The sequence below is a fragment of the Chenopodium quinoa genome, unplaced genomic scaffold (assembly GCF_001683475.1).
Source record: "Chenopodium quinoa cultivar QQ74 unplaced genomic scaffold, ASM168347v1, whole genome shotgun sequence".
Lineage (NCBI taxonomy): Eukaryota > Viridiplantae > Streptophyta > Magnoliopsida > Caryophyllales > Amaranthaceae > Chenopodium > Chenopodium quinoa.
Genome location: NW_018743292.1, coordinates 10,822,115 through 10,891,357, shown reverse-complemented (window position 1 = coordinate 10,891,357; position 69,243 = coordinate 10,822,115). Strand labels below are relative to the sequence as shown.

The 69,243-nt window shown below is 33.8% G+C and overlaps 6 protein-coding genes and 1 long non-coding RNA gene across 8 annotated transcripts in view; all 7 read left to right on the top strand.

Annotated features, from left to right (window-relative positions):
- Positions 1–15,112: 15,112 nt before the first annotated feature.
- Positions 15,113–20,744, top strand: LOC110736997 (DNA ligase 1-like). 2 transcript variants are annotated; one of them, XM_021917341.1, is made up of 5 exons: positions 15,113–15,593; positions 17,027–17,091; positions 17,191–19,263; positions 19,841–20,031; positions 20,178–20,744. In XM_021917341.1, the coding sequence occupies exon 3, from the start codon at positions 17,476–17,478 to the stop codon at positions 18,760–18,762; it is 1,287 nt and encodes a 428-aa protein (XP_021773033.1). In that variant the 5' UTR covers positions 15,113–15,593; positions 17,027–17,091; positions 17,191–17,475; the 3' UTR covers positions 18,763–19,263; positions 19,841–20,031; positions 20,178–20,744. The 2 variants fall into 2 exon arrangements, with proteins under 2 accessions (XP_021773033.1, XP_021773032.1); XM_021917340.1 differs by having other exon boundaries at positions 19,841–20,085.
- Positions 20,745–23,991: 3,247 nt separating this feature from the next.
- On the top strand, positions 23,992–26,624 carry LOC110735954 (FRIGIDA-like protein 3). The gene is made up of 2 exons (XM_021916125.1): positions 23,992–24,718; positions 26,017–26,624. The coding sequence occupies exons 1-2, from the start codon at positions 24,130–24,132 to the stop codon at positions 26,622–26,624; spliced, it is 1,197 nt and encodes a 398-aa protein (XP_021771817.1). The 5' UTR covers positions 23,992–24,129.
- A 1,027-nt stretch (positions 26,625–27,651) lies between these two features.
- On the top strand, positions 27,652–29,289 carry LOC110737000. The gene is made up of 2 exons (XR_002514314.1): positions 27,652–27,818; positions 27,984–29,289. It is a non-coding gene; the product is annotated as an uncharacterized LOC110737000 (long non-coding RNA).
- A 1,058-nt stretch (positions 29,290–30,347) lies between these two features.
- On the top strand, positions 30,348–31,679 carry LOC110735953 (trichohyalin-like). Its single transcript, XM_021916124.1, has one exon. The coding sequence runs from the start codon at positions 30,348–30,350 to the stop codon at positions 31,677–31,679; it is 1,332 nt and encodes a 443-aa protein (XP_021771816.1).
- A 21,077-nt stretch (positions 31,680–52,756) lies between these two features.
- On the top strand, positions 52,757–55,720 carry LOC110736071 (putative leucine-rich repeat-containing protein DDB_G0290503). Its single transcript, XM_021916216.1, has one exon. The coding sequence runs from the start codon at positions 52,776–52,778 to the stop codon at positions 53,742–53,744; it is 969 nt and encodes a 322-aa protein (XP_021771908.1). The 5' UTR covers positions 52,757–52,775; the 3' UTR covers positions 53,745–55,720.
- On the top strand, positions 53,745–56,933 carry LOC110735951 (FRIGIDA-like protein 4a). The gene is made up of 5 exons (XM_021916123.1): positions 53,745–54,018; positions 55,205–55,865; positions 56,264–56,402; positions 56,502–56,509; positions 56,624–56,933. The coding sequence occupies exons 1-5, from the start codon at positions 53,745–53,747 to the stop codon at positions 56,931–56,933; spliced, it is 1,392 nt and encodes a 463-aa protein (XP_021771815.1).
- A 5,354-nt stretch (positions 56,934–62,287) lies between these two features.
- The window catches only part of LOC110735950 (trichohyalin-like), an 11,450-nt gene continuing 4,494 nt past the window's right edge, over positions 62,288–69,243 (top strand). The window contains exons 1-6 of the mRNA XM_021916122.1: positions 62,288–65,108; positions 65,572–66,162; positions 66,756–66,925; positions 67,155–67,234; positions 67,479–67,623; positions 67,706–68,082. Coding sequence (XP_021771814.1) covers positions 62,288–65,108; positions 65,572–66,162; positions 66,756–66,925; positions 67,155–67,234; positions 67,479–67,623; positions 67,706–68,082 — 4,184 coding nt within the window. The remainder of the gene's footprint in view (positions 65,109–65,571; positions 66,163–66,755; positions 66,926–67,154; positions 67,235–67,478; positions 67,624–67,705; positions 68,083–69,243) is intronic.

Here is a 69,243-nt window from a genome sequence, read left to right as displayed (position 1 = left end):
GTTCACGGTTGTACTCTCAAAAGGAAAAGAGATCCAATACTGCCAGAGGATGTTCTGTTCATGATGAACAAATTTCAACAACTTACTTCATCATGATGTCCTTCAGTACTTCTTTGGTAGAAAATAGTTATTATTGTTGGTTCAATCGAGAGGCAATTAATATCTGTTATGTCTTTCTTTCTATACTTTGGCATGTCAAACTTACAAGCAATGTATAGAAAGATCTGTTATGTCTTTCTTACTTTGGCATGTCAAACTTACAAGCAATGTATAGAAAGATTGAGACAAATAGATCACCTTATCGAACTTTCTTAAAGAAGAAGTTTAATCGCAATTAGACTATAGGCTTACAAGGAAACAATTTGATTAAACGAATATATGCTCATTGTTCATAACATGTTAAAAAAAACAAATGTATGCTCATTGTTCATAACATGTTAAAAAAAACAAATATATGCTCATTGTTCATAACATGTTCCTAACATATAAGTAATGCTTCTAACAAAATGCTCATTGTTCATAACTTTATACGTATTGTTCCAAACTTTTATATGTATTGTTCCAAAATTTTATATCAATTGTTCAAAACGTAATACCGTATTGTTCCAATAATAGTTAGGAAGATTTACAGTCAATTAAACGAAATAGCATGAAAAATAAAGATTATCGTAATTAAAGATTTACAGTCAATTAAACGAAATAGCATAAAAAATCCCCAAATTTAAATGCATCCTGTAATGCTCGACCTCCACTAAAAAATCCCCAAATTGAGAAGTAAATTACATTAGCAAAAAAAATCCCCAAATTCACTTACTTTCAAGGTCGTCATCGCCGCTGCGGACAGACGACCGACAAAGAGCACAGAGGGACAGCCGGAACTCCGGAAGACGGGAAGAGGATGAGGAAGAAGTTAGGGTTTTGCAATTTGGGGGAATGAGGTAATTGCGTTCTAACTTCCAAGTCTTGAGGAAAACAGGAAACAAAAAGAAAAAAAAAAGTCAAATGCTCAAATAAGTCAAATGCCTTTAACTTAATTGGAGTATATGATTCATTGATTTATGCTTTGGTCTAATTTAGAGCACTAAGGAAAGAGCACATCAAAATTCAAATAAAGAAGCTTCTCTAGTCGAGGGAAAAAAAATGGAAGAGGATATAAATTAGGAACATTAGGCATATTAATTAGGAACATTAGGCATATAAATTAGGAACATTAGGCATATGAAGATCTGGATTAAGGAACTTACATAATTTCCTGCTTGTTAGGAATTGTGCAAATGCCTTCAACAGTATTGCCTACTTGGGTTTCATTTAGGAATTGTGCAAATGCCTTCAACTTCAATACAAAAAGTAAAGTTAGTTACATGGACATTAGGAGTTTGAACAAGTTTTAAGAACAATTAGAATTTAGTTTTACAGAGTTCTTACAAATGTTTGTGGGAAGTCCTCATACTTGCTTTTAAATGAAACTCCCCTTTGGCAGCTTTCTGTTGTCAATCACCTCTAGTTTTTTCTCCATAAAGTTGATGCAAAACAGGTAGTAATGATTATATGCAGGTACTGGGAAGAATACCTATTACAATATATAAAATGAAATAATAAAGGAAATAATAAAGGAAGTAATCTCAGAGTTTATCAAAGGTAGTGATCTCACTGAAACGGGCCTTGAATGCTATATATCTTTCATCAACTGTCACGGTCCGAGATGAAAATAGATCAATTTTTTCAACAACCATTTTTTCATCGACTGTAGCGAATGCATACTCAACAACCATTTTTTCACCGGATACCAACTTCACCACTCACAAAAAACAACAATTAAAGTTCTCACAAAAAACAACAATTAAAGTTAGGAAATATATAAGTTAGGCATTGATATAAATTAGGAACAACTGATATATAAGTTATTAACAACAAACTTACACTACAGATGGTCCAGTAGCGAATGCATACTCAACAACCATTTTTTCACTGATATATAAGTCAGGACTGTTGAAGTATGGACTGCTGGAGGAGTCTTATGGTGCTGGAGGAGTCTTATGGACTGGTGGAGAAGTTGGCTGGTTTGCTGGAGATTGAGGAGTCTTCTGGACTGCTGGAGGAGTCTTATGGACTGCTGGAGTTGGCTGGTTTGTTGGAGATTGAGGAGTCTTCTGAACTGCTGGAGAAGGAGAAGTAAGCTGCCCAATGTTGGCTTTCATGGCAGAGCCTGGCAGTATTACACAGGATGAGCTGAGCTTTCATGGCAGAGCTTGATGAAGTCATGGGAAGGGCATTAACAACACAAACAGAGAACAATACAAACAGAGCCCCAACCTCCTCCAGCATCTGGAAGATCAGTTACAACAACTGACAACATCGTTGACTCCTTATCAGTTCCAAACCTTTGTACTTTTATTGTTCCAGTTCAGACAAAATTATCTGGTTATATTTACGAAAGTGCTACCAGCAATTGCTAATTAGATCTTATACAAGTAAGCTGCACAAAATTATCAGACAAAATTATCTTACACAAAAGTAAGCATGCATATAAAAAAACATAGAAATGAATTAGCAAACTAAAGAGTTTAAGATAGAAACAAGGTAATGTAAAACTAAATGTAAAACACTAATTATCATAAATGCGCGTCTGTTTTGCTTTGTCTATTAGCTCTTTCTTGATCGTGTTTTCATTGCTCATCAAGATCTTCCCACAGAATTCTACCCTCAGTTCTGCAATTTTAGCACGCTGCAAAGGCTGCAACAAACATTCAGTATATGTTAAGTAAAACAATCAGGAACAATTAAAATGTTTTGTTAATTTATTGTAAGGAACTTACATCATCTTTGCCTATTCCTATTTCCCAAAGTGAGTCATCTTGCCCTTCATATGATTCCATGTATTTCAGGGCATACACTCCACAGTCGTTGATATTATCATTGTTCCTCCATGGTATTAGTTTGGTTACTATTTTGAATTCTTTTACTGAATCTCCATTGCCTGCTTGTGTTTCATTTAGAAACTGAGCAAATGCCTTCAACTTCAATACAAAAAGTAAAGTTAGTTACATGAACATTAGGACAATTTTTAAGAACAATAATAATTTAGTGTTTTACAGAGTTCTTACAATTGTTTCTGGGAAGTCGTTATACTTGTTTTGAAATGAAACTCCACTCCCCAGCTCTCTGTTGTCAATCACCTCTAGTTTCTTCTCCGTAAAGTTGATGCAAAACAGGATAAAATGCTCAAACACAGCTACTGGGAAGAACACCTATATTGGAAACAAAAAGTGTTGTTAATGTATTGTAAAATATATAAAATGAAATAGTAAAGGAAGTAATCTGAAAGTATTTACCAAATCAACTTTATGAAAGGTAGTAATCTGAAAGGTTTCCATTTCTTCACTGAAACGGGCCTTGAATGCTATATATCTTTCATCATAAGTGTTTTTTTATTTCTTGAAGTAAGACTCGCCGCATAGTATTTCCTTCGGTATTGAAAGTATTGAAATGACAAGACATTAGTAACATTAAGTGTATGAGTTAGGAACATTAAGTTAATAAGTTAGGACTATTAAATGTATGAGTTTGGAACAATACCCAGCACTCAGTAGTGCAAAAAAATCTATCTCTTGCACCAGGTCTTCTTCTCTTGTTTGCCATGTTGAGTATATATGCATAGGAGTTAATGATGTTGTTCAAAACAAGATTGTTATCTTGCAGTGATTTCATGTCCTGCCTGTTGATGTAGTTTAATGGATCTCGGTATAGCTCCTCACTTTATTATGCAGCACATACAACAACAATTAAAGTTAGGAAATATATAAGTTAGGCATTGATATAAATTAGGAACAACTGATATAACTTACACTGAAGATGATGATCCAGGTCCAGTAGCAGATGGTCCAGTAGCAAATGCATACTCAACAACCATTCTTTCATATTTTTTTTTATTGTCTCAAATACAATCTGTTCATTATTTGTCAAGAATGGTGAACGTAGGTGTCGTGGGAGATTTTGAGGGATCCTTTTTTCTCTCTTTCTTGGTTCTATCACCTCCTTTTTTTTCGTTTTTTTTTTGTTTTGGGAAGGAGATTTTTTTTTGTTTTGGTTTTCTTCATTCTGGAAAGGATGCAGGTTCTTCCCACCACCTTCATTCTAGGAAGGGGAAGGAAAATAAAGTTGTGAAGCATGGAGTGTTGAAGCTGTAAAGTTGAAGCTGTGAGTTACTTCATTGTGAAGTTGAAGTGGAGTTACTTCATTGTGGAGTTGATTGTTCTTGGCTTGTATCTTTGATTGTATCTCTGATAATTCTTCATTAAGCTCTGCCATGAACGCTGACTCATAAAAAAGATGTTCCTGGTATTTGATAATCTTGTAAACAATTATGGTCTCCAATTCTTTTTGTATTTCTACATCTTCAAACTTGTTAATGAAAGCATACACATCAGACACATCTTTTACCAGCGTTGCTGCCATTGTTGAAAACTTGGCAAAGTAATCCTTCAATAAACAGGAGAAAGGAGTGTAAAAGTTCAATTATAAAGAAGAAATATGAACAACCGTGTTGAATAATAGGTATGTGTTAGGAATATAAGGAAGAAACAATAAGAACAATAAGAATTTATCTTTGGAACATTAAGCATTTATGTTTAGAACATTAAGTATTCAGTATATAGATTTTGGAACATTAAGAAATGAAACAGTAATTTACCCGTGTTTCTGAGGATGCAGTTGGTGTATTCTCAATCTCTGTCTTTTCCGGTATCGGAATTCTGTCAAGAACAATTCCTCGACCATAACCTCGTTCTAGTTCAATCTTCATCCTTGATTGAATCATGTCTTTATTCCAAACAGAGGTTAGGGGAATTTGCCTTGGAGGATTAGCATCTCCTCTTTTAAGTCTATCAAAATAGACAATCTGATTTTAAGCAATATAAGAAAGAACAATATTGTTGTAAATTAGGAACAATGAGTAGAAAAGATAACAATGAGTAGAAAAGGTAAACAATGAGTGAGCATTTAAGTTATGTAATGAGCATTTAAGTTAGGAACAAAATTAGGAACAATGAGTAGAAAAGATAAACAATGAGTAGAACAATTAAACAATAGGTAGAGGAGTGAAGTAGTTACCATCATGAAAGGTAGTGGACCAGTGAAATATGATGATCCCTTTTTCCATTTTCTGACTGCTTCAGTCATGCTTTGTTTTGTGAACAAACACCAATCAAGTTTGCTCACTTTGCTGATATCCTAACAACTACATAAAAATTTGAAATTAACAGATGTGTTATCTGTTGACATTACACAACAATTAATCGCAGCTGCAATGAAATTTAGTAAAAACTCGGTGGACACATCTTGTTTTTTTTGTTCTTCTAAGTGATTTACAAGGACACCGAAAGTTGGACTTCCAGTGTCAAGCCCAAACTGACTCCTCCATTGCCTTAAAAACAGTGAGTTGTCTTCTCTCTCTTTTCTCTCTTCATCAGAGACCTCAGAGTCCTTTTTATCAAAATTAAAATTTGTTCTTAGCTCTTTAATTATGACTGAACCTTGGGGCAGGCCGTAGACTACATGAACATCCTCTTCAGTTATTAGTATCTCAATGCCATTGAAGAGTTTCAAAGATGTTCTATCGGGGTCAAAGCTATTGACCAATTCTTCAGAAAAACTGCCATTGTGAGCATCTAAACTTAAGTGAAGGAATCCACCAAACCCCAAATCATTGATAGCATCCTTATGTTGAGGCGGAAGGTCTTTTAAAACCTTATTTATAAACCTCTAGGCGGTGTGTCTCTGTCTCAATGCTTTGTGTTCTCTCATCTGCTTCTGCTTCTGCTTTTTTTCACTGCAGGAACAATAGGAATATAAATTAGGAATATTAGTTATATAAATTAGGAATATTAGGCTGATCATTAATTATATGAAATAATTTTTTATTTTTTTTTTATTTTTTTTTTTTGCAAAAATTATATGCAATAAATTAAGAACAACAATAGGAATTACAATTAGGAACATTAGGCGTATAAATTAGGAATATAAATGGATTTCTAAGCCTAATGTGCTGAATTGCCCAGCCTTCCCACCACCACTTTCCCCTTCCCACCACACTTTCCCCTTCCCACCACCACACTAGATTGTCAAAATTCCAGACTGACAATTTTGAACTATATTAATGGCATATCCGTAAATAATGTTGCGGTGAACATTAAGAAGGAACAATAGGCATTAAAATAGGAATATGAATTAGTAACATTAGGCGTATAAATTAAGAATATTAGGCAGGAACAATAGGCATATAAATGGATTTCTAAGCCTAATGTGTTGAATTGCCCAGCGGCACTTGCCCCTTCCCACCACCACCACCATTCGATAATAACACTAGATTGTCAAAATCTAACCTTATTGACTCAATTATCAAACTAGACTCCAATAGTTCAATTATCCAACTTCGAAGAACCCTATAAACCCTATATTGAACAATAGGATATAAAAATTAGAACATTACGTGTATTAGCTTGAAACATTACTTACTCCAATAGTTCAATTATGTTTTATGACCAATGAGCATTTAAGTTAGGAGCATTTAAGTTAGGAACAACGTATTAGCTTGAAACATTACTTACTCGTTGTGAATTTGTTCTCTTGCCTCCTTTTCAATCCTTTCCCTGTATACAACAAAATGATTAATTCAAAACAATTCTGGAAGAATCCATTGGAAAATTGAAAATGATTAATGAAATTGTGACTTACTTAAATTTGGAAACAACAGACTTTTTTGTTGGTGGAGCAATTCTGGAAGAATCCATGGAAAATTGAAAATGCGACGAAAATGCGATTATTGAAGAAATAGAATTCAAATAAATTCAAAGGGACGAAAATGCTACATTATTTAAACCGCAACATTATTTAAACCGCAACATTATTTACGAATATGCCATTAAATTTGTCAGTCTAAAACGTAATACTGTATTGTTCTAAACTTAATACCGTATTGTTCCAAACGTAATACTTTATTGTTCCAAACTTAATACCATATTGTTCCAAAATTTTATTCTTTTAGGGTATGGTTTTAGGGATTGCTTGTGCTTTATTGTATAAAAACCTATTTCTCTCGCTTTCTTTTAGGGATTGCTTGTGTTTTATTGTATAAAAATCACTTTGGCAGAAGTTTAGATTAAACTTTATTATTGTTAATGTTATATGGCAGAAGTTTATTAATGTGATTAACTTATAATATTAGCCAAATAATTGACCCAAATTTGACCCAAATTGACCCTAAATTGACCCATATTGAAGTGAAATTTGAAACTTTTAATGGTAGCCAAAGAGTTTTTACACCAATGTAAATGTGATTAACACTTCTCGTTCTAACAGAGAGAATGACGACAGAGGTGGACGATTAAAATTTGTTATGAGATCAGATTAAAATTTGATGAAAGAGACAATTAGCTATTTGAATGGAAATTTAACAAGTCGCATTTATCAACAAAAAGATAGAATCATACCATTTATGGATGCTTCTATCACACAAAGCCATCTCATCTTCATTATTCACAAAAATTATTCCTACTCATTGAGTTGGTCTTCTGCTTCCTGGCCTTAGCAGCAGGGACCTTTTCTTTGCCCTTTGCCCTTTGCCACTCATTGAGTTGGTCTTCTGCTTCCTAATGCAAAATCTCTCTTTATCATGTAAGAAACATCATTGGGATTTTCCTTCCCTACTCTAACCTTCACAATCTTTATTTTCTTAAAGTTATATGAAAGAATAGGGTAACATTTGACATAAAACTTATTGAACTTTTATATTGAACAAATTCAGATTTGGAACATTTGGTATACAAGTTTGGAACATTTGGTGTAAATGTTTGGAACATGTGTTAAATTTTGATCTTGTCATCCTTTGGCGGCCTGAGCATGCTGTTGTTGTTGTAGCATCCTGACGCCGATCAGGATCCTGAAATTGTCCCACGTTTTCCATTTGCAAAAAAGAGTACCAGTAGTGGGTCGGCAGCTCCATGAAGAGTAGCTCTTGGAAAATCATGCCTATTGTTCCTGCCTATTTTTTTTTATACTTGTTCACAACTTTAAAGAGTAATAGCAAGTAAAATATATTATTGGTTGATTGTGTATGTGTTATTCAACGTTAATAATTTGTTCACTTTGGAATGTCTTAAGGATGTTAAGGTCAGCGATTTAGCAGAATCAGAGTATATAAATCGTTTTTACAACCTACTTCAAGCCTTCTTGGTACCAAAACCATCACAATTCTTAATCACTATCAATGATCTCAACCCTTTGTGCAGTCTTGTTAACACGAGCATCATCTTATACAATGATAGGATCATTGATGCTAATTTATAAAAACTAAATCGTTTTTACAACCTACTTCAAGCCTTCTTGGTACCAAAACCTATACTTTGTGCATTCATTAGATCATTGATGCTAATTTACTAGCCTCTGTTCATTGATCACTACCAAAACCTATACGGTGCAACAACATTTGTACAATAGGATCATTGATGCTAATTTACTAGCCTCTGTTCAAACATTCCAATCCAACCATTGCATTGTTTGTCAATATTCCTCCGATCTTTTTTGCCAATGTAATAAACATCACGTCTTAGTAAATGTCTCTTTTTTGCCAATTTTATCATCTTTTTTTCATGTCTCTATTTCGTTTAGTCTTCATGATTTTTTAAATATGTGGGCAACGGAGGGGGCCGAGTTAGGGTGGGTGCGGCGACGGTTAGACTGGGTTCGGGTGGGTGGGGAGGGAGGATTTTTCGAGGGAGGGAGGGAGTTTTATGGTGGGTGAGCAATTAGAGTGAGTTGGGGGGTTTCGAGGATGTTGGGTTTCGTGGGGGTAGGTGGGGTGGGGTTACGGTGGGTTTGGGTTTTTTTTCGAGTGGTTGGGGTTGGGTCTGGTTTTTTTTTTTTTTTTTTTTTTTTTTTTTTTTTTTTTTTTTTTAAACAGTGACGGTGGTGGGTGGGGTGGGGTAGGGTTTGTTAAGGGGGTGGGGTGGGGTACGTTACGGTGATGGTGGTAGGTATACCATATTATCAATTCATGGGGTGGGGTGGGGTACGGTACGTTACGGTGGGTGGTGGGGTGGGGTGGGGTGGGTTACGGTAATTATGGTGGGTGCGGGGGTGGTGTTAGGGTGGGTCTGGGTTGACGTTGGTGGGGTGGGGGTGGGTTACGGTAACGGTGGTGGGGTGGGGGTGGGTTACAGTAACGGTGGTGGGTGGGGGTAGTGTTAGGGTGGGTCTGGGGTGACGGTGGGGTGGGGGTGGGTTACGGTAACGGTGGTGGGGTGGGGGTGGGTTACGGTAACGGTGGTGGGTGGGGGGTAGTGTTAGGGTGGGTCTGGGGTGACGGCGGGGGTGGACAGAAGCACCGTTAATTCAAAGAAAATACTGGAGGCGGTGGACAGTAGCATACGTTAATATTAAGACGATTACCTTGTCTTACCGAGTAGAATCTGATGAATTGGGAAAGAAGCACAATTGGGGTTATAGACAAAAAACAGCTATCTTTGACTGGGATTTATTCTTTGTTTCTCTATAAAACTTTTTACACTTCCAATAAAAAAGTAAATGTGTTATAACAATAAAACAATAAGTAAATCATTTGACAATAATTTGACAATAATAATAAGTAATCAGATCGATAAGTAAAACTAGTATTATCAGATCGGATAACCGTTAATTTTAAATGAAACCCAATGACCGTACCCGGCAGGAAAATAAAGTTGATTTGATGATTCAATGCATGTCATAGCTTCAGTCTTCAAAGCCTACCTTCAATAACTCCTTTCTCGGTCATTTTTCTGAAAAGCCTAATTTTGATTGTTTTGAGGCAAATTTTTTTCTTTGGCCAAAAGATTTGATTCTACCTTCAATAACTCCTCTGTCGGTCATTTTTCTTCAAAGCCTACCTGCGAATTTTGATTGTTTTGAGGCAAATTTTTTTCTTTGGCATACCATACCAAAATGCCTGCTGACAGCAAATTTATAAACACTTTTGAAATTTTTGGGAAAAGGAGAGAACACGAAGACGAAGAGGTCACATCCGAGGTGAATTTTTGAATTTTTTTGTTATTGATTGGTTGTTGAATTTTTGTTTTTGCCTGCATTAGTTGATGAATTGTGTAATGGCATTTCATTGTTGTCGTTTTTTTTTTTTTTTTTTTTTTTTTTTTTGTTGGCTGGTGAGGCATTTTTAATGAACAACAAGCTTACCTCTTCATCCTGGCTCATGATTTAAGTATTCCTGGCTCATCATTTAAGCATTGTTAAATCTGCAGTTGTTGATGAATTGTGTAATGGCATTTCATTGTTGTCGTTGATTGTTTTTTTTTTGGTTGTTTGCTGATAATTGTTATACTATGTCTTGCCTGTTTGTGTTAGTATGCCAGGGCTTTTGCCAGGGCTTCTGGTCCATACTCAAGTTTGGAACAATGAATATATCTGTTAAGTTAAGGTGAAATTTTATGTTTACTCAAGTTTGGAACAATGAATATAGAAGTTAAGTTAAGGTGAAATTTAAGGTGAAGTTAAGTTAAGTTAAAAGTTAAGGTGAAGTTCAGTAAGCTCCTTGCAGTGGTGATATCTGCAGTTGCAGTTGTTGAGCCTTATAATCTAACATTAAGTGTATGAGTTCGAAGATCAAAACAAGCAATCAATATCGTGTGTAAAACTCATAACAAAGATCAGGCAAAAGGGAAATGCTAGTAATATAGCTTTAGAAATTTGTTTACTTCAATTTGTTCTTCCTTGGCCGAGCTTTAGAAAACATTTCAGTTCGAAGATCAAAACAAGCAATCAATTGAAAATCCAACTCTTTAGTAACTATAAAATGTAAAACTCCATTAACAAGCACACCATGGAGATCTTTATAGAAGTAGATAATATGGTATACCTTGCACACATTTCCATGAATTGCTGTGGTATACCTTGCACACATTTCCATGAATTTTCTTACCCCACCCCACCCCCTTAATTCAGGCTATATACTTTCGCTTCGTTAATGAAAATCCTGTCATTTTTATGCTTTTGAACCATCCAAAGTATCTTATAATCGTCATTTTCTCCGTCGTACCCGAACCCAAACCACACAAAACTAACAATGTAGTCCGCAGAAACTTCAGCTTTCGATGAGACTTAGTAAGAGGATTGAACAGGACAACACCATTTTTCGAAACATCGGAGAGGCAAACAACGCCATTACAGGAGCCAAACAAGTTGAGTTTATGGGGTTTCAAAGGGTGTGGAGACTTATTTGGCTCCTGTTATGGCGTTTTTTTCGAAATCCTCTTACTAAGTCTCGTTGTAAGCTGAAGTTTCTGCGGACTACATTGTTAGTTTTGTGTGGTTTGGGTTTGGGTACGACGGAGAAAATGACGATTATAAGATACTTTGGATGGTTCAAAAGCATAAAAATGACAGGATTTTCATTAACGAAGCGAAAGTATATAGCCTGAACAACAATTCATGGAATGCCAAAATTTCGGCCTCCAAGAAAGTATCCACTGAGGAGTCGCCTGCCAAAGCTGTTAATACTTATTAGAGAAGCTTCTTTATTTGACTTTTGATGTGGTCTTTCCAATCGAAGCTCATCCGTGTTCCGATCTTGCTCAAATTTTAACAACTTGTATGCTACATCAAGGGCTTCATCTTCACCGTAAATACCGTAAAGTATCCACTGAGGAGTCGCCTGCCAAAGCTGTTAATACTTGTTTATGCTTGTTGCTCAATCTCAAGCTCTAGAAATACAGTGTTGTACGTCGGTACTAGAAGAAGCGTCTCTTGCACACTACTTTGATCTATTTTTGTGAAGCTTCTTGGGGAAGATTCTGTTAGAGTCCCGCCACTAGAGTATCCATCACGCACAAAGTTAAATTTGATTCTTTAGGTAGGTTTACCAGTGAAATACAAGATAGATTATACAAGTTAAATCCTCCATTGAGATACAAGATAGATTATATACAAGGTAATGTAAAACTAAATTATGTAAAACTAAAAATTCTCCATTGAGATTACAAGATAGATTATATACAAGGTAATGTAAAACTAAATTCTCAATTTATACTCAATTTATGTCAGGTTTTTAGGGTTCTTCAATAAGGTTAGATTTTAATTGTCAGACTGTATATAGCTTGGTGGTGGGAAGGCTGGGTTAACTTGTACAAGTGAGAGTACAAGTTATCATAGTCTTGTTTATAGTGATATAGCTTTCAGTTATCACAGTGTCTAATTGATCTAATAAATGCACAAAGTATAGGTTTTGGTACCAAGAAGGCTTGAAGTAGGTTGTAATAACGATTTAGTTTTTATAAATTAGCATCAATGATCCTATCATTGTACAAATGCTGTTGCACCGTGATGATTTTTGTTGGGATTTAATCTTTATTATTAGATCCAATATGCTTTAATATATATATGTTTAATCTTTATTATTGAACAATACCCAACGGTTTTTGTATGATTGTTTGGCCTCTTAAAATGTATATTAAAGTGGAACAATACCCAGCACACAGTAGTGCAAAAAAATGTATGGGCCTCGAATTTGGTTTTAAAAGGCCAAATTTAGAGTTTCGTGGTCGAATTTGACCATAAAAACCGTCGTGCGTGGTGCCGGTGGATGGAGACGGAGAAACGAGATGGAAGAAAGGAGAACATAGCCGGAAGAAGGGAGAAGAAGGAAGAAGAAGAAAGGAAGAAGGAAGAGGAGATGAGAGAGAAAACGAGAGAGCAGTGAGCATATTAGCAGCCATGGCTTCAAAAAATTGATAATATTACAGAAGAGGATTAAGAAAACGAGAGAGAAATCAAAAAGAGTACTAAAGAGACGATGGTAAGAGTGATGTGATTGGTGGAAAAGAAAACACACGGATCGTGAATTGGAATGTGTGCGATGATAGGCCATTAGATGACATGCAAATCAATGGCTGATATTTAATATAATACGGTGACACGGATCATGGGATAATGGATTTGGATAGTATGTTTTTTTTTTATTCATAGCTACGTACTAATAAAAACACTACTGTACTCTTAACTTTATGTAACTTATAAATTGTAAGAAACACAAATGTTTGGAAATTGGAATTGATTCAATATGACATATTTAATGTATATTAGTTATATGTATATCAGTATATGTAATAAATAATAATGTATGGTACGATTGGTATCATTGGTATGTATAGATAATCGATAAATGTATCTGATTATTAAAACTTAAAACAGTTGATGATCGATCTAATTGAATACTTCTACTTCCCCACCCGTTTTCTTTAACTTGCAAGTTGCAACATATATATGTTGCAGCCTTGTAGGCACGTAATCTTAAAAGGTGATTAGAGAGGGTAAGACAACAAAGTAATTCAGCAATATAACTTTAACACCAAAATTATGGAATAGTTACAAACAATTGTCAATTATTACTTTATTAGACTAATGGGAAATTGAATAATCGTGATTTTAATTAAACATCCAAATATAGTTCCGTAACATTAAATTATTAGTTTATTACAATATCAATTATCGATTTATCGCATTCAAAGTACCAATTCATCAAATCATGGTTATGACGCGATCTTTAAAACAATTAAAACAAGAAGCTGATAGCCTGATAATATTTGATAATGAAACAATAATACATTAATACCTTATAAATTTGTAATAGACTAATATTTAATAAACAACAACAAGACTATAACCAAATTTGAAACATAACACATTAACATGATATAGAATGAATGAGAATTTCTGTAATTCTATATAATCTGATATCTGAATCGATTTATCGTATTCAAAGTAGCAACTCATCAAAACATGGTCATGACACGATATCTAAAACAATCCAACAAGAAGCTGATAACCTAATAATATATATTTAATAATGAAACAATAATACATTAATACATTATAAATTTGTAATAGACTAATATGATAATATCGAATAAACAACAACAAGAGTATAACCAAACTTGAAACATAACATATTAACATGATATAGAATAATTGAATAAATGAAGATTTGTGTAATTGTATATAATCTAATGTCTGAAAATAAAGTGACGAAGTCCCAACTTTATATAAAACGAAAATAGCTAACCGGTCAAAAATCTCTTAAAACCCAATTTCTACTCGATCCATTATTTTTTTTCACTAACCTATGCCGACCCGCTAATGAAATGGAAATACTAGTCCCAACTTGATATAAAACAAAACGCGCTAACTGGTCAAAACCACTTTTTAGAACTCGATTTCAACACGATCCAATTTAACCGATTACCAAACTAACCCGAACGATTTTAGCACCAAACCGAGTATAAACCGAACCGATATGAATCAAACTAGCATACAACCCGTGTAAACCCGCCCCTGAACCGACCCATTTCAAAATAATCCGTTCATGACCAGAACCGATATGAACCCGGACCGACGTTGACCCGGTAAAACCGCCTCTGAACCGATCCGTTTCAAACCGGTCAGATCATGACCCGAACCGTTTATAAACCGAACAGGCATTGACCCGGGTAAACCCGCCCCTGAACCGACCTGTTTCAAACCGACCCGATTATTAACCGAACCGTTTAAAAACCGAACCGGCATTGACCCGAGTAAATCCGCCCCTGAAGTGACCCGTTTCTAACCGATCTGATTATGACCCGAACTGTTTATAAACCGAACCGTTTATGACCCGAACCAAATTTAAATCGTACAAAAATAAACCGAAACCGAACCGACCTGTGACTAATCAAAACCGAACTGAACCGACCCGCCGTCTAAATGAAACCGTTTTAACCCGAACCGTTTCAAACCGAAACCGTTTCAAACTGAGGTCAAACCGAACTGCAAGACCGAAGTCCCACCCCTATAATGATTAGTGTTTGTTAACAGTTTTTTTGAGACACATACATTGTAATACATTTGATAATAGAGAATTTTATTGAAAATATTTGAATAAGCTTAAATAGGAAAATAACTCATAGAATTAGAGAAAAAAAATGTAATAGGGTTAGTAATAGGTCGGGTTAAATTCGGGTCGGGTTAGTAATAGGTCAAGTTAAATTCGGGTCGGGTTAGGAATAGGTCGGGTTAAATTGGGATTTTGACGGGTTAAAACGGGTTTGGGTCAATAACGGTTCAGGTCGGGTTCGGTTCAAGTCAATATTTTACGAGTTATATTTTACGAGTTATATTCGGGTTCATGTTTGGGTTTGGATCTCAAACACTCGGGTTAACTCGGATCTAGGGTTGGTTTCAACTTTATTTATAAACCCAATAACCGTACTCACAAAAAAAATACCCAATAACCATACCCAACCGTACCCGGCAGGAAATAAAGTTGATTAAGTTGATTTGATGATTCAATGCATGTCATAGCTTCAGTCTGCAAAGCCTACCTTCAATAACTCCTCTGTCGGTCATTTTTCTTCAAAGCCTACCTGCAAAATTTCATTGTTTTGAGGCAAATTTTTTACTTTTGGCCAAAAGATTTGATTTGATACCATACCAAAATGCCTGCTGACAGCAAATTTATAAGCACTTTAAGTGGGAAAAGGAGGAGAGAACACGAAGACGAAGAGGTCACATTAATGGTAATTTTTGAAAGTTTTTGTTATTGATTGGTTGTTGTTGAATTTTTGTAATCTGCATTTTTGTTTATGAATTGTGTAATGGCATTTCATTGTTGTCGTTGATTTTTTTTTTTTTGTTTTTTTGGCTGGTGATAATTTGGAGGTTTGGTATGTTGGTTGTTTGCTGATAATTGTTATACTATGTCTTGCCTGTTTGTGTTGCTGATAATTGTATTGTTTTTTTTTTTTTTTTTTTTTTTTTTTTTTTTTTTTTGTTTTTTTGGCTGGTGATAATTTGGAGGTTTGGTATGTTGGTTGTTTGCTGATAATTGTTATACTATGTCTTGCCTGTTTGTGTTGCTGAACACTGGAACAATAAGTACAAAGATTTGGAACATTACGTAAATAAGTATGGAACAGTAAGTGCTCAAGTTTGGAACAATGAATATAGGATCATTTTTGATAATGATCAGTAAGAGTTAAGTTAGGCGTAATTAGTGTTGAAGTTAGGATCATTTTTGATAATGATCAGTAAGAGCTTCATCCTGTAGGGCTTCTGGTTTCATCAAGCTCTGCCATGAAAGCTTGCACAATTAGGAACAATGATAGAACACTGGAACAATAAGTACAAAGATTTGGAACATTACGTATATAAGTATGGAACAGTAAGTATGAGGTTTGGAACAATGAATATAGGATCATTTTTGATAATGATCAGTAAGAGTTAAGTTAGGCGTAATTAGTGTTGAAGTTAGGATCATTTTTGATAATGATCAGTAAGAGTTAACAACTTAATGTTCCAAAAGTATAAACCTATTGTTCCAAACTCATACTTAATGTTCCAAAAGTATAAACCTATGTTCCAAAAGTATAAACCTATTGTTTGTTCCAAATTCATACTTAATGTTCCAAAAGTATTAAAATTTGATGAAAGAGACAAACAAATATGAGATTCGATTATAATTTGATGAAAGAGACAATTAGCTATTCTGCAGTTGTTGTTTCGTATTGTTAATGGTTGTTATTGACAGGGCTTTAGGTTTTATCAAAATCTGAGGATGTCACAAACTGGCACAATTAGGAACAATGAATAGAACACTTCCATGAAAGCTGGCACAATTAAGAACAATGAATAGAACACTGGAACATTAAGCATATAAGTCTGGAACAATAATTACTCAAGTTTGGAACAATGAACATAGAAGTTAAGTTAAGGTGAAATTTAAGGAGTGAAATTTTATGTTCTTATTGATTGGCAGTGGTGATTGTAGTTGTTAATATTGTTCTATTGTTCTATGATAATCTGCAGTTATTGATAATTGACAATCTGCAGTTGCAGTTGTTGAATTTGGAGGTTTGGTATTGGCAGGGATTTTTGGTTTGGTCAGTTAGTGTTGATTGGTATGGGATTTTTGGTTTGGTCAGTTTGAATGATTTTGTTCCTCTCTTTCTAGCTACGCCCAGCACAAAGACGAATACGAAAACCAAGACGAAGTGCTTCAACCGGTGACCTTTTAAAGTAAGTTTGGAATAATTCCTAAATGAGTCCATATTTTAATAAATGAGTGTTTCAACCGGTGACCTTTTAAAAGTAAGTTTGGAATAATTCCTGGTGTAGATGGCTTGGGATGATGCTTGGGACGAAGCCTTTGTGAGTCTCCTCGATAAAACATGTACAAGTTGGGCTGAGGATGGAAGTAGTAGCAAATATCTGTGGAGTGACAGATTCTGGAAAAATTTCGCCTTAAAGTTGTTAAGTTAGGTTAAACTTTATTATTGTTAATGTGTAAAACCAATAATAAAGAATCACAAGGGTATTAATCTTCAAACCACAACTCATACATTTAATATTCCTAAATTGAAGGAGAAGGAATTGATTGAGAGTTGTGAAAGGGTGGAGGTGATGAAGAGGGAAATTCAGGAAAGGTGTGGAGCATTGGAAGTGAAGGAGAGCGAATTCGAGGTGCGTCGAGGAAAGCTAGAGTCGAGAGAGAAGGATGTTGACGAGTGTTATTGGGCAGTGACCAGGAAAGAGAAGGAAGTGAATGAGGATGCTCGAGCATTGAAGCTGAAAGAAAAGGAAATGAGTGGGAGTGCTCGAGCATTGGAGACGAAGGAGAAGGAAATTGATGAGAGATGTAAAGGAATGGAGTTGAAAGAAAAGGAAATGAATGACAGGTTTCGACAACTGGAGCTGCAAGAAAAACTAGTTACTGAGAGTCGAAAAGGGTTGGAGTTGATAGAGAAGGAAGTTGATGAACGTTTCCGAGCAGTAGAATTGAAAGAAAAGGAACTGAGTGAAGGTGTTCGAGTGCTGGAAATGAAATTGACGCAGACAGATGAGAGCCATAAAGGCCTGGAGTTGGAAGAGCAGGAGCTCGATGAGCGGACTCGAGCTTTAGAATTGAAGGAAAAGGAAATGAGTGAAGGTATACTAGCTCTGGAGTTGAGTAAGCAGCAATTGAAGAAGCATCGTGTATGTCTGGAATTAAAAGAGAAAGAAGTTCATGAATACTTGAAGGTAGTGAAATCGGGAGAGAAGCAAATGAATGATAGTGTTGAAGCTCTAGAACAGAAAGTAAAGCAAATAGAGGATTGTTGCAAGGGGATTGAGCTGAAACATCGCCAAGCAGCAGAAGTCAGAGAGAAGCAGTTGTATGAAAATCTTGAAGTTCTAGAAATGAAAGCGAAGGAAATAGAGGAATGCTTTAGAGTGATGAAGCTGGAGAAGAAGAAAATGAAAGAGTATTCACAAGGGGTGGATGCAAAAGAGAAGCAGATGCATTGCCGTAGAAGTGCATTGGATTTAAGGGAGCAGTCAATCAATGAGCGTTGCCAAACTCAGGATTCCAAAGAGAAGCAAATTAATGAGCAGTGTCAGGCTTTGGAGTTGAATGCGAAATTCATTGATGAGCGTTGCCAAAGTTTGGAGTTGCAAGAGAAGCACATAGATGAGCGCTACCAAAGTTTAGAGTTGAAAGAGAAGCAGATCAATGAGGTTTGCAGGGCAATTGAGCTGAAAGAGAAGCAACTGAATGAGGGCCTTCAAGCTCTGGAATCGAGAGAGAAGCAACTGAATGACGGCCTTCAAGCTCTTGAACTGAGAGAGAAGCACATTGATGAGTGTTACCAAAAATTAATATACTGGTTTATCACCCTTCTCTCTTTATTATCATGTTATCTTCTGTAGCATGGAAGTACCTTCAAATCTCCAATTAAATTAGTAGTTAAGACAAGTGTATCTGACTAGTGAACTTAGCTGAAGGGGCTAATGCAGGGGAATTTCTAACTCTAGGATCTATGATTCTTTGTCTTCCTTATCATTAGTGTGTTTCGTATGTTATGTAAAAAAAAAAAAAAAAGGTGTGTTTTTGTTTTGATATGAGCTGCTTTCCTTTTTTGTGCTTTGACCCTAGCTGGTTTATTAATTTTTTTCCTGCGTATCTGGAATAAAGTTATCTCATATTGACTTTGTCTTGGGTTATTTGACTGGAGATCAAATTCTTTTGTTCATTATACAGATCTTGTCCAATCTCTTGTTTTGAGAGATAAACAGCTGGAAGCATTGAGGTATGTATGTGCACATAATATAGAAGATGATTTCCCAATAGCTCCACTATTGAGAACCCATATAGCGAACATCAACACAAGAGTTAAGAAGATACTCAACAGTGGCAGCAGAACAGCTCAGGTATATTTATAATTTAATAAATAAACTTTAGGTGTTCTTTTATTTACTCATGCAAAACTTGGAACAACTCACTAATAGATTTATGCTATACATGCTGTGTGTCTAGTAGGTTTTCTTTATTGAAATCCAGCAGGTTGTGGTATAATATTTTTCATGATCTCATTGATTTAGACATAATTTAGGTGTGTGTTCCTCAAGTCATGTTTGGTATAACAGGGTAGATTTTTACTATGTGCTTTTTAGAGAGCTTGTACTATGCCATTTTGTTCCTGATACAGATTTCCTTTTGTACTGCATTTGTGCAGCAATGGGTTGCTTAAATCCAGCCGTATAATTTAATGTTACCCTGATCGAATGGCTTACTCTTTGACTACTACTCTATTTATTTAATGTACAGCTATTCACTTTGCTTAATTTTCCGAGGCCTTGAGATTCAGTGAAGGGCCTGCTTATCTAAATGTCTGGAGACTTATGTCTGAAGGAGTGTAAAATATTGATAAATCAAATTTCCAGTTTCTTTTATTCAGTTTGCCATTCCCTTGGTGCTTCTCTTTTCATGATTTGAACTCTTTTGCAGGATGATGCTTCTGATACAGAATTAACTGCCCTCAAAGAAGTTAACTGTATTTCCTTCTTCAAGCTCAATTCCCATTATTCCCCGGATTCCCTTGAATTGCGCATTAAACAGTTGGAAGAGGAAAGGATAAAAGTAAAGACCAATGCACGTTCGTTTACAATAAAGAAGTGTTCCATATGATACAAGAACAGGTGGGTTAGTTTCTGGAAGCCACTTTGTTGGCATGCCTACATTGGTTTATAACGGTAAGGCAATCATCTATATTACAGCTCTCACCTGCAATTTTGTTTCAGTGCTAGACCTCTTACCATTTCTATGATTTACTATGTATTCACAGCTAGGAGTCAAACTCAGAGAACAGCACGAGACAGTGATTCCATTGCAGTGCAGGCAAATTTTTGTGGGAGATAAGTTGAGCAGATGATTATTTTGTTCGTAAAAACCTGATCTTGCTAACCGTCAGCTAACTAGCTACAAAGTATTTCGAATGTCTAGTCGTGCCAGATTATTGACCTTTTGAAGAGACCAGATGTGTACAAATTTAGGTAACGTTACAACCTGATGTGAATGCTAAGTGTGTATATCAAGTTCATACGTAGGCAGTACTTGAAATTTCTGAAGTCTGATGAGTTGGTATCTGTATATATTCCTCGTGAACAGAAGGCAACATGTGGTGTAAATCCTTCATTATTTTTTTTCTTGCTCGGTACGAACATTATTTTTGTAATTATTTTTAACAGGCCAGGTATGAAGGATTGTCAAAAGTTGATTAACATTCACTGGTAAGTGGTAAAATTTGTTGCAAGTTCCCTCCATTCCTAAATAGTAATTGTTTACACGCAGCTTCCGGGAGCTCCCTTCGTTCACCTGGTAATGCAACTTTCCCCCTTCCCACAATGAAAGATAGAAGGAAGAAATCCTACTAGCCTACTAGGTTAGTTGTCCTTTTCAACGAACATGTTCTTAGATTTTCTTTTGTCCTGCTGAGCAACATCATTGTAGCAAACTACCAACACAACCTAGCAGCAAAATAGTTGGTTAACCTTCTATGTTTAAACAGCATGTGTGCGCCCTTCGTCGATATTCTTGCTGCAGTAATATGACTTTACTGGACTGCCAGATATGAGATACATTTTTGCTTTGTTCTAGATTTTGATGAGTCGTGTACTTGTGTTCATGTTTTATTTAACTTCCTTCATTTCTTATTTCTTGCAACATTTGTCATTTTTGGTTGCTTCACATTACTTGCAACAAACTTTTTTTTCCTTATTTGAAAACTTTTTTCTGTCAAAATGACCAATATACTCTTATTTAAAAATTTTAAACACATAATATTACACATAATTACAACCTATTATTACACTAATCTAAATTAATTATCTATGAAATCCCACCCAAATAATTAGGCCCATTACCTTTCTCTCTCCTTCATCTCTCATTTCATCATCTCTCATAGTCAAATTCCAAACCAACTTTTAGTGGGTTTATGATGTGGTTGTTGGTGAGTTTGGTGGTTTGTCGGTGATTTTAGTGGTGTCGTGGGTGGTTCTGGTGGGTCGTTGGTGGGTTTTTGTGGTTTCGATGGTTTTGGTGGCTTCGGTGGTTTTGGTGGTTTTTGGTTTCGCATGGGTGGAGGAGGGGTTTTCGTGGGTTTGGTGGCGTCGGTCTGGGTGGTTTTGGTGGTTTCGTGGGTCTTGATCTGGTGGTTTTGGTGGTGTTGTGGTGTCGGTGGGTCTAGATCTGGTAGTGTCGGTGGTTTCGTAGGGTTGGAGGAGGGGTTTTGGTGGTTTCGTGGGTTTGTTGGTGTGGGTCTAGGTGGTGTTTGTGGGTGGCCTGGGTTCTAGATCTGGGTGGTTTCGGGTAGAAGTGGTTTCTTTGGGTGGTTTCGGGTGGTTCTGGGTGGTCTCGTTGGGTGGTTCTGGGTGGTAGTTGTTCGTTGGTGGTGGTTCTGGGTGTCGTGCGCGTTCATCGGTGGTCGTGCTAGACTTTTGGTTGCTTAATTAATTATTCACCCGCTCTCCTTAATTACGTCATTTACATGCCCTTGCTTTTTAAATAATTATCCTGAAAATTTTTGACTTGGGAACCGTGCTCTCCCCCTTTGTTGCAAGAAATAAGAAACGGAGGGGGTACAAAATTTGTTTATGTTTATCTTTACATTAGGTTTCTTGATCTGGTTGTTCTCAATTTCTCATGGTCTTTTCTGAAGTTCTTTTGATATCAATTTGCTCTTATTGTCTTGAGGGTCTGATAAGCCTTGGACTTTGTTTCTATATTTTTGCTCCTTGGCATTTTTAATAGAACTTTAAGCACTTACTGCTACTCTATCATTACGTGATGCATAAATCTTTCTTTCTTGGCACACTGTAATACAGTATAAATTTTAATGCTCACTCTTGTTCTAATCAAGTTAGCCGACATTAAATTATTTTGGGACTAAGGCTATGTTGTTGTACTCTTTCTATCGTTACCTGCATATAGCTAACAACTTGACACAATGGAAAACCAGATAACCTCAGCCAGTGGCTTGCAGTGAATTTCAATTGTTGGGCAGATATATGGACACAAAAGGCATGAGATTTTACTTAATCAAGCACTACAAGGACATATATATGTACCAAGATATCTGGTTCTCTTCAGTTATCACCAGATGATCTTAGGACATATATATGTCTAGATCCAACAAAGCTTGTTCATATGCTATGTTCTATTCAACTTTAATAAGTTGATAATACGGAGTAGCTTATTTTAGAATTAATAAGATCTTGTCTTTGGATATTTCTATCGTTGAATTTTTCATAATTTAAAAATTATGAAAATTCCATATTCGAAAAGTGCATATTAAGGAGGTATTATCCTTGTAAACAAACACACCTTTGTTCCCATCCTTCCTTCCTTATCCTGAGAAACAAACAGTCTTGTATATTTTGTATGGTGTGGCCACATTTATTTGTTGGTACTAATGTGTAATGAACAAGAGATTTGGTACTAATGTGATTTATTTAAAGACAATTTAATAGTACAACGTACAATATTAGGGTAATTGAAGACCCGAGCTATTTGAAGCTAAGAATTTCTCTGAAACACACCTTGTTTATTTATCTTTTATTGATTCGGGTCAAGCATTAGAGCTTACGATCTCTAACATGACACGACCGGAACCAGCACGTTATGAACATCAAATTACTAAGAGAAAATACGAAGCTGACACAAAACCAATCCGAACTCGACCTATTTTGATAAATTGATCAAATTATACAATTATCTTACATTTTACATACTTTTTGATACATTTTATGAATAAGAAATGAGGACGAGACCAAACATAAACACAACTTACGCTACCTTTATATGCAAGTAACCATTTATGTGCCTCTTGTGTTCATTGTTCATATGGATTGTGTTGTACAATTGTACAGTTGTGTGCTTGTGTGCAGGTAAAAATTTCATGTCACTTCGATTTTTGTCCAATTTTAATACCCCTCCGTCTCTAAATATAGTATCTATTTGACTTTTTACGGTTTCCAAAAAGCGTTTTAAAACGTTTATATCTCTATTTTCATACGTGGAAAAATTATAAAAACTTGATATTAATAATATATACAATGTGATGAATCCAACAAAATCCCACATGAACATATTATATCTTATAAAATAACGGGAATTTTTGGCCAAAGTTTGACCCAAATAAGTCAAATGAGAACTATATTTAGAGACAGAGGGAGTATGATCAATTAATTTTTGACAGCTCTTTGGAAACCAATAAAGTGTCGAAAATACTTTGGAATCGTAAAACAGTTACTTGTTTAGTTCACCTTATTTTTGCTTATCTGAACTTATCTGATCTGGTCTGATTTGATCTGATTGTCAGATTTGACCAAACTTTGACCTTAAGTGTACGATAATTTTTAAGGAAAAAAATATATTCCATATCAAATGGGTCTTGTTAGATTCATAATATTACGTATTTTATTAATATGTAATTTTCATAATTTTTCCATTACGAAATTAAAGATATTTAATGATAAAAAAAATTACACATAAAATGACGATATGATTATAACTTATTTTTTTTTTTATTTTTTCTAATTTAATTAGAATTTTTTTTTTCTCCGTAAAAATATGTTGAACCAAACTGAGACAGACAGAAGTCCTCACTCCTCGTCCTCGGTGCTCTACTGCGTCTCTTCGTCTTCTTTCCTACCCACTCTCTATGTCTGTTTATTCATCATCAAGCTTCTTCACTTTTCCAATGTCATTTCTCTGAAAATTCGATAAATTCATCATTAATGGAGAATTTACACCCTCACGCGACCTCCATTTCTCCTCTTTCAGAACAATGGAGGAGTTTGCAGAGCTCCTTCTCCTTGATTAAAACATCAATGGCGGACCGAGTCAAAGTAATCGAGTCAAAGGAGAGAGAAATCCTTCAAGCTGCTAAAACTCTCGAAAATTCCCTAAAAGAGGTCGAATTGCTGGAGAATTCCATCAACCAGAGGCTGAAAGAGGTGCAGATTAGAGAAGAGCAATTGAGTGAAAAAATCGACGCTTTTGAAGTTAAAGTGACGAAAATTGATGAAATTAGTAAGGAATTGGATGTGAAACGTTGCGAAATGGAGGAAATGAAAGCGACGATAATGGAGGAGAAAAAGGTGATGGAGGGAGAAATTGAAGAGCGTCGAAAAGTGGTGGAGGAGAGAGAAAATGAGATGGATGAACGATGTCGAGTGTTGGATTGCAGAGAGAAAGTATTGAATAAACGAAGCCAAGATTTGGTGATGAAATTCAAGGAATTTGATGAGCGACGGAAAGTTCTGGAGATGGAGGAGAGAGAATTGAGGGAGGGTTTACTGGAATTGAAGGCTAAGCAAAGCAAAGGTATTGTTTTTTTTTTACAAAAAATGGTATTTTTTTATCATAATGTGACCTTTTTTATGCTAATTTATTAATCTTTAGTATGTTCTGGTTTTCAATTGTTGATGCAGTTAATGGAGGAAGATTTGTTTACATTTTTACTAAATAGGGTTTTAGATAACTTATGGATACATTCAAATATGGACTATGGGTGGTTGTTGACTTGTTGATGATGGTGGTGTTTTTGACCTTTTGTGATGCTGTTGATGAAATTGATTTTATTTTTTTTTCTTTGATAGATTGTAGAGCTACACATGGCAATGATGTTCATGGGATTTGATCCAGATTAGACTTACCATATTTTGCTGATTGGCATCTATATCGATTGGCCATATGATCATACATTCATATCTGTTCGAGTTATATTGGGTTTCCTTTGATCCTCTGTGTTGGATTTATGGCAAAACTGCCAATGTTAATGGTTGTGGCAAAGGTCTAAGGTCATATATGATGCAGATATGTGACATGTTTATGAAAGTTAACATGTCAAAGATTAGAGATACTTGCCAGTTTGAACTAGCTATGCGAAACTGATCTTAATACTGTAATCCTGTTTGGTAAGAAATTAATACGACCTCCCCCCTTCCTTTTCTCCCGATGAAAGATAAGAGGAAGAAATCATACTAGTTTAGCTGTCCTGCTCAACAAGCCTGTTCTAAAATTTTCTTTTCTTGCTGTGTCTTCAGGAGTTTGTGATTTAGCCTCCTAATTATTTCACTAATGGGCCTAATGACTTAGCACATAGAGAAATGAAATTGTAACAAACTACTAACACAACCTATGACATTCAGCATTGTGTGTCTGTGTGTATCATTTGTCGATACCCTTGCTGAACTAGTATGACTTCGCTGGACTGCCAAAAATTTAAACACCTTTTGCTTTGTTCTAGATTTTGATGGGTTATGTTCTTGTTATTTTATACAGGATCCTAGATACATTTTTTAACATTCACATTATCTTTACATTTGATTTCTTAGTTTGGTAGTTGTCATGGTCTCTTTTGGAGTTCTTTTGATTTATCTTTGCTCTTTTAGCCTCAGTGTCTGATGACCCTTAGACATGGTTTCTATACCTTTGTCCCTTGGCACTTTTAATAGAACTTGAAGAGCTTACTGCTAGTTTGTCATTACTAATGCCCCTCGAACCCAGAGCTAGCTGGTTCTCCCTGCATACAGCTTCTCACTTGCACATAAGTATCTTTCTTTCTTGGCATGACGCCCTTTGTATAACTTTTAATGCTTTCTGTTGTATTACTTGCATAGAGCTTACAACTTATCAAGCAAAAACCAGAGAACTTCAGCCAGTGGCGTGCAGTGAGATTCAATTGTTGTGCAGAAATATGAACACAAATGGCATGATATCTTACCTAATTAAGCACTACAAGGACATACATATGATGCTTAGCAAGATTTCTGATTCTCTTCAGTTGGCACCAGATCCTGCAAAGCTTGTTCTTAATGTGATTCAAAGTTTTTACGAGCTGGTTAAGTCAGAAAATATGACTAGACAAGTTTACCTTGCTAGTTGCATAGCTTTGTCAGGAGCGTTGATGAAACTAAACACTAGTATCACGCTACATATTAAAGATGATGCGATGAAGTTCAGTATCATGTGGAGAGATTTTAGCGCTAAGCAGAGTTATACCCAGTCTCAGCTTATGGAGATTTTTGCCTTCCTGCAGTTCTTAGCTTCATACAAGTTAGCACAGTCTTATGATGAAGATGAACTTTTTTCACTTCTCGGGAACTTCTATACTGAGAGTGAGGTTCGTTGGCCCGAGAAAGACTCGTATTTGTGCCGGATATTGGGATTGAAGAAGAAAATTCCAGGTATGTTGAATCTCTACCTCTGTCCTCAATCTGAAAATTAATAGAATTGCAGCTTTATTCCTGTCAAAAGTTTCAGAACCCATCTATTGGAAGAGGGGTAACAAATACTCATATTGACCCCAAATTCATTTACATTTGAAAGATTGATATGCATTTACTATAATTTCTCTCTCTCTCCCTCCCACCCCCCCCCCCCCTCCTCTCTTCTTTAATTGCTTGTATACTTCCAATGGAAGTATGATGCATTGGCGAGATGGCTATTTCACTCGTAGAATTTAACTTACTTTGTTAGTTGTATGAGTTGGATATGGCCTTTTCCTCTAGAGTAAAAGAAGCTTCATCTAATTGAATAAGGATAATAATCATCCTTGCATATTGGACTAGGCGTACGTATCTTATGTAAATGACTAATGACTAGCTTGCTTCTACCCTTGTTATCATTTCATCCTTTGTATATACTTAAATACTTGCGTATATCTTTAAACAATTTTAAGCCTATTTAAAAGCAATTATAATAAATGAACTATTCAAGCTTTCTCCAAATATATTACAATCATCGTTGATGTCTTCATCTAGTTCAGATAGCAACTGTTAATAGCCTGACCTTGTAATATGTGTCATTTTATCCAGAATATCCATGCAGTTGCCTAGAAGCACCGTGTTGTGTAAATGTAGAAGTCCATAGCTCGACGCTTCTCTGCCTATACAAAAACATCATATCATTATAGAATTTGCTTTAATGAATTAATTTAAGCCAAGTTGCTCAATTGGTTGGATAAGCAGTTTTTAGTGCTTGTCTCTTATCTGCCTTATAACCATGTGTTTCCTCGATGATATTATTCTTTTGAACTGCAGCTGACATTTCTAGGTAAAATATGTTTTAAGTCTGAATTTTCTTTCACAGATTTGATTAATATTATCATAGCAAACTTCACTTAACCCTCCTTGCTTCCCGTTCACTTGGACTGAACTTTCAGAAGTTTAGTACTTCATTATACCTTTTTTTGTAAGCCTGTGATTATCTGAGTCACTGAGTCCATGCCAAGGTTTTTCTACTTTGCACAGGTTTTATCCGATCTCTTATTAATAGGGACGAGCAACTTCGAGCAGTTGTGTATATATGTGCATTCAAGTTGGAAGATGCTTTCCCACCAGTTCCCTTACTGAAATCCCATTTGGAATGCATCCAGAAGAGAGTGCAGGAAATGCTCAGAAATGGCAGTGATACAGCTCAGGTATAGTTGCTAAAATCATTCTATTTTCATACTCAGTATTTTTCGGCTCCTTCCTTGACTGCTTTTATTAGTAATTACTACGTATTAGATTTCCATTTATTACAGAATACAAAGCTGAAGTTCAACCTTATCTTTGATTGATCCTGTAATTTAAACTTGCTGCAGAATGACGCTGTCAATATGGAAATATCTGCCCTCAGAGTCTTAATCAACTGCATTTCCAATTTCAAGCTTGAGTCCAGTTTTTCACCAGCTCCTCTGGAATTGCGCATAAAGCAATTAGAGAAGGAGATAGAAGGAAAGGCGAGTGCTGAAAGCTAATGACAATAAAGAAGAATCAAAGTATAGGTTATTAACGCTACATATTATGCCGCTGAATTCAGTAATAGGATTGTCCAAGAAGCCGGGGAGTCTATCAGATTGCTTAGTTAAGGGGTTTGATACGATTTAACGAGGGAGTATATCCACCACAGTCTACAAGTTAGAGTAAATCATTGTTGATTGAGGAAATTAAAGGATATAAAGGGGTGGTTTTTTGGTTACGCTTGGACCTCAAAAGTTGTATTAGAGGGATTTTTATTGATACAATTGATAAGTTGTATGATGATTATCTCGATGTTGTGATGCATTATTATTATTTACTATAGCTCGTCGATGGCAACGGACAAAGTAAGGACTAGAAATCAAGGCGAGCCAATGCTTCGAGACAGCTTACATTGATGTGCTGATTTCACCGGTACTCAAACAAGAATCTCCGTTAATTTTTGTTGGTCTAAACTTTATACTTCGTAATATGGAGTATGTATTTATAAGGTTGTGTTTAGTTTACTTCATTTTTGCATATTTGATTTGATTTTTTTTTTAGACCTGATTGTCTGATTAGACTAATTATAACGTAAAAAAAAAATTAAAAAAAAAAAAATCTGCCGAAACCCACCGTTCTAGCCAAGCCCACCTACCGAAATCCACCATTTTTCCATGCCCAGCCACCGAAACATAAAAGACTTGGAGCAGCAACAATCAAGTAATCAACTATGAAAGTGATGCCTTCTTAATTTTTTTTTTTTCTTTTAGAAATGCAATAAAAAAATCCCCTCAAAAAAGAAATGCAATAAAAAAATAAAGAGTATGTGAAATTGTGAATGGTCGAATTGAGGAAAAGGTGTTATAGATATGGTGGGGGTAGACAAAGGTAAAGCATATTAATTACAGCAATTAATTAATTAAAATTCTAATTCCTTAAAAATAGTAAGAAGGTAAGGCTACAGCCTGCGATTAAAGTCAAGAGGCCTCATAGCAAAACAAAACCAACACTTCCAAAATCATTTAAGTAAAACAAAGGCAAAAAAGCTCCGATCAGCTTCTAACAACAATGGAGATTCCTTTTGATTGTCATTCTGGAAAGTTGTTTAGGAGATGGTAAGGGGGATAGATAAAGATGAAAAATAAAAGAAAAAGAATGAAAAAAAAAGAAGCTTTTAACCATCATCAGAGGTAATTGGTAAAGAAAACTATTTTGAGAAGGGTCACCCAATAGTTAGGATTATTCTAGGTTAAATAATTATAGTTAGGATTAAAATGAGAAGAAAGTCAATAGCTGGAATTATTCTTGTTAAATTTTCCTATTTTTTTCAATATATATGTACTTTACAATACATAACAATACATAACTTTTACATTACAAAACAATACACGACATGTACCGCAGACTCTCCCATGTATTAATTGAGGAGGATTTCTAATCAATAACTACCCGATCTTATTCGACATTAATCAATAATGATGGTGTCATATTAACTTCACCTTTTTTCTTTTTATAAAAAAATAATTTTAACTAAATATTTCTCCATAATAAATTCAAACAAGTTCGAAAAAATAAATTAAAATAAGTGTAAGAAAAATAAATAAATTAATACGGTTCATCTAATTTACAATTAAAATTCCCTAAAAAAAATTACAACTACAAGTTTAGATAAAATTTTTAAATTAGATAATCTCATTTTATTTTATTTTTTTTTGAACAAGAGATAATTTCATTTAAAATCTTATGTTAATCAAAGTTATCCTAAATAGATATTTTTACCTTAAAATTTCCTTTTTTATACTATTTAATTTTATTACGAGTAACTTTTTTTAAAGGGGTTAATTAATGGTAAGATTTGTAATTTTAAACCCTCCTAGCTCACTGCCATATCCACCCTATAATTAAAGAAACAAATCAAAACATCTGTAAGAAAATCTTTACATTAAAATCATCAAGTAAAATTTGGAAACTTGTTCTTCACTTTCCATAAATAAAACCCAAAAAATAATCTTAAAAATGGAAACTTGATTTTCACGCATAACAATTCATTCCTTATAAATATTACCATATCTCTTCCTTCCATCTGAAATTCTCACTTCAAACAAAAATATAAGATCAAATTAGAAATTCTCGTTTAATTGCAGAAAATTCGCGTTTTTAATTCTTGAAAATTTTAGGGTTTTTAATTTTCAAGAACAACAATAATTTCTATTACGAATCAAACAATGAACGATCTTCGAGTCGCGAAGTTGTTAATGCTGAAACTCGGCGAAACGTTTCAAGATTTCCAGGCGAAATCTTTTTCAATGCTTGCTCTTACAGAACAATGGCGAACATTGCAGGCATCTTTCGCAAAGGTGAACAAATCGATCGAGGAGCGAGTCAAGGAGGTGGAGTCAAAGGAGAGAGAAAATGATTTTACTCGAACATCGCTTCAGAATTACAAGAAGGGAGTTGAAATTAGGGCTAAGAAATTGGAGTTCGATGAGAGTTGGTTGAGTCGAAGAATCGAAGGGGTTGAGTTGGGGGAGAAGCAGATTAAGGATTGGTATGAGTCGATTGAGTTGGAGAAGAGAGTTATTCAAGATCGGATTAAGGCGGTGGAGGTTATGGAAAAGAGATTTAAGGAGGGGTTCGAGAAGGTTAAGGTTGTCGAGGAGAGGATAAAGAAGGTGGAGGAGCGAGAGCGGGAGGTGGCCGTACGCGAAGAGGCGTGTAGTGTGAGGGAGAAGGAAGAGATGGAGGATATGGATGAATTGTATAGTGTTTTGTTGGTTAAGGAGAAGGAGATTAATGAGACTACGAGAGTTTTGGGGTCGAAACGGAAGGAAATCGAGGCGGGTTGGGAAATGTTTAGGGAGAAAGAGAAGGAGTTTAAGGAGCAATGCTTGTCGATGGAGTCGGAATCGAAGCAATTGAATGAGAAAAGCGAGGAATTGGAGTTGAAAGAGAAGGAGGTTAAGGAGCAATGTTTGTCGATGGAGTCGGAGTTAAAGCGATTGAAGGAGAAAAGCGAGGAATTGGAGTTAAAGGAGAAGGAGATGAAGGAGCGATTCTTGTCGATGGAGTTGGAATCGAAGCGATTGAGGGAGCGAAGTGAGGTATTGGAGTTAAAAGAGAAGGAGATTAAGGAACAATGCTTGTCGATGGAGTTGGAATCGAAGAGATTGAAGGAGCAAAGCGAGGAGTTGGAGTTGAAGGAGATTAAGGAGCGATGTTTGTCGATGGAGTTGGAATCGAAGCGATTGAAGGAGCAAAGCGAGGAGTTGGAGTTGAAAGAGAAGGAGATCGATCAACGAATGGAATCGAAAGAGAATCAAGTGAACAAGCGTGTAGAATTGAAAGAGAAGGAACTCGAGATGAAAGAGAAGCAAGTGAATAGGCGACTCGAAACGAAAGAGAAGCAAGTGAACAAGCGACTCAAATCGAAGGAGAAGCGGCTTGAAGAGCGTTGTAGGCAGATTGAAGTCAAGGAGAAGGAGATTAATGAGAGATTGGTGGCAATGCAAGCGAAACAGAAGCAAAATGGTAGAAAAAGAAGACGTTCTTCATACTAAGGCCATTTGATTAAGTATAGTGTAATTTGGAGCACTTCTTTTGTCTATTCTTTTCAACTATTGTACTGTCAGATTATCAAAGTATATTGTTATTATCAACTATTAATATGCTAATAAGTGTGTTATCAACCATTGATATACTAATAAGTGTAGAGTATCCAAGTATTAAGCGTGGTAGTCTCTAACATGTGAAAAACGGGCAAAATAAATACTTGTAGGAATTACTCTTATTAATTTCAAGACTTTTTATCATTAAACTAACTGATAATGGGTAAATTGAAAAACTTGGTCAAAATTTGAAGTAATTATAACAATCAAATTGAATTGAAAATTGAAATTTTGTATAGTCTTCTTTTCTGATCATTTTCAAAGTGTAATTTTTTCATATATTTCTACACCAATGAAAATTCACAGACATAAAGATAGATTATTTGGAAATACGGATCAAAATCAACTTGTAAACAGAAATAACCTCGGCTTCAATATCTTATATTCTTGTGATTGAGTATACTTCCACGGAGTAATGAAGATATACTTCCAAAATCCTATAAATTTAATCCGGTATCAATGACATCAATTAATTAAGAAAATTAGTATTTAGCCCATGCAATGCACGGGTTAAATTTTTTGAAAAAATATATTTTTAACTTTTTTTAATTTAATGGTTGATGTATCATATATTAAGGTTAGTTGTGGATTGGATTTAAGCCAAAATATGTACTCTACTCGTTCTTATTTAAGTGCCCCAATTCGATTTTGTCACTATTCATATGCATCACTTTGACCAATACAATGTTTGTGCTTTATACATAAGTTAAAATATAATCAAATAATACTTGTTGGATATTAATAAACACATTAGTCAACTTCTGCGAGTCTGCAATCCCAAAGAAAAAGATAGGACATCCCAAATACTTAAGTAGTAACAGAATTGAACGGATGAACCTATCAAATGCCAAATACTTATGTACTTCGTATGTGTTGTAAGAAAACAGGGGAATTGGAGAACATTAGGTTTTGGTGAATATTTTTGTTAAGAAATTTTCCTTAATATTTTCCATGCCTTGTCATTCCAATTCACCGTCCATGTGTACAAGTGATAACAAAATAAAGCGTAACAAAATTGGTATATGAATATACATTCACAAAAATTATTACCAACAAATTATAGAGAAACATATCTTTGATTTCGTAATATCAATCACAAAAATGGTAAATTAGTATAGAATAATACATACAAACTGTATATTCGATTCTCCCATCAACCCCATTATTAGTAATCAAGAACACAAAGATTTTTTGTTTAAAATTTGAGGAAGAAGGAAAACCAAAGGCCCAAAAAAAACGAATGACATGAAAAAGAATGATGGACAATCAAAGGAAAAGAAATAAAAGATAAAATTTAAAAAAAAAAAAGGTAACGCTTCAATTAAATAAATAAATAAAGTGGAATGGGACACGTGGCAAATTGTGTGTAAGAGTTCTTGTTAATAAATATTAGTATTGACTATGTTAGAATACATAAATTCTATTTTTATAATTTGTATATTTAAAAAAAAATGGATCAAAATAATTAAGAATTATGCCAAAAATATTTGTAATTTTAAAATTTTAGATTTTCATCACAATTATGATTATAATAACTGTTCAACATCGTCTAATATATATTTCAATGTAGGAGTCCATTCATTAGTGTGCTATTTATAATTGTTTCATATTTTTTTTTTTTGGTAAATTGATAGGCTGAAATTGTAATGTGGAAGCTTCTAACATTCAAATTTTAAAATTGTTAAATATGGTAGCTCCAAAAAAAAAATGAAATCATCCTTGCATTTAGACGGAATTTTTTTTTTTTATATAAGAGTGACATGTGAACCGTGATAACCTCAGCAACGTTCTGTTTTAGTAATAGTTAATTGATATTGAAATTGATTCTCGAAGCCTCTTAAATAACCTTACTCCTTAGGTGGGCAATTTGGAAAAAGTAACACACGCCCAAAAAAAACAAAAAAAAAAAAAAAAAAAAAAAAAGCATTAAAATTTGATCGACTTGAATAAAGTTTATTGTGAAGCTAAGAATTCAAATTCCTCTTAACATTTTATATATATATATATATATATATATATATATATATATATATATATATATATATATATATATTTTTAAAAATTAATTAAAGCAAACATGGATTATATAGGTATTGATTCATCACACTTATTATTTTACAAAACTTCAAAATACAATTAATTTTTTCTCTTCATTTATGTTTCCTTACTATCCAATATGTCTAATTATTGTGATACCTGATAATTATAAGTAGGAAAAAGCTAATGGGTGTTAGATAAGAGAATCAAAAGTGAAAATATCAAATTATAAATTACACAAATTAACGCGTGACTTTGGCATGCATTCCAAACTTAATAGTTTCTTCGTTTTATAATACTTGTAACACTTCTCTAAAATAGAATTATATGTCACAGTATTTGCAACACATTATAATTGAAAAGTATATATATATATATATATATATATATATATATATATATATATATATATATATATATATATATATATATATATATATTTAACAGTTGTACTATTATCCTTATTTTAATCTCATGACCCACTAATTATACCCCTAACAATCTAATACCGTGAAAAAGTGTGTTGTAAGTATTAAAAAACGGAAGTAGTACTATTTTAGATAATGTATTTAAGTAGTTGTCTAACGCCCTGCATGTTAACCGAGGATTGTTATATACATCAGGGTGCATCGTACATTGTTTTTCATAAATCATTTAATGAAAAAAAAGGTAAATTTAAGTATCTAAACTCATACCTCAAACCCACAAAATATGGGTGTAGATTGTAGAATTCAACGGGCAAATACAATCTTCATCAAAACCAAGCACATGGTATAAAGAATCAAGTTAAACTCCATGCCATCTCGATATCATTCCATATACCTGCTCAAACCACTTTACAAACCAAACCTTCTCTTTTCTCTTAGATATTAGTATACATCAACTAGAATAATTTGATGTTCATATAATATTTAAAAAGTTCAAATAATTATTAAAAAATTAAATAAAAATAAAAAATAAACCGATCTTAATATATAATAATATGATTTAAATCACACTTTCAAAAGTCAAACTGCATGTACGTACCTGAATTTTAAAAATAATTGTTTCACATAAAATCACAATCATGAACAATCCTTGTAGACAAAAATTATAACTGTGTTTTTATTAGATCTGTGTGTAAACTATAAATTATATACGCAAAATATGGTTTTATTGATACCTTGTGAGTTACAACTCTCAAAGAGGGGACAGAGTCTTTGACTTATTCCATCTAAACCTCTACAAAACCCTAGAAACAGTCTTCTTTATATAGAGAGAGGCGTAGATTAGAAAACATGATAATTATCAAATAATCTACAAGATCTCAAAGATATTATCATATAATTTTAAATCTTTATTTACACTGGGGAACCTCCTTTGAAAAAATTGTGAAATGCCCCTAGAAAAAACCTAAGTTGTGATTCCATGATAGATTTTAAAAAAAAAAAAAAATCCTTGGTTGGATGGGTCGTTTGACTGTATTTGTTTCCACTTATCAAGTACTCCCTCCGTTTTTAAATACTTGCTCCATTTCTCCTGGGCATGTATGTCGATGCTAATTTTTGATCAATAATATCTTTAATTATCAATAAGTATAAGTTCTAACGATTCATTGAGATGATTTCAACAAGTACCTAAAAGACTATATTTTTTCTTATGTATAAATCACAAACAAAAAGTAGGACAAATGAATAGTGCAAAAAGTAGAAATGAAGCAAGAATTTAAAAACGGGGAGTATATATGATACAATTTTGTTTTGTTTTTTTTTTTTTTGACAAATATAATACAATCATACAATATGAAAAAAAAAAAAAAAAAACACTAATCTTGAAAATCTATAATAATAAGACAATGATTGCACAAAATTATATCTATCTTAAACCTTTGACAAGAAGGTAATAATACTATATTAGTTTTTAGATAAAAATTTGTAAATAAATAATAATAAAAAAAATTCACAACTTTAACATCATAAAATACTAGGTTAGGTGTCGTATCAGTGTATCACGCACCATATATTATAATATTCATTATTAATTTTTCTTTATATTTAATTAAAAAGAATTGAAAATTATTTTAAAATGTTAGTCACTACAGTAACATATATTTTTTTTAAAAGAAAAAAGATAAAAAAAAAATAGCATTAACATTTATCTCATGTGTCTTTTAATTCTTAATTTCTATAGGAATTACAATCCTTTTGTTGTATTGTATATGATAAATATATAGTAGAAGAAGTTTCCTCAAAAAAATACTAAATAGTAGAAGAAGATGATACAAATAATGTTTTATTTGCCTAATTAAGTGATTCTTGTCAAGTAACTGAAGATTATATTCTTAAAAAAAGTATTTTCAAAGATTGCATTTCTTTAAGTAATTATATGTTGCCAAAACACATCCCTTAGATAGTCGCATATCCATTTTTAGAATGAAAAAGATCATTACTTATTTTATACGCTTCAGTATGACAATTATTATTATTTAATAATTTTCTAAAATAAAAGTTTTATAGGAGGAGTTTTATTTCTTAAAAATAAAAAAAAAAATAAAAAAAAACCTATGGACATACCAGAAAATAAGGAGTATCATTCCTGGTGTGTCTTTTAGTATATAGTTATTGATTGATATTTTAAAACTTTCTCAAAACAAAATATATTTTAAAAAATATCGCGAAAATAGGTTTAAGTCAACTAGGGTGAACAAAGTTACAAAGGTGGTTATTTAAAAAAAAAAAAAAATTACAAAGGTGGCACATGAAAGGATCAAGATATGACTAACAAAATTCCAAGAATCACTTTCTTTAACATCTACTAGTAAAGTAGTAATAGGGATGTCATGCACCAATTAATATGAATCATACGAGTAGTTAATTAAAATACACCTTTGATGCGTGTATTACTCCCTCAAGCTTGTAATCCTTTTAAAGTGAGGGGTGTTAGCTAACAATATTATTTAGAGTTGTATGTAACAAATATGACATAACATAATTTCTATTTATAAGATGTATTAGGTTACTTGCAAAGCAATTTCCTAACCCTAATATAACAAATATGACATAACATAATTAAACATATATTTTAATAATCTCAATTATGGGCGATTTATTTCTAATAATCCCAACTAAGGTTTATTATCTAATAATCCCAACTATGCTATATGTTTGCCTCCAATAGTCCCAACCAATCAACACCAAGTCAACGACCTGTTATAACAGGTTACCATGACACGTGTTAACACGTAATTGGTCTAAAATTAAAAAAAAAAAAAAAAAAAAACTTGACTGCTGCCCCCCTTAACCTCCACCACTCTAACTCTTAACCTACATCGCACCAACTAACCAACATCACCATCCCCTGCTCCCACCAAAGCCAAGTAGCAGCCCATCACGCTGCACTTCCTCCACCACACCTGCCCTAACCTCGCCAGAACCCTAATTCCGCCCCCTAACCTTGACGGAAAACGGCCGGGCAAACCTCTATAATCACGAAAGAGTTCGGCCGTCCTCTACCACTCATTCCCGACCCCGAAACCACCCACCTAGACCCCCAAAGCCTCCGTTTTCTCTCACCTCGATTTTCTCTCTCTTCCTCTTCCGCCCGCCACTGCTGCAATTTTCGTTCTTAATCGTTGTTGTTGGGGATTTTATGGCGCATTTTGTGAATTTAACTACGCCAAAATCGAAGTCAATGGCAGTGTTGAGCATTCGTCGTTCTTGGTGGGAGCTTCACTGCCATTTTCGGTGGTTTTGGGGGTCGGGGTGGGTTGGGTGGTATGTTTCGTTCGGGGGTCGAAAATGTCTGGTAGAGGTCGGCTAGCCAATTTGGTGGTTGTGGGGGGTTTTCTGGCCGGTTGCCGGCGAGGTTAGGGGCTGGGGTTTGGGTTCCGACTAGGTTAGGGGGTGGGAAAGGGTGGCTGGAATTTTTTGTTTTATTTTTTAATTTTTTATATTTTTATAAATTTTTTAATTTTGGACCATTCATGTGTTGACACGTGGTGATTAAAAAAAATTAAAAAAAAACCTTAATTGGGATTATTAGATAATAAACTTGAAATTATTAAAATTAAATCGCCGTTGGGATTATTAAAGTGTATTTTTCCTTCTATTTATAAGATGTATTAGGTTACTTGCAAAACAATTTCCTAACCCTAATATAACTCCTTTTGATTTGGTCCACCACTATAAGTCTGTAAACCTTTACGGTTTTACCGTTTTAGTGTACTTTGATCCAATCCAATATTAATTTGTGTGATCTTATATGTACAATCTAATTATAATTAACACTAATTTAGTTAGTCCAAATAAGATAATTGATTTCTAACAAAATATTACAGCCCCTAGCTAAAAATATCAAATTAATTATTTAAAAATAAAAAGTAATCAATAAATTATCTCCTTAATAAAGGTCAAACATCAAGGATGTCATGTTAGGGGCATTGATGATTTGATGTGCAAAGATGTCAACTACTTTCAAATAGAAGAAGTACGAGTATGATAACAAAAACTTTTTCCCTATCCTATAACTTGAAAACTTTTATGATTTATGATGATTTTCTTTTCTTGAATCCTTTATTTTTTTTCTTCTTACTAATACCTTTTAATCTAGGCCTAGATAGCATGTTTTTTTGTTTGAGGGGACATAAGTTATCTCATATAAAAGGGATGGGGACAAAATAGGGGTTTATCCCTCTATTTCTATAATAAGGGGGGACAAGTATAAGGTTTGAGAATAAAAATTAAAAGGTGAAAAACATTAATGAAAGGGAAGGAAGAGGAAAGTGGAGAAAAGTTAGTAAGGATAGTTAAGTAATTTGCAGTAAAACTACGGACCCGCTATAGATTTGGTACTAGTTTTACATTGTTAAATAAGGGTTTGGGTCGCACCGCAAACCAATAGAGATAGTCCACTTTATAAATCCAAAGGAGGTTCCATCTCAAAACCATATAGCAATAGAAAGAGTAGCCCCTTACCCTTATAAAGTGTTTCACCCTCTTTTCTTTTTTCGATGTGAGGCACTTACATGTGTTATTTGGTAGGATAAACTTCAACATACATATTGTTGATCTCCAAATAAAAGAAAACAAAGCACATTAGAAAATTTGTACTAAAAAAACAAAATTCCTCGTTTGTCAAAAAATATAGCGGAAAAGTATCAAAATTTGGGAGTGTTCAGGTAAACTTAATTGTTGCATAAGCTAGTTGTGAGAGTAGATATTGCGCTGTTTGGTAAGCTTTTAGCTGATTGTATTAACTGATTTGACTGGCTTGTTATATTAGCTTATTTGACTAGTTAGTTGTAAATAGCTAATTATGTAAAAGTGTTTGGTAAATAGACGTTTATTATTAGCTGTTTTAGTGTATCAAATACCCAAAAAGCTAATTTTTCAATAACCTATTTGCAAAAAACTCTTAAAATGAGCTTTTTCAAAAAGAGCTTTTTGGACTAAAAAACTCTTTTAATAAGCTATTTACCAAACACCCAAATTAGCTTTTTAAAATGGTCAAAACTCTAACAGTGATAAATAAGCTAAAAGTTTTCCAAAAAACTCTTTACCAAACAAGGCCAAGTGGATGTTGAAGATAGCATTTACTCCGTATTATTTAATTCATCCAAAACTTTCAATAAATTTGTATAGGAAGTTGTACGCAAGTTTGTTTTGTGGGATAATTGTGTAGGGAGTAAAATTGTATACACTTTTACAAAATTTCAAAATAGCAGCAAGTTTGTGAGATAAGGATTTACAATTTCTCATGTCCAATTATTCCATGTTTTTTTAAGACGAAATATGCTATCATGTATAATAGGGGTAAAATAGGGTCCTATCCTTAATTTCTCAATCGGGGGGACACATATAAGAATTGGGGATAAAACTGAGAGGTTAAAAACTGGTTAGGGTAGTTAAGTAAGTTTACTACTTAGGCTCTGTTCACTTCATTTTACAAAAATAATATTAAGTAAAAATAATTTTAGTTCAGTAAAAATAATTTTAATTTAGTAAAAATAATTTAAATTCAGCAAAAATAATTTCAATTCAGTAAAAATAATTTCAGCTCAGTAAAAATAAGATGAATTGAACGGAGCCTTAATTCTCAACTCATACCAAACAAAGTAAACCATCATTGTATGGGATTATAAAATTTGTACTCCTTCAAAGCTTCCATCCCTTAAAATGCCCCATTACGGAAATACGGATATATTTTTTGAGGTCAAAATTAAAAAACTAATTCTGGCTAATCTATAAGAAATAATCAAAAACAAAATACTCCGTATATTTCTTGTTAGATTTACTCATTTGCATTAGAACATCAAAGATTATGATAATATCTTAGTATGATTTAAAAAAAAATTTGTTTTCCTGATTTAAATAATCTAAAACAATTTTTTTTTTCCATACAAATCTATACAATACTAAAAAGAGAATTGTAGGTTTGGTTGAAAAGGGTATTTGAACAGTAATTTGTTTTGGAAAAATTTCATGTATATCCTCTTTCTTTTTTATTTTTTAATTAGTAGAGCTTTATCTTGTCAACCGACGTGAGCAATCTGAGCACCAATAAGAGCAACTCCAACGGCAAGCTAATTGTCAAATTAGCTTACCATGCCACATAAGCTTTTAAGCTAATTGTCATTTTAGCTCCAATGGTTTGGTAATATCTTACTATTTAAATGGACCACACCTCCTTGATTTACGTTGATAAATTTCATTTTATTTATTCTAATTTGTTTTATTTTAGCAAGTTTTTTTCCAAGCTTGGCCAAGCTAATTGCATTTACTAGCTCCAATGATTAAGTGACAAGCGCACTTTAGGGCGCGCTTTAGAGCATATTTTAGGATGATTTTGGATGTATTTGGGGCCGTTTTGGCCGATTATTACCTTGTTATGCTTACGTTCCCCATATTACGTGCTTCACGGGTTTTCGGTTTGTTTTTTTTATGTGTTTTCAGGTAATATCAACCCATTTTAATCGGATCCTGAGCCCTTGATGCGTAACCGAGCTAGCCTTGACCGAAGTCCGAGGAGTTAAGGAAGTTCAAGTGCCGTGCATTGATTACATAGCACAGGCAGCACGGCCGTGTTACCATAGGCACACCCGTGCTGGCCTATAAGCAAGCAACCCCAGGCAAGGCAGCACGGCCGTGCAAGCCAATAGCACGGCCGTGTCAGTATCCACGCACCAGCACGGCCGTGCAGGCCATTAGCACGGCCGTGCCAAATGTTGCCCGTGCCCGTGTCAGCTTCAGTATGAGCCCCGTGCTAGAGCATATTCAGCACGGCCGTGTCATTTTTAGCACGGCCGTGCCAGGAAGATGCACGGCCGTGCCATATATAGCACGGCCGTGCCAATTTGAAGAAGAAATCCGGTTTACTTACTGACAAGCTAGCACGGCCGTGCTGATCCAGGGTTAACTGCGCGCTTGACTTCTCCGCATTAGAAGACGTATATAAGGCCCAACTTTAAGAGGATTCCTCAGACAGTTTTAGAGATAGTTTTGAGAGCCTTTGTAGAGAGTTATTGGAGAACGTTCTTAGTATTAGAGATTCATTAGTTTTCTTAGAGATATTTCTAGAGATTTTAGTTTTCTTGGATTGATTTGAAGCAAGATTTGCGAAGATTCTTTGTATTATTCATTGACGACGGATATCAAAGTTCTGAACTTTTCCATTGATTCGCATCAATACAATTGGTATTATTCATTCTTGTTTATTAATCAAGCTTTATTATTCCTTAATCAGAATTCATGTTTATATCTATTATGCTTTTGGAATTCATTATTGCTTTGATTATGAATATGTGTGAGTAGTCTCCTAGCTAGGGTTTCGGGATGAAACCCGGCCTAGGTAATCTATGTAATTGAGGATTGATTTTGATAAACGGATTGTGATTAAATTGATTATATGCGATTGCATGTTAATTCATTATAATAGGAGTAGCTAACCTAGAATCTTGAATTTGATTGCATGATATTCTTGATTTGAACAAGAGATTGTGAATTGAGTATTTCATTATTGAATGTGGTTTGATTATGTATCGAGTAATGTTAAGTGCATGAGAAATCCAAGCTTAGTATTGCCCGTTGTCTTCCTATCACATGATATTGATCAGAATTATAGTCTTTGCATATCCCGTTTGTCTCTGTGATTCCTTGTTGCTTAGTTACCAATGGTTAGGCGGATTCCCGCTCTCCCTAGTGTCTTAGTTTATTGATTTATTCCATCTTATTAGTATTATTTTAGAACACCATTTTCCATTGATTTCGAACTAGCTTAGGTTTAAGATTGATTTGCAATTACTCTCGTTCCTCGTGGACCGAACCTTTATTTGCCATTGTACTTGGTTATAGGGTGTTCGTATAAGTATTGTTTGATTGAGAGTTAGATTGTAGCGACCATTTTAACCCTTGTCATTAAGCCAGTAGTTAGGGATTATTTAATATTGCAAGCAAGTCCCTAACTACAACCATTGGAGTTTCTCTAACATTCAAACATAATTCAAATTTTTTAATTAATTCATTCTCCTATTTTGTCTATAATTGTTGTACTAAGGATTTTTATTATTATTTGTAAAGATATAATTAAATATGTCTCCATTAATTTGTGTTAGAGAGGATGTATATAATGTTAGGAAATAGATGAAGATCGATTGATTTAGGTCATGTGTTTGATATGCGCGGAACATAGACAACAATATATAAAACATAAATTTGAGAAATAAAGTAGAAAATAGATGAGATGAACACACAAATATAAGTGGTTCGGTCAACAAGACCTACGTGCATAGGGTAAGGGATATTATATTCTTATTAGCTTTCATGGAGAATAAACAAGAGATAAAATAAAGGAGATACAACACTCTCCATCTTACAAAATATCTCAATAGAGTTACATATTGGCTTGAATTGGCTAGGCTAATTACTTTTTTTAGCACTTCTAATTGTCAACCCAATGACTCCTTATATAACATAAGGAACCCTAAAGAAACCCTAAATTATTCCCCAAGGAATACTCAAATAGCCGTTAAAGAAAAGATATAATTTTAGGAAATATCCCATAATTATCCTAGAAGAACCGAACTACCGTGCTATAGCTCGGTAGCTAGCTCAAGCCTGCCGCAAGTCTTCATAGGGCCGAGCTATAGCTCATCCGCTCGTCGCAAGTTTTCGGCTTCGTCAGGTTTTCGTAAAACAGCCATAACTTTCTCGTTTCTTATCGAAATTGGACATATGACCTATCACTGGAAAGCTCTTGAAACAAACTATCACCTCCAACTTGAATCATCTCAAGATCACTTTTGGATTGAGAGATATGTGCGTTTGAAGTTGGCCCTTTGCCATTGTACTAGATTTCAAGTCATATTTAACATATAAATCAAGCTTCTAGAAAGAAAATTAACATAATAAATTAGAGTTGTTATACATAGTATTAACAAGGGGATTATAATATCAATAATTACAATTTTTGGCCTAAAATATACTTCTTCCTTATAGATTTTTTTAATAATGGATATATACTACTTTCTCCGTTCATTTATCACACTTGTCAATTCAAAATTTTAACAATCAATAACTATAATTCTCCATAAATAAAAATCATAAAAGTTGTACATTATGCTAACTCTTATTGGGACAATTTATAAAAGTTAAATATTATGATAGTACATATATTGAAACGATTTTAACAAAATCTCACATGAATATGTTTTTCCTTAAAAACCGTCAAAGGAGAAATGGTGAATAGTGTACAAGTGAAAGTTGGTCTGATAAAAAAGGAAAGACGAAATATAAAGTACTACCTCCATTTCGTAATATTCTTCTCGTTTATGTGTAATCGATGTAAATATTATACAACAAGTATCTTTAATCTCAAATTAACAAAAATTGTAAAATTTGGATATACATATTTTTTTTATAATATATACTTCCTCCGTTTTTTTAATTGCACCATTTGTCATTTCACGCTTGCCGATGCAATACTTTGGCCATTAATATATTTAATTATACTTAAGTAAAAATTATAAAAAGTTGATAATTGAAAAGTAGACGTCGAGACGAATATTAAGAGATCCCACATGACTATATTTTTCTTTACGGATAAATCGCAAAAGATGGTCAAAAGAGGTTGTGTGAATAGTGTGAAATCCCAAATGGTACAGTTAAAGAAAGAAATGGAGGAAGTACTTTCTATTACTCTATCCGTTTTACAACAATCTTCCTATTTACGTATATCGATAGTAATTTTTTGATCGCTAAGTATTTCAATTTCACATTAGCATAAATGATAAAAATTAGATATTAATATTGTACCCACTGATATGAATCAAACTAGACCTCATTTGCATATGTTTTTTTTCTTATACTTAGAGACAAATTTAAAAGACTGTATTTCATTTTAATAATCACATGATTGTAAAAGAAAGATTATTATGAATTGAAGGGAGCATCATTTTTTTTATCATGTACATTTTTTTATCTTTTTTTTTTTTTTAATTTTTTATTTTCTGCATATGAGCATTAGTACTCCTTCCTCTTTTTGTAAGTGTGTATTGCCGTATTATAACTTTGTACTTATATCGATGCAAAATTTTGAACAATAGTATCTTTAATTATCATTACATATAAATTACATATTACTTCCTCCGTGTTTTAATAAGTTTACACTTATCAAATATGAACGTTAAGTGTTACATTTTTTTTGGTAAAAAGTTACTTTTAAAAATATATCTATTTCTCCTATCATGGTCCCCACTTAAACTCGCTACTACTTTTTTTTTTCCTCTCACATTCGTTACTTTTCAATAAACTATTAACCCTACTATCTTTTTTGTATAATTTTTTAATACTCTAAATACCCCACTTTCCTCTTATTTTATTTAAGTCAATTAAATTGCCTAAAATTTTGTGACGGTAAAATGTAACACATATTAAAACACAAAGGGAGTATGAAAGATTGAATTAAAGATATGGTACGGAGAAGGAGATTGAATTTTGTGACAGTCAAAATGTAACACTTACTAAAATTTTGTGACGGTCAAAATATAACATTTATCGATTTGCGTGTTAGAAATTTTTTAGTTAAAAGTTTTGGGGGCTATTTTGATTCTTAAGGGACCAAATTGAGCTCAAATTTGGCAAAAAAATAACGTAAATGCCTCGTTTTGCGTATTAAACACATAAACACGCAAATCGAGATATTTCTTAATACGTAAAAAGAGGCGTTTATGTGTTTTTTTTCCCAAATCTGAGCTCAATTTGGATGCTTAGGGGACAAAATAGCCCCCAAAACCTTTAACGGAACAATCTCCAACACGCAAATCTATAAAAAAAATATTAATAAGTGGAAAGTGAGCCCCACTAACAGAATTTGTTAACAGCGGGATAACAGCAAGGTTACTATATAGAAATTAAATGTATTTTGGGGTTACAGTGTGAAAATTTTAAATGAAAGAGCACAACGCAGAAAAGTAAAATTTAGAGGGTTATTATATAGAAAAACCATATAATTTTTAAGCTTATTGACAGCATACCAAAACATTCTTTTTTTGAATAGATGTTATCCAATCTCTTATTACGAGTGAGGAAAAGACACTTCGAGCAGTTGCGTATATATGTGCATTCAAGCTGGAAGATGCTTTTATGTGGTTAGCGTGTCATGACCATATCTTGGTCAATGTGAACATGTACAAGCGCAAGCTAATGGACAACCTGAAATGCTATATGTGTGGTGCGAATGAGGAATCAACATTGCACATATTAAGGGATTGTCCAGCAGCCAAAGCAGTATGGCGCAAATTAATTCATCCTACCCTGTTTTTTCAATTTGTGCAGGGGTCTCTTAAGGATTGGCTGACTTGCAATCTCAAAGACTCGAGCAAATATTCGGATGATTGGCTGACAATCTTTGGTGTTACATTGTGGTGGCTTTGGAGATGGTGAAATTGCCGTGTCCATAACAGAGGAGATGAGATTCCTGTTGATGTAGGCGCTTTTATACGAATAAGAGTAGCTGAGACTATACGTAGTCTACAAAATCAACAAGAAATGCAAAGTTCAGCACAAAGCAGCAAGCAGGAGGTCAATATTTCTTGGCAAAGACCTGATGTTGGGTGGTATGTTCTTAACACAGATGGTGCAGCTAAAGGGAGCCTAGGCCCTGGCCCTGCAGGAGGAGGTGCGATTATACGTGATCAAGAGGGCCAATTTATTTCGGGTTTCACAGCCAACTTTGGGCATTGTACAGCCTTCAAAGCTGAAATCATGGCTGTCATTAGAGGCATAGAGCTTGCTAAAAATCTGCAAATGAAACAACTAGAGGTGCAGCTTGACAATCTAGCTTGTGTGCAGATTTTGAAAAAGGGGAATGATCAGTCACATTTGGTAAAGATTTTTATTATCACAGGACTCAAGTTTTGGAAGCAGCACAAAGAAATGGTTCATGTGGGGTGGTGTTTGTACTTCGGGCTCTCTCTCTTATAACTCCTAGAAGGAACACAGCCATTGTTTATCTCGTTTTTGTGTTGTACTCTGTATATGTATTTATCTTGAACAAAAGGTAATGAATTTATAGTTTGAGGCGATGTCGAATTGGAAATGCCCTGAAGTCCCAGGTGATCAAATTTCTTTTAAGTGATTTTCCTCATTCTGCTAAAATTAAGGTGGTCTTGCCTTCAGAAATCTGATGTTATTTATTAATTCTACCGTTTTTGCTAAAATTAGGGTGGAATATTATGTCAGAACCTAACAACTTATGGGCTCAAGCTGATAGTGCCAAATACTTGCATAACAAATCTCTGTTTGAATAACAGTGCTAACTGCTCAGCCATTTGAATTTGGACGAAAATCCTTCAAATCCGTCCGCTTTTACTGAAAGGTATTCATTGGCAAGTAATAAATGGATCTACGATCTTATTTTGGTTAGATAATTGGTGTCATTCGACCGACATTATCTCTCTTCTAGAATTAGACATTTTAACCCATAATTTAGATTTTATGTTGATCATTTTATTAAGGGAAATTTCCATTGGCGGCTTTGAACTTAACAAAGTTCTCAATGGTGGGGAAAAAAAAAAAAGAAATTCTCATTCATGACACTAGCTCTTTAAATCTTCACAAATATACCATAAATGAGCTCATTTGGTTAAATTTCTGTTAGTTATCTAAGGTTAGCTTTGATTGACAAAATACATTTAGAATTAGAACTAATTGCGGAAAAAAAAAAAAAAAAAACCTAGGCTCCCCTCTCCTAAACTTTAACTCCATGTTAATTTTAAAAGGGCTTTTATCGGATCCGTTAAAAAAAAAAGGGTTTTATTGTATTTCACAGGTAAAAAGCCCCAAATATTTTATTTTTATTTTTATTTTTATAGCAATTACTACATGTTGTTTAACACATCCAAAATCTTCGATAAAATTCTATGAGAGGTTGTACGGCATGACATGCTGAGTACAATTGTGTACACTTGTATAGTAGCAACAAGTTTATTTATGGGGATAATTAATGGGATAAAGATTTACAATTCCACAAGTCCAATTATCCCTGTTTAATTGTTTTGTTTGAGATGAAATATGCTATCCCGTAAAATAGGGGATAAAATATAGTCGTATCCCTCAATTTCTATAGCAAAGAAGAATGGGGAATATAGTCGATAGGTCAACACCTTTTATATACACCATAGTACACATAGAGGTAGGTGTATCACAAGGTACTTTTTTATTATTATTTTTTTGCTCATTTTCGATTTTTTTGCTCAGTTTTAAATTTTAAAATGAGCAAAAAATACCCTTGAGTGTATCTTGCACTTGGGTGTATATAATTTTTTTAGAGGTTAAAGACTGTTTTACCCTTAATGAAAGAAAGGAGGAGGAAAGAGGAAAACATCTAATATCATATCACTAATATATAAAGCTGGTCTCGCGGCCAGGCCACAAGACATCGACACTTGACATTTCAGTTTTTCGCCAAGTGTCGCGCCACGTAGGTGACTAATATGTATTATTGTGACACATATGATGTTTTGTAAGCGATTCTTGGATAGATTTTTTTAAGATAAAATTATTGTTGCATTGAGTTTTATCATCACTATACTTCTAATATATCATATATACAAAATTAATCCTAACTTTTAATAAATATCTTATAACTCGATTTTATTTCCATCATAAAATTCGTTTTAAAAAGTTCTATAAAATAAGATTCATTTATAATATATTTAATTTAATTAAAAAAATAATAGAGAATCAATAAAAATAAGTTTTAATCCGTAAAAATAATTTTGATTTGGTAAAAATACTTTCAATTCAGTAAAAATAATTTAAATTTAATAACATTAATTTCAAGTCAATAATAACATTGATATTTATTTACAAACAAAACTACAAAAAATACACTATTATATGATATCGTATGTCTAAATATCTTACATTATCAAAAGGGGTTATATGTCCATATTTAACATTCAAGCCAAAAGTTTATTCTAAAATTTTATTAATAATCTAGGAATCGACCAGGCACAAAACTATAATATCATATCACTAATAAATAAAGTCGGTCTCGCAGCCAGGCCACGAGACAATGATAGTTAACATTTCAGTTTTTTGCCAAGTGTCGCGCCACGTAGGCGACAAATAAGTATTTTTGTGACACATTTGATGCTAAGTAGGCGATTTTTGGATAGATTTTTTAAGATAAAAATGTTAAATAGAGTTTTTTATCGATATACTTCTAATTTTTCATATATACAAAATTAATCCTAACTTTTAATAAATATCCTATAATTCGGTTCTATTTCCATCATAATATTCATTTTAAAAAGTTCTTTTAAACGAGATCCATTTATAATATATTTAATTTATTTTTAAAAAATAATAGAGAATTAATAAAAATAAGACTTAATTAGTAAAAATGATTTAAGTTTTTATCAACAATCCGGGGCATCGCCCGGGCACAAAACTAGTCACTAATAAATAAAGTCGGTCTCGCAGCCAGACCACGAGATAGCGACACTTGGCATTCCAGTTTTTCGCCAAGTGTCATGCCACGTAGGCGACAAATAGGTATTATTGTGACACATATGATGCTACGTGAGTGAAGTTTGGATAGATTTTTAAAGATAAAAATGTTGTATAGAGTTTTATTATCGATATACTTCTAATATTTCATATATACAAAATAATCATAAGTTTTAATAAATATCTTATTACTCGATACTATTTCTATCATAAAATTCGTTTTAAAAAGTTCTTTAGAATAAGATCATTTTATAATATATTAGTTTATTTAAAAAATAATAGAGAATCATTGAAAATAAGTTTATGTCTAAATGTCCTGCATTATTAAGGGATTATATGACCGTATTTAATATCCAATCAAAAAATTTATCCTAAACTTTTATCAACCATCTGAGCATCGCCCGGGCACAAAACTAGTATATATATATACAAAGGGGAGTTTTTTCCCGAGTTTTTAGAGAGACACGTAGGATTTTGAATTTTAAAAATTTCTTAGAGAGCCATGTAGGATTAATATTTGTAGAGCGTTACGTATAAGATTATGCCACGTAGGATTATTATTTTAAAGCGCCACAGACTAGAATTAAAAGTTTAAATTAATTACAAAATAAAATATTATCTTTTCATATTGAAAATTTTATCTAAATATAAGAAAAGAAACAATTTATTTCATATATATATATATATATATATATATATATATATATACACATATATATATATACACATATATATATATATATACACATATATATATATATATATACACATATATATGTATATATATATATATAACACTATTGAACTTGAAAAATGAATTGAAATTCATGTTTAAAATTGGATTAGATAAAAAAAAATACTGAAATATGGGAAGTGATTATCATAAAATATTTTATAAAAAAATATGAAATTATGTTCAATTAAAAAAAAAATCAGTTTTGGATTAGATACAAAAAATAAGAAAAAAATCTTTGAAACTAAAAATATATTCTTTCTCTTTGTTCTAGCCAAAAAAAAAAGTTCATCATTTATTATTTATTCGGCCAAAAGATGACATTAACAAAATTTATCATATCTAATAATATAATTTATCACCACTAATTCAGTATATTTTCAATCCTATATAAACTTATCTAATATCCCACATAAATACACGTAAAACTTTTGCAGGCAAAGTGGTAAATTCTAGAATTTGAACACCATGAAATTATTGAATGAAATGAACGGTGATCATAATAAAGAAGTCAGCCATAAGTGTTAATTTTGCAAGGATGTTAAATTTGTAATGGGGCGTATTTAATCATGCAACTTGTTAACCGGCACGATCAACGATTGATTTACAAAGGATGATGGAAGGCTAGAAGATAATATGTTTCACCTTGTACACAATTTAAAAAAAAATGGTTAAATAAATACATATAGTTTGTTTTGTTGTTTAAACAAAAAAAAAATTAAAAAATATACGATGTTTATATATTTGTGAACCCTAATTGTATAAGATTAAATAAATATAGTAATATTATGTATTAATATTTTTGTTATTACGATTGAATATTAAATGTTATATTTAATAATTAATAGAGACTCGTGCATTGCACGGGCTTAGATCTAGTTAGTAAGAATAGTTACATAAGTTACTTTTTGTTCAAAAAAAAAATAAAATAAAAAAGTAAGTTATTACTTAATTCTCAAATTTCAACCCATACCAAACAAGGAAATCATTATTTTTATCTTTATCTCACCTATTTATTCTCAACCTCTTTATTTTTATGCCTTATCAAACGCTTCATGGTTGTATTGAATTTTAAAATTTGTACTCATTCTATTCCTCGAAAAATGTCAAAAAAATATATTTGCTTCATTATTCCCTCTGTCCATATTTTTTTGTCCCATTTAATTTGACTATGCGCGGTCTCCAAGACGCTTATTTAAACGTCTATATCTTTATTTCAATACACGTAAAAATTATAAAAACGTGATATTAATAAAATATACAATGAGACGAATTTAACAAAACCACACATGACTAAATTATCTTTTATAGATTAACGATAATTTATGGTCTTTTAAAGTTTGACCCCAAAAATGGCAATGGGGCAAAAATAAAGGGACGGAGAGAGTATATTTTTTGGGTCAAATTCAAATAACTGATTTTGACTAGTTGCTAATCTATTAGAAATAAATCAAATAATGTAATTATTTAAGGTTTTGTTAGATTTACTCATCAATAATAATAACTTAATACTAAAACAGACACCGGGAATGACATGTGTCACATCCTGGTGCTGTTTTTTCCTTCCAAAACTCGCCCTCCCCTTTTAGTAAAAAATATTTTATTTTGGAATATTTATATAATAAAACTATAATAATATTATTCCAAACTTATATATTATCTCTATATAAAATGTATTCCTATTTATTGTGTTCTAAAATTTTCCATGCACATTTACCTAAAATAGTTTTCCAACTCTTTTTTAATTATCTTTTAAACGAGTATTATTGAGTTTTTTTCGAAAAAGTAATAATAAAACTGATTCATATAGAAGTAATTGATATTAAGAAAATTACTTTAAAACATCACTTTAATTTTTTTTTTCAAATTCCTTTTTATTTTGTTTATTAGACTAATGGAGTATTAGATATGACCATAAAATAAATGTTGTGTTCGACAACTATATTATATGTCTAATTCGAAAATGTAAAATATCAATAATTTTTTGTTATTACATTATTAAAAAAAAATTTAATATCTTAGTAAATACAAAAAAGTTATATCTTTTGTTGAAACACTTTATTGAGATAATAATTTTATCACATTCGACATTCATAAATAAGCTGCATTTTAAAAAACACGTCGGGCATAGTGACAAGTGACATATTCTTGTGTTTCTTTTATTTATTTTATTTTTTTTATTTTTATGGATAAATAGCTATCATCGACAAATAAAATTTTAAGACAATAAACAAACACTGATCAAACTAGAATTATTGGATAGCGTTCAAACACATTTTTATATAATAACAAAGAGAGACGATATTATGTAGAGCATCAATGCTTAAACAGAAAATGTACTACTAATAATATAGGTTAGTGTTGCCTAATTATTGATTGTTGTTGCCTTTAATGATCTAAGCAGTATTTATTTCCATTGAAGTTATTTTATTGGATATAAAGAATATATATTATTTAATTTGTAATTTATATATTTATATGTATGTTGTGCTAATAGTTTTACTGTAGATTTTAGTTTGTTGTTTGATTAATGTTTTAATGTTTATTAAAAGGCATTTATTAACAAGTCTTTAGTCATATAGTCACTAGATGATATAGTTTATTGGAAATAATATGCATTATTAATGTAATATAATGTATACTATTTTTAAATATTTTCAACTCAACTAATCAACAATAATTTTTTTGCTTTCTCAATTGTAGTTTTAATGAATTTTGCCTTATTATTTTATTTTTCTATATGCATTGCATTTGTTTATTCCAAATGAGTTGCCTCATTTTTATATTATATCAAAATTCATTATGAGAAAAATATTATTACTATTGTGCATCGTACGGACACTAATCTAGTTTATAAATCAAAGTTAGTTTATGTTAATATTTTTTAAAAATTGTACGTAGTACGGAGTATCAAATTATACGGACTACAGAGTACAGTACTCCGTAAGTTTTTTGCATTGAATAAAGATTGTAAAGCGTCAAATGGATTCACAAATACGGGGTAAAACAAAAAGTAACCGCATTAATCAACCAATAAGATGTTGAAGCTTGTTCATCACGCTTTACTCTTTTACCTTCATTACCATATTTACCACGGTCAATAGTCCACCACACACTATATCATTTCCTCCATTTTCAAATCTAAGCTGGAAACTTTATGATAAATTCTTGTGAAAATTCAAAGTTTTTAAAGTTCAGTTTTTGTTTTCCAGTCAAAAATTGGGATTAATCATGTCTAATTCGGATAATATTACAAATGATTTAAGAGTTGCAACAATGTTACTGCAGAAAATCGGTGAAACGTTTCAGGATTTACAGTCTCACTCTTTCTCAATCATTACACTCGGGGAGCAGTGGAAACGTTTGCAGAGCTCAATCGGAACGATTCACAGATCGGTGGAGGAGAAAGTCAATGTGGTTGAGTCAAAGGACAGAGAAATTAACATGAACAGAATTAGGCTTCAGAATTTCAAGAAGGAAGTTGAGAATCGGCAGAAGAATCTGGAGGTTGAAGAGAATTCGCTGAAACAGAGGATTGAAGGTGTGGAAATGAGGGAGAAGCAGGTTAAGGAGTGGTGTGAGTGTTTGGAGTTGCAGAGGAGAGAGATTGCAGAGCGTGTTGAGAAGGTGGAGGTTTGCGAGAAGCAGTTTGCCGAGGGTTTTGAGCGTGTTAAGGCGGTGGATGTTGCGGAGGTTAGGGTTTCGGAGCGGCGGAAGGCGGTGGAGGAGAGGGAAAATGAGGTTGTTGCGAGGGAGAAGGAAACGAAGGCGGCGGCGGAGAAGGTGGGATTGAGGGAGGAAGTGATGAATGAGCGAGGGGATGAATTGGATGCTAAGGAAATAAAATTGAAGGAATTTTCGGAGGAAGTGAATAGGAGGTTTGTTTTGTTGGAAGAAAAGGAGGAAAGATTGGGATTGACTGAGAAGGAAATTGATGAATTGTACAGTGCTGTTAGATCGAAGGAGAAGGAGAATGATGAGAGAAGCAAACTGTTGGAGGGTAAAGAGAAGGAGATTGATGAGCGTTATCAAGTGTTGGAGGGTAAAGAATTGGAGTTGCGATCGACAACGCAGGAAATGGATGAATTATTCAATTCTGTTAAGTTGAAGGAGAAGGAGATTAATGAAATGAGGGAAAAGTATTTGAAAGAGGTTGAATTGCTACAGAATGCTGTGAATGAAAAGATGAATGAGGTGTAGATGAGAGAAGAACAGATGAATGAGAAGATTGATGCATTTGAAGTGAAAGTGGCGCAAATTGACGGGGTTTGTAAGGGAATGGTGGTGAAACGTTGCGAAATGGCAAAAATGAAAAAGGCGATGATGGAGGAGGTGAAGGTGATGGAGGGAAAAATTGAAGAGCGTCGAAAAGTGGTGGAGGAGAGGGAAAAACAGATGGATGATCGTTGTCGAGAGTTGGATTGTAGAGAGAAAATGTTGAATGAACGAGGCAAAGATATTGATTTTTTAACAAGTTTGGCATTATTATATCATAAAGTTACCTTCTTTTTGCTAATTAATTATTTCGTATTATTTGGTTTTTAATTTTTTGTTTTAATGATTGATGCAGTTGATGGAGAAAGATTTGTTTACTAAATAGGTTGAATATATTTGCATATATGTATATTCAAGTTGAATGATTTTACTAAGGCTGTTTGTTGATTACATTGATCATGGTGGTGTTTTTGTGATAATATTGATGAAGTAGGTGAATGAGATTAATTTTATTCATATCTTTCTTTGGGGTATTGGATTGTAGAGCTACAAAGGGCAGAGATGTTCATGGGATTTGATCCCGAAACTTAAACATGCTTAGCCAGTTGGTATCTATATTCATTGCTTATATCTCCAAATTATCCTTATGAAGTTTCATGTTAGCCGACCCCAATCTTTTTGGATTTTTGGGACTAGGCTTTATTGTTGTAGATATCTCCAATTAAGATTGACTTTTACCATCTTGGTTTGGATTATGTATGTATTACCAATGGTAATGGTTGCGGCAAAGGTCTAAGACCATAAGAGATGCATAAATGTATTCTGAATTCTCATAGGAGAGGTTTTTTTTGGATGAAAGGGTTGGGGAGGAGGAGGAAGTGACTTGCATTGCTTTTGTGTCTTGAATATAGGGAAATTATATCAGAGTTTGAGGTATTGGTGACTCATGGAGTTCAGAATGTGTGGTTTGAGTAAAAACCTTGTTCTTGGTCTAAACTGTTCTGTTATTAAAACATTCAGCATTGTGTGTGTGTCTCATTTTTTGATATTCTTGGGGAACTAGTATGCTTTGCTGGATTGCCAAAGACAAGATATCTGTTGCTTTGTTCTAGTTTTTAATGGGTTTTGTTCATCTTTTTGTTTTTAATTTCCAAAATCCTAGTTGTATTTTTGAACATTGACATTATCTTTTCATTTGGTTTCTTAAGTCTGGTTATTGTCATAGTATCTCTTGGAATTATATTGATTTTTTAATTTGCTCTTTCTACACTTGAATATGGTTTGTATATCTTTCTTCCTTGTCACTTTTAGTAGAACATTCTACGCTTACTGTTACTTTATCATTACTTCCATTGACCTTCCCACTTGCACATCTATATCTTTCTTCTTTGGCAAACTTTGTATAATTTTAAATGCTTACTGCTGTTCTTTCAACACTTGCATAGGGCCTACAAGTTCTGCACTTGCAAAAACCAGAGAACCTAAGCCAGTGGCGTGCTGTGAGATTCAATTGTTGTGCAGGAATATGGACACATATGGCATGAGATCTTACCTAATTAAGCTACACTGCAAGGACATATATAATATGCGTGATGATATATCTGAATCTCTTCAGTTGTCACCAGATCCAGCAAAGCTTGTTTTTAATGTGATTCAAAGTTTTTATGAGTTGGTCGAGTCAGAAAGTACGCTTAGACAGCCTTATATTGCTTGTTGCACAACTTTGTCAGGAGCATTGCTATTACTAAACACTAGTGTAACACCACATTTAAAAGATGATGCAATGAAGTTCAGCATCAAGTGGAGAGATTTTTTCGCTAAGCAGGGTTATATTCATCGTCTTGATACATTTGCCTTCCTGCAGTTTTTAGCCACATACGACTTAGCACAGTCATATGATGCAAATGAACTTTTTTCACATCTAAGGGCCTTCTTTACTGAGAGTGAGGCTCTTCTGTCCGGACAAGGCGTATATTTGTGCCAGATATTGGGATTGGAGAAGAAAATTCCAGGTATGTTGAATCTCTACATGCATCTCCATCTGAAATTTAGTAGAACTGATGGCTTTACTCCTGACAAAACCCATCTATTGAAAGAGGTTAACAAGTACTCATATTGACCTTAATGTCATTTAATTTTGAATGATTAATATACATTTACAATAATATCAGTCTGTCCTTCCTTGATTGCTTCATTTGCTTGTACACTTCCAATGGAATCATGATGCATGGCAATATGGCTATTTTACTCATAGAATATAACTTACCTTATAAGCTGTATATGAGTTATTATCCGATCCTTTGTGGAATTTGACTAGCTTCTACCCTTTCACTTGTTATTATCCCATTCTTTGTATATACTTAACTATTTGCGTATTTCGTTTTACACTTGTAAGCCTTTCTAAAAGCAATTATTATAATGAAATATTCTAGCTCTCTCCAAATCTATATCAATCATGCTTGTCTCTTGTTTGTCCAAATCTATATCCAATCTCTAATTACAAGGGAGGAGAAACTTCAAGCAGTTGTGTACATATGTGCATTCAAGTTGGAAGATACTTTCCCACCAGTTCCTCTACTGAAAGGCCATTTGGAGTTCGTACAGAAGAGAGAAATGGTCAAGAAAGGCAGTGACAGCGCTTTGGTATTCTTGCTAAAATCATTCTATTTCCATATCTTTCCTCTCCTTTCTTGATTGCTACTTTTATTAGCAAGTATCGTTGTAGATTTTCATTTATAACAGAATGCAATGTATAAGTTCAAGACTTTCAAGGTTTCATTATGCTTGCGCCTAATGACTTTTGCTTTTGGATAGTCATTTTCAATGTTCTCTTGGATTGATCTCGTAGTTTAAACTTGCTGCAGAATGATGCTGTCAACATGGAATTATCTGCCCTCAGAGCCTTGCTTAAATGCATTTCCAATTTCAAGCTCGAGTCCAAGCTTTTCACCTGCTCCTCTGGAATCGCGCATAAAGCTATTAGAGAAGGAGATGGAAGGAAAGGCGAATGCTGAAAGCATATTGACAGTAAAGAAGAATATTTCAGACTCAGAAAGGAAGGGAGTTGCTCTTCCTGGCTTTGATCAGTCACATTTGGCGATGGGGAAGAAACACACTTTGAATTCCATGGAGTCCAGGAAGCAAAGAAAGATTTTTAAGGTAAATGTTATTTGAAGGCCAATCTCAAAGAAACCTATAAATTTACCTGCTACCAATTAGCAAGTTATTAGTTCGGTGCCATGTATCGTATTTGCTCATTGTGTCTTCTGGGCTATTTTGGAGTTGCTGCTGGACCTTTGATCTACCTTTACACCACTATCATTTTGAGGGAAATATGAGTGTTGGTATGTTGATCTTCTAGATTTAGACATGTGGCTCTAATTTTGGGATGAAGTATTTACTTAATAAATAAACAGGGCCTGCAATTAGGGATGGCAGAAGTAGAGTTGCCTCTTATAGTCTTTATGCTTGTGAAAGATTTATTATCGTAGGACTAAAAGTTTTGGAAGCAGCACAAAGATATGGTTTTTTCTGTTGGTGTTTGTACTCCGGGCTTTTTCTCTTATAACGCCTAGAAAAGATACATCCATTGTCATTTCGTTTGCTAAAAGTCTTGGAAGCAGCACGAAGAAATGGTTCCTTCGGGTGGTGTTTGTACTTTGGGCTTTTTTGCTTATAACGCCTAGAAAACATACATCCATAGTCATCTCGTTTGTGTGGTAAGCCGTGTATGTATATATCTTGAACAAAAGGTAAATATAATTTATCGTTTGAGGCGATCTGAATTGGAAATGTTCAAAAGTGTTACTGATGTCCCAGGTGATCAATTTATTTTGAGTGATATGATCCTTTCTTCAATCTGCTAAGAAGAATCTCATTGTCAACCCTCTTTATTCAAATGATACTGGAGTTTAAAATTATTATTCAGAAAATATACACTAACACGATTCTTTTAAGTATTTACACAAGAGATTGTTACCTACATTCAGGTAGGTTCATTCAAGAGTATGTTTTGCTTATTTTTTTATGACAATTGCTCATTTAATTATCAAATAAGAAAGGGAAAAAAAAAATTAAAAAAATGTGTACAACTTACGGTAGGGTTGACTATAGCCCAATTCTTTTGAATTATTTTAGGTCAATATAGTTTGGTGGTGTTGATCCTTCAATTGTATTATTATTAACAAGTCTATTTTTTGGCTAGTCATATGAATGATATGATGTGGTTACATTTGTTTATAAAACTAGGTTAGTTTTTGTGTCATGCACGGTAATTTTTAATAATCATTATCAAACTATCATTATAATTAGTTTTTTATAAACAAAATAAAATCTAAAAATATAATTGACAAATTATGATCAATATAAAGATTACGAAAGATATGTTAGATATAACATGATGCAGAAAATTATCAAAATTATTTTAAGAATGCTTTGTTAAAGCTATATAGATATTTGTGTTAAAAATATGTCAAATTTTTTTTATTTTAAGTAACCATATTGTATAAGATTAAGGAATTATTTTTGTATAGATTTGCTTTATAATATAATTTTATTAAAAATAATAATAATAATTAAGGACACACCACGAGATGACACATGTCATTGCTCATATTCCTTTTTGACAGGCCCCACTTCTTTGGACTTTTTTTTAAAAAAAAAAAAATCAATTTTATTTGAATTTTCTAAATAGGTAAATACAAGAAATATTCATTTACAACTTTAATCTATTTATTCTTTGTATTTATACCCACAACTTTGCCAATAGTCTATAGTAAGACCTTTTCTCTTTTTTCTCATCTCAAATCCGGTGGAATCCGAACAAATAATCAATAGGGTGTGGGAATAGTAATCAAATAACTCAAATTAATAATCCAACAATATTTTGTACCATCAAATAACTCTAATTAATAATGCACCTCAAAATTTCAATAGGGTGAAAAATATTTTGTTGTTGGTGTATTATGTATGAAATACATTTAAAGTTCTTTTTTTAGTTTTTGTGTACCATTATAAACATGTATTGGAGTACTAATTGATTGTTGGTGTAGTGGTGATTGGGGCTACACTTGGTAGGGAGTACCGCGTGTTCGCTCCCTCACAACAACAATTGAGAGGGGATTGGAACTTAACCACCCATAACTGATCCTCGAATTCGGATTAGCCTAAAGGATGAATCGAGTGGAACACCAAAAAAAAAATTAAATAAATAAATATACTTGTATTGTAGTGTCAATGATATTATCAATATCATATTAGTATAATGATACTATTAGAATTTGCCTAATCCGACCATAAAATTCTATTAGTATTAGAAAAATATCATAAATTCATAATATATATTTATACCATCAGTTCTTTCAAAAAAAAAAAAAAATTTATACCATCAGAAGTATTATACTACTATTACACCATCTAATGGTACTGTTATTCGCTTAATGATATATTTACTATCTTATAAATTGTTCACGTTGATTATAAAAATGCCCTAATATGTGTTTGCAAACACATGCCAAATATGTACCAAGAGTCCAAGACTTTTATACCTTTTTTCAGTATTCTTAATTCTCATGCTATACAGGGAAAAAAAAAAAAAAAGAGAGTATTATATTATGGTACGGAGAGAATAGTATGGTATGGAGTTGTAATTTTCAATGACATACGATTAAGTTGTAGTATTGGAGTATATAAAGTTTCAGTATAGGTGTATTAAAGTAAGTTTTTGGCGCTAACTTTAACTACAATTTTAACATCCTCTTCTCTCCTCCTCTCTTCTAGGGTTTCTCCAAATTCTTGGCCATTTAGATTGGAAATAGTCTAATTTCTTCGGAAGTTAGACTATTTCGACCCTTTTCCCTTAATTTTCTTTAGTTTTGCAATTTAGGTTTCAATAAATCCACACGAGTAGTGTAGATATTCGTCTGTCTCCCTATAGTGGAGTGTCTCCCTATGATGGAGTTGTTATTTTTTGTTAGTTTAGTTGTTTGTTTATATTTAGGGTTTGTTTGTGGGTTAGGGATTATAAAAAAAAGGTAATCATCTTTTGCCTTATTATCAGTTCGCTGGTAAAGATTTGTTCAGGATCGCAACGGTTGTCAAATTTTCAAATGCGTTCAAGTGAATTAGATGAAAATCATCCTTGCGATTTGCACTTCTAAATAATCATATATAAAATCATTTCTAAAATGATTTGCTCAAGATTGAAGGAGGTTATGTCTAGTTTAATTGATGAGGTTCAGGGGCGCTTTTGTAGCTGGTAGGTCCATTCTTGATAATATCCTTGTTTGTCAAGACATGTTGAAGAATTATAATAATAAAAGAAGAGCTCCTAGATGCACCATTAAGGTGGACCTTAGGAAGGCTTATGACTCTGTCCATTGGAGTTTTAATTTATTGAAGATATGATGTTGGCTCTTGGCATCCTTGTTCAGTTTGTTGCTTGGGTGATGGAGTGTGTTTCCACTCCGTCTTATTCCATATTCATTAATGGGGGGCTTCATGGATTTTAAGGGCAAAAGAGGGGTCAGACAAGGAGACCCCATGTCTCCCCTCCTGTTTGTTATTGTGATAGAGTATTTGACTAGGCTTTTGAAGAAAGTGGGCAAGCTCCACAGGTTCAAGTTTCATTCTAGATGCAAACAGTTACACTTAAACCATCTTATATTTGCTGATGACTTAATGCTCTTCTTTTATGGGGATAAGAGTTCAGTAAATTATCTCATTCAAGCCCTTAGAAGATTTGAAGCTATTTCTGCCTTTCTGGTCTTTAAGCAACCACTTGGTTTAAATACAAAAACCGAACCTACGCAAATTTTAAGGTACATCATGAAATAGCTGCATCACGCCTATACTTTTGACCATTTAGTTAGAATTATTGAAAAATAAATTTAATGGTGTTAAACTATAAGAGTAAAGAGAATATTCTAATAGTGGAGTACTTTTGGAATAAATAAATTGGTTTAAATACAAGTTAATATGTTATTGAATTTAATGGTGTTAAACTGTTAAATGCACTACTTACTCCTACAATGCAATAAATTCCCAATATTTAGAAAACGTACCACAGAGTAGTACTTTAGAGTAGAAAATGTACGATTGGAGTATTATACTGTATATGTATGTTATTATGAGTAATAATTAATGATTATAATGAAAAAGAGTGTATTAACTTATTTTCTTTCCTATGGTGTAGAGAGAAGAGTCATAACGACAAATAATATAAATGCGATTTAATTTTATATTTTGAGTACTAGGCACATATATTTTAATTGATAAAAGGTAATTAGCAATTACATGAAAAAAGTATCATGATTCATGTTATACTGGATTAACATTTTAATGTTTCTAATAAATGAACTTACTTCCAAAGGTTGAATCGCTAAACCACACTCCCCTTTTACCAGGTAACGCTTCCTTTTTGACATATATGTACGAACTTAGCCTCTTTATAAAATTGTCCCCTATGGTCCCCTTTCACTTTAATTTCATTATTAAATTCCCTTATACATTACCTCCTTATAAAAACGCCTGGAATTTTCGGATTTTCCAAGGGGATCCGGAAATTCTAGGCGTTTCCCCCTTGGAGTTCCAAAATTTTCAGGCGTTTCTCCTTTTTTTTTTTTGTGAAATTATGTTTTTCTATTATTATTATTATTATTATTATTATTATTATTATTATTATTATTATCCCCTTTCCCATTTCGACCAAACATAATACCTCGTTTTGGTGGTTGTTAGTGTAGGTCGAGTGGTGTGTGGATGTGTTTCAGCATTTTTTTTTTTTAATTTTTTTTTTGAATCTTATTGATTTTAGAAGAGAAAAGTGTGTGAATGTTATGTTTTTATCAGAAAAGTGATGAAATAGTGGAGTAAAAAGTGAAAGAAGAAAGGATATTTTATAAGAAGGGTAAATAAGTACATTCAAATTAAAATAGAAGCGTTACCTAATAAAAAGAGAGCGATATTTAATACAACCCAAATATTATTTCAACATGCAATCAAAATCCAATTTAAAATTCAACTCATATGAACCCATTAATTAAGCATGAGCCATGACTCAGCTTTAAAATAAATTAATCACACCTAATCGGACCCAACCCATATACCCAAATTGATATTACATTTTGGCAATGTCCAAGAACGCTACTCCGTAGTATGATGAATTGCTTCTGCAACTTTTGAACTCCCTGACTTCTCCTAGACCACCGGCCACTTTTCAACCGCATAAACCGCATTATTCAACCAATATTATCTTGAAGCTTCTTCATCACGGTTTTTCGTTTTTCCTTCATTATTCTATACTCCGTAGTACACTACTGTGATTTTCTCTCTCCTCCATTCTCTCACTACACTATTCATCCCACGAAATTACTACACTGTTCATACTTCATATCCCTATTAATTATCAGAGCATATGATTATTACTTTTAATCTTTGTTTATTTGTAAGAAATTTTAGGATACTTTCTTGTGAAATTTTGAATTTCTTAGGGTTTTGAATTTTGATTTTGATCAAAATTTGGATAAATCATGTCTGTATCGGAGAATACTACAAACGATTTAAGGGTTGCAAGAATGTTGATGAAGAAAATTGGTGAAACTTTCCAGGATTTCCAGTCACATTCTTTCTCAATTCTTACACTCGGCGAGCAATGGCGAAGTTTACAGAACTCACTCGGAACAATTCACAACTCGTTGGAGGAGCGAGTCAAGGCGGTTGAGTCCAAGGAGAGAGAAATTGACATGAACAGAATTAGGCTTCAGAATTTCAAGAAGGAAGTTGAAGTGCGGCAGAAGAAGTTGGAGTTTGAGGAGAATTTGCTGAAACAGAGGATTGAAGGTGTGGAGATGAGAGAGAAGCAGGTTAAGGAGTGGTGTGAGTGTTTGGAGTTGCAGAGGAGAGAGAATGCAGAGCGTGTTAAGGCGGCGGAGGTTTGCGAGAAGCGATTTGCCGAGGGTTTTGAGCGAGTTAAGGCGGTGGATGTTGCGGAGGCGAGGGTTTCGGAGCGGCGGAAGGCGGTGGAGGAGAGAGAAAATGAGGTGGAGGAGCGGCGGAGAGTGGTGGAGGAGAAGGAGGGGGAAGTCGAGAAGCGGTGGCGAGAGGTGGAGGAGAGTGAGAGGGAGGTTGCGGAGCGTGTGGCGGAGTGTTGTGTGAGGGAGAAGGAAGCAAAGGCGGCGGCGGAGGAGGTGGGATTGAGGGAGGTAATGATGATTGAGAGAGGGGATGGATTGGATGAGAGGGAGAAAAAATTGAAGGAATTTTCGGAAGAATTGAATAGGAGGTTTGTTTTGTTGGAAGAAAAAGAGGATGAATTGGGGTTGACAGAGAAGGAAATGGATGAATTATTCAATGCTGTTAGATTGAAGGAGATTAATGAAATGAGCAGAATGTTGGTGTCTAAAGAGAAGGGATTGGGATTGAAGGAGGTTGAAGTTGGGGAACGATGGAAGGAGCTCGAGTCGAAGGAGAAGGAGATTGATGAGCGTTGTCAAGTGTTGGAGGGTAAAGAGAAGCGAATTCGGGGATGTGAGGAAGATATGGAGTTGAAAAAGAAGGAGATTGATGAGCGTTTTGTAGGGTTAGAGGCTAAAGAGGAGCGAATTCGGGAGTGTGAAGAAGTTGTGGAGTTGAAAAGGAAGAGGATTGACGAGCGGTTTCAAGTGTTGGAGGCTAAAGAGAAGGGGATTCAGGAGCGTGAAGAAAGTATTGAGTTGAAAGAGAAGGATGTCGATGAGCGTTGTAAAGCGATGGAGGAGAAAGAGAAGCAAATTCAGGAGCATAAAGAAGCTATGGAGTTGAAAATGAAGGAGATGGGTGAGCGTTGTGAGGTGTTAGAGATGAAAGAGAAGCGAATTCAGGAGCATGAGGAAGCTGTGAAGGTGATTGAGAAGGGGATTGGTGATCGTTTTGGAGTGTTAAAGGCTAGAGAAGAGCAAATTCAGGAGCATAAAGAAGCTCTGGAGTTGAAAATGAAGGAGATGGGTGAGCGTTGTGAGGTGTTAGAGATGAAAGAGAAGCGAATTCAGGAGCATGAGGAAGCTGTGAAGGTGACTGAGAAGGGGATTGATGATCGTTTTGGAGTGTTAAAGGCTAGAGAAGAGCAAATTCAGGAGCATAAAGAAGCTCTGGAGTTGAAAATGAAGGAGATTGATAAGCATCGTGAATTATTAGAGGTTAAACAGAAGCGAATCCAGGAGGGTGAGGAAGGTATGAAGTTGAAAGAGAAGGAGATTGATGATCGATTTGAAGTGTTACAGGTTAAAGAAAAGGAAATTCAAGAGCTTAAAGAAGCTGTGGAGTTTAAAGAGAGCGAGATTAATGATCGTTTAGAAGTGTTAGAGGCTAAAGAAAAGCAAACTCGGGAGTGTAAAGAAGCCGTGGAGTTGAAAGAGAAGGAGATTGTTGAGCGCTGTGAAATGTTAGAGGTTATAGAGAAGCGAGTTAGGGAGTGTGAGGAAGATATGGAGTTGAAAGAGAAGGAGATGGATTCGCGAAAGAGGTGGCTTGAGATTAGTGAGAAAGATGTAACTAAGCAATGCCAATCAGTGGATGCGAAAGAGAAGCGATTGAGTAAGCAAAGTAAGGTGTTAGAGTTGAAAGAGAGGCAGATGAGTGAGCAATGTGAAGTGTTGAAGTTGAAGGAGGAGCAAATAATAAAAAGCTGTGAAAACTTGGAATTGAAAGAGAAAGAATTAAAAGAACTTTCCCAAGCTCTGGATTTGAAAGAGAAGCAGCAAGATAAGATTTTCCAAGAAACCGAGGATAAGGCAAAAGAATTTGACATTCGTTTCAAAGAAATGGAGTCGAAAGAGGAGGAGATGAATGCGCGTTGGAGGTGGCTTGAGAGTAGTGAGAGAGATTTTGAAAAGCAATGCCAATTTGTAGAAGTGAAAGAGAAGAAATTGAGTGAACAAAGTAAGGCCATAGATTTGAAAGAGAAACAAGTTATGGAACTTTGCCAACAAGTGGAAGTGAAAGTAAACGAAGATTTGAAATTGAAGGAAAAGGAACTTAATAAGCGTTATGAACAGATGGAACTGAAGGAAAAAGAGATTAAAGAGCGTTTCCAAGCATTGGAGACCAAAGAGAAGCAAATCAGTGAGCGTTGTAAAGCGTTGGCTTTAATAGAAACTCGAATTGATAGTCGCAACAAGGGCCTACAGTTTGAAGAGAAATTAATCAAGGAACGTTGGCGAAAATTGGAATTCAAAGAGAAGCAAACTAACGAGTCTTGCCAACGGAAGGAGTTACTAAAGAAGGAAAGTGATGAGTCTTTAATCGAGAAGCAAAATGATGAGCAATTTATACTTTCTCGTTGTCAATCATTAGAGCATAAAGAGATGGAGATTGGTAAGCATTGCTTTATTCTTTCACACCCTTCTTTTAGTTGCTTTAAATTCAAGTCCATTTATTTATTTATTTTAATTGAATTTTCTGTTCTTGTTACAAATTGAGATAGATATAATCCATGTGGGTCCTGGAGACAACCTCTTTATCCAGTAAGATTGGTTGTTCAGTTGAACAAATCTGTTTCGAGTTTAACATATTTCAATCTGAGTTGTATAAAGCTTGTGGTTTGATAACTTGATACTGCATTTCGTAATGGCCTTTCCATTCATAACATGTTTTTATGTAGTCATGAATGATCAAATATCTGTTTTCTCTTACAGTTTTCTTGATGTATGAGCTGCCGAGTTGATCAATATTGTTGTTAGTCTTATCAACTATAGGTTAACGAATATGCTCATCATGCCTGTTACTTTGTTAGTATGTGCTAATTGATGATTTTGTATCACATGTTCTGATTGTTCAGTAAGCAGCAGCTGCAAACAAGCTAGTCAGGAGCTACCGGATTCAGATATCGCTAAATTAGCAAATGTTTTAGCTCCTTCCTCACCAGAAATTGGTGCCGATATTTCCTTTTTGTGCAAAAATATGGACGTTGATGGTGTGAGATTATATCTGGTTAAGCATGTGAGGGAGCTTGGTATCTTGCATTACAGTATATTGAATGCGCTTAGATGTGCACCTGATCCTGGAAAGCTTGTTTTTGATGTCTTGAAAACTTTCCACCAATACAAGCTTCAAACGGAAGCTAATAAAACTCGGTGCTCATTTTTGTTTAAACTGTTGATGGAAATATCACCACCAATTACACCTGAATTTATAAATGAAGCAAAAAGTTTTGCTGCTCTTTTAAAGACTAAGTTGCACGGGAGTAATTCTACCAAAAATCATTTTGTGTTTTTTGAATTGTTAGCTAAATTCAACCTAGCAAGATTTTTCAAAGCTGAAGAGCTTCTCTCACATTTGACAATTTTTTATGATGGCAATGATGTCTACATCTATCTGCCTGGGATCCTAAATTTATGCCGTGTGTTGGGACTTTCCAAGAAAATTCCAGGTATAATTATTTATCTTTTTCATAGACTTGCTGATAAAACAATTTGCAATATTGGTGCTTACTTTGACATAATTTACATAGTGTGATTATTACATTATGCTTACAAGATTATACTGTTTAATTAACATATTAGGTCCGTCATTGAACCTGTATGGGTTGGTTTAATTTAGAATTTTTAAGAAGCTCTGTCCGAATAGCATGTCATTTTTTTAAGACAGGTGGGAGAAGTTGTGACAACGCAAATTTTTTGAAACGTTGAAGGGGAAAAGGGATGTAGAGAAGGGTGGGGAACAAACAAAGTTTGTATGTCAATGACTACTGAATTTGTTTTAGAATGATTTTGTTAGTGAAACAATATATTTTTTAAGAAAAAATTGATTCTATGCTGCTTACCTTACCAGTTTATGAGACTTTTTTCGTTATTTAGCTTTGAAAGTGCACTGAGAAATGTGAGTTTAGTACTTATTGTCCTACCATAGATCATAGATGCCTTTTCATCTACTTACTAAGTCTGTATGTCAATGGTGCTATCTGCTCTTTAGACCTACTCACATTTTTTTAACTGTTTGTATATTTATTTTCACATTAAACAGATCATATCAGATCCCTTATTAAGAGTAAGAAGTGTCTTTTGGCAATCAAGTTCATCTGCCATTTTAAGCTGGAATACAATTTTCCGCCAGTACCTCTGCTGAAAGAACACTTGGAATCTCTGAAGCAAAGAGTGAACGAGATCCAAAAGGATGGAACTATTCAATCAAAGGTACTTCACCGTTTTGTAGCAAGATCATTTCTTTCCCTGTTATGCAGAAGAAATCAGAGGTGATAAACTTTGTATATAAGCCTTTAGAATGTCTGTCTTATTCATGCAGCCTTTGGCAACACAAATGCAAATACTTTACAAAAGTTTGTAAACATGGTTATATTTCGGTTTGTTTATTTATTTGTTATTTTGTATGTGATATATTTGTGGACTAGTTCAACAAAATTAGGCAGACAATTGTATTGCTGTATGTGCTCAATGGAAACACAGCTCATTTAGTGACACTCATCGTGATTATGTAATTGGCAGGTGAAAGATCTGTAAAATTTCTGTGATGATTGGTATGGATGATAAAAACTATCAGTCACGTGACTGATCCGAGTAATAAAAAGTTGTGGTTCTTAGTTTTGCCAAGGATTATGCCCTGTTTAATTAAAGGTTCATAAGTTCATATGCTTGGGACTTGGGATCAGCTGAATTTTTGTACCATTTATTTTCCCTGCCTACCTTGAACCTTAGCATCTGACTTGACATATTCTATGGCCTCATTTAGACAACATGATCAACTTCCAGGCTCTCATATAGTCTTCTTATCTTATCTAATTTTGGATATTGAAACCTTACCTAATTTGTCCTCTTTGTTATTCCACTTTGACCTGAAAGTTTATTTCTCGTTTCCAGTTTTACACTCTTTTACTGTATTTGCTTGTGTTTTTTCTGGTCTCTCTTATTTTGTAATGAGCTGATTATGTTTGTGTATACTGATGACTTTAATTGCAGATGGAAGCCGAATGCATGGAATTAAAGAGTCTCCAAGATGTAGCTAAATGCATTACATATTTTATGCTCGAGTCAAAATTCCCACTTTATTCCCTTTCATCACGCATCATGGAATTGGAGAAGGGGAAAGAAATTAAGAAACGCAGAGCAGGCACTTGGGCTTCAAGACAGCTAGAAAAGCGAGCTCGAGCAGAGAATGATGACCAAGTAGCTCCTTCGGATATGACACCCTGTCTTAAACCTATGCCACATTCTTCTGGACACAAAACTCTTTTTACGTCTAATGTACATACATCTAATGGCTCAAGCTCTGGAACTGATCCACATTGCAGCTCTGGTCATTTCGTGTCTCCTCCTAATGTGCCGCCTTCGTCTGTGTAGTCTCTGAATGTGCCTCCATTTGCACTGTCATCATATGTGTCACCACTGCAAGTGCCTCTGAATATGCGGCCTTCGTTTGCATATGGTAAGCGGCGTAAGCCTTTTTTTTTTTTTTCCACCTCTGCATATTTTTTTTAGTCAATAGTTTTTCTTAAAAAATCTATTGTCTAATGTATGGGCAAGAATGATTATCTAGCTGCAAGTAGACAGAAAATTATAAACTTGGAATGATTATCTAAAATGGTTAGCTAACCTGCTATTATAACGCTGCTTGCTTAACCAAGGTTTGCAGCTCTTGAGCATTGAGCACACTGGATGCTCATATTTCTTAAACCAGTTTTTCCTGCTCACCTGATCAGCTGAAAGTTGAGACTAAGGGGCATTTGATCTCATGACACTAAGCTTGACATGGGTGCCAACCATTATTTAATGAACTGTTTGTATCGTATGTCTATTGCCCTTTATTGTATTTTAATGCCATGCATAAAATGGTGCCTGTTTGCTTATTGTGAGTTTGTGGTGTGTCAATCAATTTGAGGCTCAAGAATCTGGTTATTATAGTAGATAATAATAAGGTACATGTCAATTTTGCCGCGTATGATGTCCCTTGATTGATTGTTTCCTCAACATTCATTTTCTCTGCAATCATTAGATTGTTAATATTCATTTGCTATCAATTTATCAGTGTTTTTCAATTTTATTCATTGATCTCTTTGTTCTTTATGTTGAGTAGGAGGTCATCAAGCTCGTCTGGTGCCAAATCAAAGCATGTATAACAGTATAAGTTGCTGGAAATTGAGGAGCTATTTGCTCTATCTGAAGAGATATTAGGTTTATGCTTGAGCTAGTTGTGAGGCAGTTTCTTCACATTGCGTATTGTACTTTTCATCCTAAAGCCAGATCATATAATTCACAGATGTACAGTTTTCAGCACTGTCCGTGGATAATTTTGAAGCTAGATTAGTGACAAGGTTCGGGCTTGATAAGTCCTAGGTTAAGTTTTCATATAAAGCCAGATCATATAATTCACAGAAGTACAGTTTTCAGCACTGTCAGTGGATAATTTTGAAGCTAGATTAGTGACAAGGTTCCGGCCTGATAAGTCCTAGGTTAAGTTCTGTAAATAAGCTACCCGCAATTTTGATGCTTTAACCTTG

Bases quoted from the DNA above. Each gene is read 5' to 3' on its own strand.
- LOC110736997 (XM_021917341.1), top strand. From the start codon at position 17,476: ATGAAGAGGGAAATTCAGGAAAGGTGTGGAGCATTGGAAGTGAAGGAG.
- LOC110735954 (XM_021916125.1), top strand. From the start codon at position 24,130: ATGGAGAATTTACACCCTCACGCGACCTCCATTTCTCCTCTTTCAGAA. The intron at 24,719-26,016 runs GTATTGTTTTTT...TTACTTGCATAG, and splicing joins GAAGGCTAAGCAAAGCAAAG to AGCTTACAACTTATCAAGCA.
- LOC110735953 (XM_021916124.1), top strand. From the start codon at position 30,348: ATGAACGATCTTCGAGTCGCGAAGTTGTTAATGCTGAAACTCGGCGAA.
- LOC110736071 (XM_021916216.1), top strand. From the start codon at position 52,776: ATGTCTAATTCGGATAATATTACAAATGATTTAAGAGTTGCAACAATG.
- LOC110735951 (XM_021916123.1), top strand. From the start codon at position 53,745: ATGAGAGAAGAACAGATGAATGAGAAGATTGATGCATTTGAAGTGAAA. The intron at 54,019-55,204 runs GTTTGGCATTAT...ACACTTGCATAG, and splicing joins AGATATTGATTTTTTAACAA to GGCCTACAAGTTCTGCACTT. The intron at 55,866-56,263 runs GTACTCATATTG...TCTAATTACAAG, and splicing joins CTATTGAAAGAGGTTAACAA to GGAGGAGAAACTTCAAGCAG.